The sequence below is a fragment of the Amborella trichopoda genome, chromosome 13 (genome assembly GCF_054954075.1).
Source record: "Amborella trichopoda isolate Santa Cruz 75 chromosome 13, AtrichopodaSantaCruz75HAP2 v2.0, whole genome shotgun sequence".
Classification (NCBI taxonomy): Eukaryota; Viridiplantae; Streptophyta; class Magnoliopsida; order Amborellales; family Amborellaceae; genus Amborella; species Amborella trichopoda.
The window spans coordinates 36890689-36962777 of NC_142348.1; the positions used below are offsets into that span (position 1 = coordinate 36890689).

Sequence of the window (72089 nt, forward strand, 5' to 3'; positions counted from 1 at the left end):
TGCGTAAATAATTGAAAAATACATATTGAGGTATATTTTAGTCCATAATCCTATATAACACATCAATTCATTATCAAGAAAATAAGAAATATCAATATAACACATAAGAGTTAGGGACTAAGGGACATCAAATGTCTTTAGTCCACAAGTCCACATAGAATATACCGTTCTCCATACTCCATAAATCCATATTCAATTATCCATAGTCCACACTCCTCACATAGTTAAAACTTAAAATTTACCAACCAAATTACAAAACCAGGGAACCACAATACACAACCAAGAGGAGGAAAATAAAAAGAAAAGAAACCCTTCTATCCTATGGAAATCAGAAAAAAAACTAGTTTTTTTGGGTTTTTTCTCTCTTTAAAATATGCTCTAATGGAGTTTATGTTTCAAATGAACCTAAAACCTACCTTTATCCCTTTTCTTATTTAAAAAAAGAACCAAAAATGCCCTTCAACGAGGGACATTTCCGCCCCTAGTGCCTAGGTGGCCACCTATTTGGGCCCCGTAGGCTTGGGCAAGGCGCCCAGGCCCTCTGGACAGCTTAGGCGGCCGCCTGCGGTCTGCTGTTTAGAGCACTGGTGTCCATATTCCCAAGGGACTGTGGGTTGCCGATTTGTTGGCTAATATCGATGTATTATGGGTTTTGGATTTAGTGGGCACCATAAGGCTTCTTGCTCTTTCACTTGAATAGCGCAGCTTCTTCTTTTTTATTAAATTTATTGTGGAAATAAATATTGCTTCTGTTTGGAATGTTATGAATCCCCTTTTCCATGATGGCATTGAAATCGTAGAACTCGACTTCTATTTTCTTCAAGAAAAGTTCGTGGAGCAAATTACTCTCCACTGTATTTCCTTTGACTAGAGGATTTCTGATTTTTTCACCACATACTTTACATAAGTTCTTGGGGCGCAAACTCTTCCTTGTTCTCCCTTATGATTGCCTCATGTTTGACCAAGGATGTGATTGTTGCACGATTGAAGTGGAAATTGTCCATTATTCTTAAACTATATTCTTTTTTAACTGCCAAATGGCATCCAATCCATATTTCTAGGCCTTTATTTGTTGACTTATCGTCACTGAGTACTTTAGTCATTCACTTATGTATTCCTCCATGTATCCGAGCTGTTGCCTAATAATCTCATTGTAATCCAAACTGTGTCTAATTTTCCAACCTACATGGGTCAGCTTTACCCTAGTGTACCTCATGATAAAGTTATACATCCTTTCTGGACTTAGTTTGAAATTTGTTGAATGCTTATATGTGATAGCAATCCTGTTTTTTTTCTTTTCAGAAAGCAACAAACTTGGTTTTGTTAATTAATATTTCCTGTGCTCATCATGATTGAGCAGGCTATTGCATTGGACATCAAGCACAGATTTCTTTCAGATATGGAGAAAATGTTGCAGCTTCCTCTTTGCAAGGTCCATGTCATCCAGGCTTGGGGATGGCTTATCCGCTTACTTGGTTCTCATGTCTTAAGAAAAAGACACCTCCTTAATGAAATGCTGAAAATCCCCGAGAAGACATTCTCTTGTCCTGATCCCCAAGTCCAAATTGCTTCACAGGTCACTACCTAGTTCACCTTTTCTCAAGGATTTGATGACATTTTAGCTTTCTTATGTTGCCTAATCTGTTTGTTGTTCATGCACCTTCAGTAGAACTGTAGCAATACTACAAGTGTTGCTACATATTATTTACTTTTGTGGTATCTTGTTCGGCAGGTTGCATGGGAAGCTTTGATAGATATACTTCTTCAACAACCAGTTAAAGCAAATGGAACAAATGTAATCCATGTACCCTCTTCACATGAAGGGCTAAGACCCTCTCATGCTTCCTCGGGAAACTATGATGCAGAAAGGGATGTCCCACTTAAAAGAATCAAGTTGCTAATGACACCGTTGGTTGGAGTGCTATCGAGTGCCTGTGACATTCCTGTTCGTCTTGCTTCCCTAAACATGTGGCATTACATACTTCATAAACTTGATGTTTTTGTCAACCACCCCTCAATACAAGAGGTTGTACTGGAGCCTATTTTCAAAGCAGTCTTCCAAATGGGTCCCGATGATAGGAATATCTTTATATGGAGTCGCTGCCTGGATCTCTTTGATGAACTTGTTTCATCAAAAATTGATAAGGGTTTTGATGCCCCAAAGAAACAAGTGGTAGCATACATTTGGCCTCCTGATTCTGGTTCATATGAGCCTTGCCTTAGTGCTAAGATGTCATGGCATGACCATCCCATCAAATGGTTGCCTTGGGACCTGAATAGATTAAACTTCTACCTGAATATGGTTCAAATTATCAGGAGGTACTGTTTGGGTAAAGGTATGGCCGATGAATACGTGAAAAGGGGTTTAGACGCTTCTTTAAGGATATTCAAGTCTTTGCTGCAACGAGTTAAGATAGAACTAAAAGGAACATCCAGACCATTCGATGAGATTGTGCTAATCATCCATGAATTACTTAGTTTTACAAAGGATATCTATGCGACTGTTACTTTAGAACACCCAATTATTAGTGTCACTGACTGGCAATGTAATGTGCTGCAGTTCATTGAAGTAGTCATAGCGGAATTAGAACATGATGTGCTGAAATCTCCTCTTTACAAAGTTCCTTTGGATATCCAGGAAATTCAGAAACTGCAATGTCCTCAAGATACTGAACGTGCAAATCAAAATATGTCAGGAAGCGGTTTCTTAGTGTATATGGATTTGGTTTCTCCCATGGTTTATATTATTGTACTTTATTTCGTAGTGGTAGCTCACTCGCTTTCTGCACTAGAAGAAAACCAATTTATAATGAACAGATTGCAGAAGTTCTCTGAGATGATATGTTCTATATGTGAACCTTTGGATGAACTAAATCACTTTATTGGTATGTTATATTTGTATATGCAGAATGATTTTCGTTGGGGCTTATTTAAGATGTGGAGAGTGCTTGCTAGAGGCCTGAATGATCGAATTGATTCTGTGAAGTATTTGCATTTTTTGAGAAGCGATTCTGATAATACGGGCTATGCAATAGTATATTACTCTTTGTGTTGTCCTTTGGAGTTATATATTTCCTTGGAGAAAATGAACATGAAAGAATCGAGTGGCTACATGAACTTCCATGTTAGCCCATCTGAATTAAGCCTTGAGCTTGACCTCACTTTAGAAGTTTGGAGGTCACTGTACTATTCTGCAAATCATGTTTCCAATATTGAGGGTTCTTCCATAAATAGGTTTGCTGAAGGTATGTGCAGAAGGCTGACTGAATTGGTCAGCAAGAGATATATAGTATCACAGAGTGAAACTCAGATTAGATTAAAAGAAGAGTTGAATGGGAGATGTAGTTTTCTCTTTTTGATTGGAGAACTTGTGATCTATGTTTTAAAACAAACTTTGGTTTTGAACAGTCAAAACCTAATATTAAAGAACAGGAATCAGGAAGAAAGCAAGAAGAGTGACAGCAGCAACATCAGGAATTATTTGGAGTTTGTTGCCAGGTATGGTGGGACTTTGTTTGAAATTTAGGGAGCTCTCTCTCTCTCTCTCTCTCTCTCTCTCTCTCTCTCTCTCTCTCTCTCTCTCTCTCTCTCTCCACGTGGTGTGCTTGATATTTTCTTTTGATATTGTGTTGTAGATACCTGAGGCTCTTACTGACAATTGTGAATACCTTGCCTGAGGTTGAACTTGATGTTATTTTGAGGTCATTACTACAACTTGCTCTTTTATGTAAAACAATTCCATTTCCATGTATAATTTCCCTCCATTTCATATTGGCATCTTTTCTTAATTCACTTTTTGACTTTATGCTACAAATGCAGGACCTTTGCAAGTATGACTATCTTTGTAAGTCATCTTTGCTTAAAGAAAGATATCTTGTTATTCATGGAGATCATCTCTGACCCACTGGCTCAATGGCTATCCTTGTGCTCAATCCTAAACCAAGAAACAAACAGAGGAGACCTCCAGCATCAACTTTCCATCTTCTGGACTGAAACATTGGATTGCTTGCGGCGGAGCAAACCACCGCTCCTCTTCAATTCCTCTCTCCTCACTCTCCAAGCCCCACTCTTGGGCATAGCTCTTAATCACCCTCACTCAGCCATTTCTGATGCCACCATCTCATTCTGGCAGGCAACATATGGCAAAAACACGAAAATATCTTATCCCCACTACTTGTTTCCAATTCTAGTCAATCTAAAGATTGTAGATGCAAATGCACCATTGGCCTGTGATAATCCTGCAATTTCAGCTGATACTAAGTGTGTCGGAGTTAATGTCACCCAGAAAGGGAGCTCAAAGAGAGTAGTGGCACCCATGCAAGATTGTGATGCTCTATTTGTTGGACCTTCAAAAAGGAAATGTTCAGAACTAACTGAGCATCAAATGGAGGTGAGGAGAGCCCAACAAGGAAGGGTAAGAGATTGTATGGGGCATGGTCCTTGAGTTAAGACCCATACGAATTTAGATTTTAGTCAAGGAAATGAGGGTGAGTCCCAAGAGACTGAGGAGGTACGGAGCCTTGAGTCTATCCTTGACAAGCTGAGGATGCGTAAATCTTGTGATATTGGAAAGTGATTGTGATGTTTGGCATGTATTTATTTGTACTTTGTAATCTTATGCATAATGTATGTTAATTCCCTCTTCCACTTTTAACTGCATAGACAATGATCCGACAAGAGCAAACTGTACCCCCCTCCCCACGAAAAAAAACAAGGAAGTTCAGAGGCATAACTTTTTGACATCACAGGTACCCTGCTACCTTGACTGCCCAGAAGCCGCGTCTAAAGTTGTACACTTCTCCAGCACAAAGTCTACTGAAAAAAGGTATTTGAGTTTCTAAAGCCTATTTTTGACTGGGTGAGAACGGGTAGGGTCGGAGCCAGATCCGCCCAGATTGGGATCTAGATTTGAATAGTATACATTTGATTTGGGTTGGATCTAGATTTAAACCGGATCTTAGTTATTTGGATCCGGATCTAAATCCTAACAATACATATCGGATTCAGATCTTTAGGGTCTGCATATTGAATTTAGATCCGGATCCGGATTATATACTATTTAAAAAAAATTATATATAAAATAAAAATTTAGCATTTTAAAAAAAATTGGGTCGGATCTAGATCTTGATTTGGGTTGGATCTGGATCTGGATTTGGATCAGATCCACCTACTCTTGGATTCGATCTGAATTTTAATTCAAATATGAATTTTGGATCCAACTTTTGAATCAAAACCCGAATCCAAATAGGGTTTGAAATCTGGGTTTTGAATCCAAATCGGGTCAATTTTCACCTTTTTTAAGGCACTTTTGGAATACATATTGAATTTTTTTTGTTTGAGTTGGTTACTAGGTTGAGTAGGTTAGGTATCTGTGGTCTTAAAAATACTTCTAACAAAAGCCTGAGGTAGCAAATATAATATTTGCCTTTGGAGCATATAATCTTTTATCAAACAGCATTTTATGGCCCTTCTACATTTTAGAAATTTGGGGGAGGTTGGGATGTTGGTTGTTGGTGGTATAAACATCACGGTGGACATAAACTCGTAGATAATTAGGGCCAGGAGATCTGGAGGCAGGAGAAAAACTCGTTTTTTTCGAAGTGTTAAACGCCCCCGGTTTCAGTAAAATTTTGAGACGCAAACAAGTAAATGGCAAGTACACACTCAGGATACAGCTAGAAAGGAATACAATTCCGGAGTCTCTGAGTTATATACTCACGAGACCAGTATAAAACCACAGTCACTAAAATTACTGATGTCTTTCCAATTGGTGTGGTAACATAAATGTCAATTGGAAATAAACATTTCTTTGAGTACAAAAATCATCATCCAATCAGTATAATTAAACATTGATTAGGATGGCAAATTTCTCTTTCACTATAAAATTTATCATCCAATTAGTATATAACACTCAAACATCGATTGGGAACAACTTCTCTCACAATAAAATAAGTCTTCCAATCAACAAAATACAAAAATCGATTGGGTACAAAATACATGAAAAATCTTGTAAAAATTATATTAAGTTCAATACAACAAAGCCATACATCAGAGTGAGAAAATCATACATAAATAAAATCCATCATTCACTTCATGATGCCATGAGATAATCCTCAGAAAAAAAAAAGCCGTCCATAGCTTCTATCAAAATTTTAGTGAGAGCCTGCTAATTTAGAGTGAGAGAGTAAACCTACTCACCTGTTATTAACGATACAGAGCTCTTGTTATCAACGGGAACTCCTAAGAGAAAGTGAGAGAGTGAATAATATGTGAGACAGAGCTCTCGTTATCAACGGGAACTCCTAAGAGAAAGTGAGAGAGTGAATAATATGTGAGAGAGAGAGGGGAAAGCTTTCTAAATTCTCCTACAACATAGAAGTTCTATCCTTTTATCATCCAGCCGTCCATTTTTTATCAAGGGAGCCACTTACCGTTTGATCTTAGATCCAACGTCTCAAAGTATTTTATTTTTAGTTTTTTTAACACATTTGTTTTTTGATATGAAATTTGGTACGTGCCATCTTCTCATTGGGGCGCACCTATAAAAAATATTAACAATAATTTTTCGATAAAAAATAATACCCAAAATACCTCTTGAAACTTTCAAGGATATAGTATTTTGGTCATTTTATTTTATTGAAAATATTTTTTTTGTACTTTTCCGTTAATGCGAGTTTAATAGAGGAATGAATTTCCAAAATTTGGTGTCAAAAAAGTTTATAGAAAAAAAAATTAAAACTAAAACAATGTAAAGGTACGATATTGTGATTGAAACAATCTTAACCCTCCATTAAAAAATGGGTGGTTGGATAAGGGAGAGGAGAGAACTTCCACAAATGTTGTAGGGGGACATAGAAAGCTTTACCCTAAAAAAATTCGCATTAAACACCACCGCATGCTTTTGTAAAAAACATGAAGAAAAATAAGTGTTGACTAAAAGGTCCACATTATAAAAATAGACTAGCACCATATAAAAGTTGTTTTGAAACAATTTTTTAAAACAAAAAGCTAACATGGGACAGTTTCTTACAAATTCTACGGAATTTTATTGGTTTGTAAAAATAACTAGATTTTTTCCTTCCAAAAAAAATAAAAATAATGAAATCCCATCTTCCACGATGGCAGCCATTAGCATGATCATGATCATGCTCATTCCGGTGATTCCATTAGTGGCATGATATCCTTGGTGGTTAAGGATGTTGAACAAGTCTCATCGCGATCACTTTTCACTGCGTTGGAAAAGGGTGTCATCACAGTGAAGTTTTACCATGGTGGATAAGTATTAAATATTGGTCATGGCGAGTACTCTATCAGGATATTCAAAAGATAATTAACTATTTTTATGAAAAAAAAACTAATATTCTTATGTCATTAAGTTGCGCATTCAAAAAACCCTATAAAACCACAATCTAAGCTATTGATGTCTTCCAATCAGTATTATAGTATAAACATTGATCGGGACAAATTTCCATTAAACTTTTTTCTCACTGTAAATATCATCTCATCTGTAATTTTACCTTATAGACATCAATTAGTTATGAAATGCATGAATAAATTTATTTGTATTGGATCAATTATGATACGAAAAATAATCCAATTAAATATTTGTATTGGATCAATTATGATACAAGAAACAATCCAATTAAATCTGTGTTAATCAATGAATGATACAAGAAAGGATCCTGAAAAGTTCTTGTACCAAAACGGAGGTTAATAGACATCAATCGTAAAACAGTCTCCTCATCTCTCTCGGCTTTCTCCAATTCTTCATTCTCTCTCAGGAAACAGTAAGAATCCATACTCAATGGAGATGGAAAGTCTAGAGATTGATAATTTCCTCAATCTGGATACCTATTTATGAAGCCACTCTCTTTCTCCCTCTTCTTTACAACACTGCTTGCTTGTAAGGGAAATATATCAATTAAAGGATCCAGTTACCTTATAAACTCATTGCTGGTGTCAAATCATCATATTTAACATTAGGATTTTAAATTTAATTTTACTTAAGTACTAAAAATTATAGTAAATTATAGTTAATTATAGTAAAAATTAAGTAAAAATTATAGTTAGTTATAGTTAATTGTAGTTAACTATAATTATAGTTAATTATAAGTAATTATAGTTAACTATGATTATAGTTAATTATAATTATAGTTAATTAACTATAATTATAATTATCATTAACTATAATTATAATTATCATTAACTATAATTATAATTATAATTAACTACAATTGTTATTATAACTATAATTATAATTATAATTATAACTATAACTAACTATAACTATAACTATAACTATAACTATAACTATAACTATAATTATAACTATAATTATAACTATAACTATAATTATAACTATAATTATAATTAACTATAATTATAACTATAACTATAATTAACTATAATTATAATTATAGTTAATTTAAGTATAATTATAATTATAGTTAATTATAGTAAAAATTAACTATAATTTTGGTAATTGAGCACCATTTAAGTAGCCCTAGCCGAATGACAAAAGTACCCATAGTTGTGCAAAATGGAACTGCTAAATGACAAAAATACCCCAATTGATCATAGTTAGTAACGTGAAACTAACTTTTTTCATTGTAAACATTTATTTGATGTTAACTAATTTTGAACAACCAAAGGTATTTTTGTCATTTTAAGAGAGCTAAATTATCAAAATGTCCCTTTTTTCCCAAGGTTCCCAACACTAAATAAGTGCAATTTAGGTATTTTTTTACAATGTTTTTAAAAAGTACTAGAGTGAAATGAAACTTAAAAAAAATACCCCTAATATTGAATGCGACGATTTGACAATATTAATAATTTTGTAAGATAATCTTACCCTTAGTTGTAGATTTACCTAGTTCAAAAACAGAACAGTTTTTTTTATCCTTCCTATGATCTTTGTTATGCAAACTTCTACAATAAAAATAAAAATTTTAGCACGTACATTCAAAAGAAATAAGGGAAGTATAGTTTAAAGGGCGCGGTTTGTATAGAGCCTAGGCTCTAAACAATCAAATTAGAGCCTACCTTCAAATAGTGTTGAGAATGTGGTTGCAATATTGGAAATATTTGTCATAGCCTTAAAATACATTTCAATATTTATTTATAAATTTTAAAGATTAAAAAATAGTGTAGATCGACATATCTATGAAAACTTGAAGATCTTGAAAATTGATGGTCCAAAAATATGCCACAAAATACACTATTTCCAAAACTTGAGATCCATGTTTTTCTTATGTCCATGCATCATGATGTCAAGATGATCAATTTGAAGATATTTCAGCATCAAAACAACCTCTTCTAGTATAATTTTTGAGGTAGGCTCAAATTTGATTGTTTAGAGCCTCGGCACTATATAAACTTTTCCCTAGTTTAAATATGGGTGTGGTTCGTATAGAGCCTAGGCTCTAAACATTCAAATTAGAGCCTACCTTCAAATAGCATTTAGAAATGTGATTTTAATACTGAAAATCTTTGAGATAGCCTTAAAATATATTTTTATATTTATTTATAAATTTTAAAACATAAAAAATAGTGTAGATTGATAAATCTATGAAAATTTGATAATCTTGAAAATTGATAGTCCAAAAATGCATTATAAAATGCAATATTTCCAAAACTTGAAATCCATTTTTTTCTCTTGTCTATGCATTTTGATCTCGAGATGATCAATTTGAATATATTTGGCATCAAAACAACCTCTTCTAGTGAAATTTTTGAAGTAGACTCAAATTTGATTGTTTAGAGCCTCGACTCTATATAAACTTTTCCCTTTAAATATTAAAGGGAACTAGTGTACAACCGGAGAGGGGGGGAGCGCATAAAATAAAGAGCTCATAATTATCGCTCAGCGATAATAACACAAGGGAAAATATGAGGATATTATCTGGTTATTTTGCCTAGGTATTTATTAAATTTTTTTTCAGACTTCAACTACCAATATTATAAAATAATAATTATCTATCCTACATATATTATGCCATAGTTAAAGGGTGAGCGCAAATCGTTATCTATATATATATATATATATATATGCAGAGAGAGAGAGAAAGAGGAGATTTAAGAGCTTTTCTTCTAAAATTTCTAATATATTTTATCATCAAAGAAAGTAAAGAATATCTTAAAGATAAAAGTGCGAATTATAGAGATGCTTGTATATATGAAAATTGAGTCAGAGATTTTAAGGGAGGGATTTAAGGAGAAAGAAGTAAATTTGATTCACAAATAATTTTTTACATCCCAAATTTTCTCTCTTTTTTTTGGTTTATGATTTAAACTATCATTGTAAATACATCATAAATTTTTGTAATCCTAAGAAGATTAGGAAGAGAGTTTAATATCATGATACTTAAATGAAAGAGAAGAAACCGCTCAAGATTTCCTAATATGCTTTTGAATTAAATGTGTAAAGATGGGGTGGGGTGGGGTGGGGTGGCAGGGCGGGGGTAAGGAACCAACTTCACCCAAATTTCAATCTTAACATATTTATTGAATGAAAGAGGAAAGAACTTTCATATGCAATTATTTCATAATCTAACCATTGGAACAAGGGGGGAGTGAGAGTCATGTATATATATTTCCCCATATATACCACATTCAAAAATACTTATTTCATAATCTTTACATCCGAATGCAAGATAGAGGAGCTAAAACCTAATGAAATGAAGAGAGAGAAACCCACCCTCGACATTATTTGGTCTTTTTCATTTTGTTATTAGTAAAATTTGCATATTTCCTTTAAATATGCTAAAAGTATAGTCTAATTAAAATAATTATGACATATGACCAATTTTCAAATATTTCAAAACATATTTTGGAATGTTTTATAAAACTTATGGTGAATTTTCCACAAAAATATTTAATAGAAAGCCATCTTTTTTCTTTTTCGATAAATTTCAATAAGTGTATATTTTTTTCAGAGAAAGACGGATGCCACAATACCAGAACAATCCGCTTCTCAATTAGTATAACAATGTCACACTAACCCAAAACTCAACCAAATAGAAAGAAGAAGAAGAATCAAGATGAAAAAAAAAAAAAACTAATTTTTCATTCAAAGATGAAAAATGGGGTACACAACGGCTTTACAATCTTGACATCCAAGATAACCTTAACAACACATGTGACCCAATTTTCTCACAACACACCTCTATTTAAATAAAGGTTTTTTACAACCATATTTACTAAAACAAGTACCCGCTTGCAAAAAAAAATATGGCTTTCTATTAAATATAATGTAATGTTATGCAGAAATTCTTTTTTTACAATTAAAAGGTAATGTTACACAGAAATTCTTATTTTGGTAATTGAATTTCTTTATAAAACTTATGCACATGATAAGAATTTCTGCGTAACTTTACCTTTTGGTAATTGAATTTTTTTCCGATCTCCCATTGTATACCTACATGCAACCCACACGAATCCAAACATACTTATGTTAAATCTTATCGACGTTAAAGCCTTTAAATTTTTTATTGTTATTGTATATTACAAAAGAAATTAATATTACTAAGGGATTGTATATTATAAAACCATTTAGTTTTTGTACAAGAAAGGCCACTTTGACCGATGCGAAATTCAATAGCGGAAGTTGTGTCACAACATTCAAGAAAATTTGTTTTAGCCTCTGTCTAAACAATACAAACCCTCAACCACCCAATCTAACAGTCGCTAATAATTGTGTGTCAAAGGTAAATGAACTTAATGTATATAAATTGTATTAATAAATCATTATCCAACTTACTAGGTTTAAGTTAGGCATTCATTATAATTACCTTGGAAAAATGATCTCAAATCTAACAGTCGATAATATTTTGTATTCTGTCGATAATATTATGTATTCTTACCTTAGTGACATGTTTCTTTTCAATTTCAAATCGTTAAGTTTGCTATCATACTACACTCTCAGGGAAATGTTTCATTGCAATGGTGACGGAAAGATTCAAGCCATCGATAAATTCATATTCTCCCTAGGGAGAAACGAGGTGCAAGTCGAGCGAAGTCAGTCGCGAGATGTTATGGTAAGTGTTTCAGAGTTGCAGATCAATATTTCAGGGGTATATGGTATGCAAGTTGAGGGACGGTGAGATGCTATGGCTGGCTGTAATGTCAAGGCTTGCAGGTCAATGTATCAAGCGCTATGGTATACAAGTCGAGCGGACGTTAGGAGCGAGATGCTATGAGATGCTATTGTAAGTATAGAGAAGCGAAACGTGCAGCAGCTATATCAGTAGAGCGACCGATTTTATCCGTTTCTATAAGATAAAACTTATTGGGAGTTTGGAATAGACTTTGCTGGTGTTTTAGGAGCCGTGTAGGATTGCATGCCTCCAATACGGAACCAGGCTATGGGTTAGGTCGAGTATCCCAGATGGATCCGAGCAACCCAGCCCGAGTCGGGCAGGTCCTAGCCAAGGTGAGATAACAAGAGAGAGAGAGATAGAGAGGTGCCCCCCTGTGTTTCTCTTCACTACTAATGGGTGTTCTAGAAAAGTGGACAAATGGGTGGGTTTATTGAGCTTATATAAACTTTTTCCTTGAGAAAAAGCGAATAGGTTGGTGGGTGATCTGATCCTCGGATGGCTTGAAATTGCATAACTCGAAAATATTTTGTTAGTATTATTTTATTTTAATTTCCGATTCCCTGCTGATTCAATCAATTTTTTTTTTTTATCATTATTTTTAGCCAGTTCTCCCAAATTAAGTGAATTCACATCTTAACCTGAAATAGTTAATAAGAGGAAATAATGATCGTGAGAGTGGAGATCATGAATATGAAGAAATAAATAAAATTTAAAATCTAAAAATAATAATTCTAGTAAAAAAACATTTAGACTGTTAGTTTCGATTGTTTTTAGATGGAACGCCTACTTGCATCCATCTCTAAGATAGATGCTTTACAGTTTTTGGACCGAAATGAGGTCCAGCCGACATGAACCAATTTTCCTTATTGCAACTAAAACACAATAAGCTATTAAGGATCTCTTGTACAGAATTTCGTGACAGGATCGATACTACCAAGCGAATAAATGAGAATCACTCAAAAAGTAATGTGATTACAACATTTGTGTATATCCCAACACAAGGGAAGGCACCTAAACATCACCACATTAACACCATTTCGCCTCCTGTATGGGAACGGGGTTTAAATACAGCCTTCAAGAACCATACAAATAACATCGTTACCCTCAATGTGTTGGTGGCTCCAACACCACTTCCCAAGTTCCAAAACTCCAGTTCAACTACCCCTGAAAGAAAAAAAAACTAATAATAATAATAATATATATATATATATATATATATATATATATATATAAAGGAGAGAGGATGAAGGAAAAAGAAAGCCATCACTTACATGAGCACATCTAGATTCGAAAACGAAATGGAAATACACTTTTCTGCCTGGTCAAGAATCACCTGATTGAATAATTTAGGCGGAGTTCAATCACAACCACTCAGCGTGTGCACTTGTGTCACAAAAAGAAATGCTGGTATAGCTACACAAAGGGAAACACGGAAAGAAGGCAAATCTGCCATTGCTTCTTTAGAAAATGAATGCAACTCCCCAAGTCTTACCAGGAGAATCTCATCTCTCCACTGAATCTTTTTGAATTAACCAAGTGACCAAATTGAGGATCTCTATCTGGAATACATCTGACTCTGAAGGTGGGGGGACAAAAACAAAGTGCCATGCCACCAAAAAGAAAGAAAGAAAGAAAAACTAAATATAAACCTTATTCTAAAGCGATATGGTACAAACATCGAACGCTCATGTTCTATCTAACACTCAATTGCGGAGACTTAAACCAGAAACTAATACAACATTACGGGTTGTTAGAAGACATTACATTGACAGGCAAGAATCTTACAGGCCTAATCTGTTTCAACTTGTTGAGAGCATCTTGTGACTTCCCATGAAGAAGCTCCACATAAACCGAGGCTAAAACAGCAGATGGGTCTGATGGTGCCATCAAAAGAGCCTCGTTTGCATGGTGGCTAGCCTTGTCGAGATCCCCCAACATCGCAGACATGGCCACTAGGTTAACTGCAAGAGCCAAACGAGCCTCTTCAGACGTTGGGTGCGATATGTCAGGAGCATTAGCATTTGGAGGAGTGGTTTTGGCATTGGCAAAACCATTCGGTTCATCACCATCCACACCAACCTTCTCATTTCTCCATTTCCTACAGTCTTCATCACTAAAAGGCAACTCCATGTTGCTCTCGCCGGTCACATAAACCCGCAAATGTTCAGAGGCCTCTTCAAGCCGATTAAGGCGACAAAGCGCCTCTGCTGCGTATACATGGCCAAGATATACATAGATATTAGAGCAGATATCGAGTTGCAAAAGTGCCTTTGAGAACCCTAGAGCTTTCAATGGGTTCTCTAGGGCTAGCTCCACGAATGCAAGGTCAGCCAGAACAGCTTGCCTAATCAAAAAATTCTCATTTCTGCATAGGTCCTCATAAGCATGCACTGAGCTTTGAATGGTAGCATTGGAGCTCGCAATTCCCTTGGATTCTTTAGGATCACCATTAGCACCAGTCTGAGAAAGTTGGTTCAAGGATTTAAAGTCTCCTCCGCTGGCTGTGTTCTTGTGATTTGAAATGTTCTTCGAAGATGAGGATGAGGACTCATCTTCCTCTGCAACAGACATGGAAGCAGTGCGTTTCGTACACTTTGAATCGAGACCATCCAATAGATGCAAGGCATTGAGCAAACATTGCCTAGCAAAGGGCATGGAGAGCTTACAAGTATCATCATCTTTGACACCATTCACACTCAAAATGTCCTGTTTCCTACCTCTTGAGAGGATGTCTTCTACAATCACCTGTCGCCATTTGCCCCCACCAACCACATGAACCTTGACCTCTTCCCCACTCTTCTCAGCAGCCATGATGCAGCATTCAGAAAGGCGGAGCCAAAGAAGAGACCGATTATAGAAAACTTTCAAAGCCTTATGGAAACAATGAGCCGCTACGGTAGGTTTTCCACAGGTCAGATACTGTAACCCACAGTTGTACACGATAAGGCAGGATGTGTCCTGCATGAGAGTGGCCAACTTAGGGGGCTTCTCAGATCGTATTGATGAGCAACTCGCCAATGCCTTGGAAAAAAAGAGAGTCGAGGTCTGATGCTTTTTAAGTTGATGGTATATGCAGCCCAGGTTGTTATAGAACATGCTTGGCATGCCGGACTCTGTTCTGTTGCTTGAAGTCATCAAGAGTTTGATTGCCTTACGATGGTTGCCTCGAGCATACTCAAGCTGTGATTTTAGGAGCAATGCAGTAGACAAATCCCTACCACGTGCAATGTTCATGGCCAGCTTCACCTCACGCTTGGTTGCCTTGAGATTCCTAGTCAAAAGAAGAAGCCTGACCTTGTAAAGATGCAATTTGAGTTTGAGGTCATTAGCAGGGGCTGATCGTTCAAGTGATGCTCTAGCAAGATCAGTTGAGAATGGGAGACCACTACTGGTTCTTGACAAGTTTTGGCCACTAATGTCCAGTGTAGACAGAAGGTTTTCATAATCCAGCGTCTCATCTGATAGTGTTCTAGCCAATGTGCCCTCTGATGCATTCCCAGTAACATTTGAATCAGAATTAGAGTCAACAGCTACCAAATTAGTCGTTGGAGTAGATGAAGCTTTTGGAACTTGATTTGAAAGCTGCTGCTGTGATGAACTACCACCATCTCCTTGATTGATCATGTAACCAAAGCCAAAAGCTTTTTCCAGATAATAAATTACATCCTGAAAAAACAAAAGGAAAGAGAAGTAAGACAGGAAGCGCGATTAAGTCAATGTCGAGAGCCAATGAGAGTGGAAGAGAAGGCATAACATCAAAAATTAAGTGCTGAAGTGTCATATGGAGTAAAGATAAAAATAAAAGTTCTTGTGGTGTGATAGTCACTACATTTACACGCATCTGAGAGCGCCCAAAAATCATGTCAATTATTGCCACCCACCACAAAACTACAGGTTTGTCAGAACTAATGTAATAGTGAGACCAAGTAACTAGTCATAAAACATAAAATAAAAAAAAGGAAACAATGGCAGATAGACTCAATAATGTCAAGGCCAAAAGTGAAGCCATTACATGTTTTCTGCATCACATGGACCACAGTTAATAAGGTTGTCAATTCAATGAGCTATGCGGTTTTACTAAATAGCAGATATGCACAAAACCATCAACAGACAGCAGATGCTTTAGAGCGGAAAATAGGAACAAAATTATCATGGACAATGCCCTTAGCGATAATGGTATTACTGTTTCCGGCTAGCACAAAGAAAAAAAAAAACAAAGGCATTCCCATTTTGCAATATTACAAATAGTAAATAAATAAACTGATTATCAATGGATCAGTAGAACAGCTTATTGTAATTTCGCAATTTGTCATCAATAAAAACAGAGTGCTATTTCCTAGTTAACTCACAAGCCTTCATACTTATTAGAAATTTCACAAATTCTCAGAAATACTTCTACCCTTAAAATAACTAGTGGTTCCAGTTCTAGGTACATTACTAACAGGCATATAACAGATACAAAACACTGGAAGATGCCCACTATAATGAGATAAGGCTCTTTTTCAAAGGACAAAGTTAAATACCAAGACCTAATAATGCATACTATGAAGTTCTAATAAAGTTCTCACATTTGTTTGTGCGGTCTTAGGGCATAAAAAAGTTCTGATATTTGTTGAAGGGCATGTTATCATATATTATACATGTGTGCAAGTCCTATTTGTAGGTCAATTTACTCTAAATGAAATCCAGTTCTGCAACCCTTTTCAGAAGCTCTCATTCCTTACCTGTGCTCATTCATCACTCAAATCTATGGCTCCATAACCTAGGTGACACTTGTTTTTTGAAAGAAACTCATTATATTTTGCTAACCTAGGTCACACTTGTTTTTTGAAAGAAAGTCATTATATTTTATTAGCTAGGTTACACACTTGTTTCTGAAAGAAAGTCATTATATTTTGTTAACCTAGGTCACGTACTGATATTATCCGAGGTCACATTCTGTTCATAACCCACCAAAACATCTACATGGTGTAGGAACCCCTCTACCATGACATGACACAGGTCAGGAGAGACTTTGGATTTGAGCCTTTCAAGCCTAAGGTTGATGTCTCCTGTACAGATTGATGAAATCATCTGTAAAGACACACAAACACCCTATTCATCAGGTATTGCGTTGAGCTATTAACACCAATGCTGTCAGATTCACTTTGGGACCTGCTTAGGTTTGGTGAGATAGAGAAGCTTTAGGCGGAAAGACCTTGGAAATTGAAAAACATAGAGAACTGAAAAAACATGTAAAATATATTTTGGCTGAAGAGCATCATAGAGAGAAGGATTCCAATAATAAAGGCTGCAGAGGGTTCACACCACTCCCTGTGTTGGAAGGACATACTGCAGTGCTTCACTATAGAAGTAGAACCCAATGACTTTGGAACACTTTTGCCGAACCAACATATCTGATAATGGTGATTGAAACCCATACTGGGGAGCTCAAACTTGAAATCAAGGGCTTTTAAGTCGGTGAAGCGATTTTCACACAAGATTAAGGGTTTTCTTAGAAAAACAAATTTACAACTGTTGAACAGATATGGCCAAATACCCAGAAAAACAAGGTAGAAAGGGTTGGTTTGGGACAAACCTTTTCTTTTCTTTCCTTTTTTCTTTCTTCTTTTTTTTTTTGTGCATTAACTTTCAATACAGCTAAGGGCTCCATACAGGTCAATGGGGAGATGTCGGCAAGTGCTTGCCAGCATCAAATACAACAGAGCAGCTCTTCAAGATGTCACTCCGCCCCCACTACAAGTAGAATAGAGATGGAAATAGCCTTGGCGTCTTTTCACTTCTATTGCACTTTTTACAAAATAGCACTGCGGCCATCATATTACATTTCTAACATGACATATTGGTAAACTCAGAATGAGGGGTCACAGGCTCCTGCAAAAGCATCAGTTTCAAAAGGAGAGGCACCTAGAAGATATGAGGTTTCTTGAAGTTGGCTGGTTGCCAACCTAGAGGAACAGCAGACATTCTTGAGATTCAATTTCCAAGCATAAAAGTTTATCTTGAAGCAAACTGATAGATTCATCACCAATCTGCAGAAATTACTGCCCAAGTTCCATGGCATTTGGTATTTGATTTGTATTTGAGGAGATTTTTAAAAATAGCACAGCTGGCAGACCAGCTCTCAGCTTGATTCTTAAGCAATTAAAGCAGCACAGCAATTTTTCAGTCAAATCAAAGTTATTCCTTTTGTTTTTTGTTTTTTTGGCAATTGATCTTCTAGTGATTAAAAGGAATATATAGAATAAGTTGTAATAACAGGCACACAAAGAGAAGACATACAGCAACGAAGGACAAGGGAGAAAACAGCAAGTGGGAGAAAGGGGAATAAAAGATTGAAGGACAGAGGTTAAAACTAAAATTCAGGGAATAAAGATCCTCAATAAGTAGGAGCTCTGTGCACCACTTCACCTCCTATCGTGGTCTGCTTCATTTTAATTCCCATATGCCAACTGACACCCTCCACAACCCTCTCTCTCTCAACACTTTGTTCCTTCAACAACAACTACTTCTCGAAAAGCATTTAAACTCGAGCCCTTCTTTCCTAGGTAACACTGATTTCCTGCTATTCGCTATCAGTATGTTCTAGGCGACTTGGAAGCCTCATCACCAATGTGGCAACACCCCACCGCCACAGCCCACCCAAATTATATATATATAGAAAAATGCTGAGGTTAGCTCACTAGCTCATATCTACATATGAGCCCAACGGCCTAGATTGAATCTAGGTCAATCTAGCGATCACAACCTCATTTTGTATTTTACTTTTAATTTTTTTTCTATAAATCCAAATCACTTGAAATTTTAGACGTGTATTTTTTAAAAATAGGAGAATCTATTAAAATATCAAAAAAATAATTTGTATGACATAATTAACCAAAATACCCCTGAAAGTTTTTGGGGGTATTTTGGTCAATTTATTTTTTACGAATTATTTTTAAAATATTTTTGTTAGGTGCTCCTTGATGAGAAGAATGGAGACCTAAAATTTCAAGTGATTTGGATTTGTAAAAAAAAAAATTAAAAGCCAAATATGAAATGAGGTCGTAACCGTCAGATCGGCCCAAATTCAATCTAGGCTGTTGAGCTCATATGTAGATATGAGCTAGTGGGCTAACCTCAGCATTTTCCATATATATATATATATATATATATATATATAGCGAGCGAGAGAAAGAGAGAGAGAGAGAGAGAGAGAGAGAGAGAGAGAAAGAGACCCAATAGAACAGCAAGGTCAAAGATTGATTCTACCCACATGCCTTCAAAACCCTACAATCACTCAAAGATCACTCAAAGATCGATACAACCTCACAACAGAAAAAGAATCCCTAGATGCAATGAGTGCCTTTCTTTTGCCTGGTCAACCCTTTTGGGAAAAATCTAAGCAATAATATACATTCTCACATACATTAATTATTTCAAGGGAAGTTCGCCCCAGGTATCCAAAACTTACCAAACAAGATATCAATATTACTGAGTGTTTACATGGATTCGAGCTTCACAGAACCCTACTTGACCAACATCCTGTCTTCCTTTTGATGTAATTACCACCAAGTCTTTCCCACTCACTCTCCATTCCCTTGCTTGTCTCCCTGTCAGAGGGGAACTTTGGATATTTCTTTCACACAGCGAGCCCACAAGGACCCTTCTCGAACTTCCCCTTCCCTCTCAGTTTCCTCCGACAATGAAAATACGGTTTTCAGCCAGAGAAGTACGGTTAGGGAGATTAGACAATACACGGACAACCTTCAGATGTGGTGTAGCCTTAGCAATCTAAGTTACAAATGACTAAAGTAAGATTATGGAATTACTGGCAACTATGCGTAAGCTTTACCTCCCCAGATGTATCACAGAAATCTGAATGCATCAAGGTCTATGCAGTGATAGGGATGTGGGATCCTCAACATATTCAATCTGAAGGGGTCCATGCAGGCAACTTGGGAACTCACTGGACTGCAGTTCGTCACTTTTAAAAGTCACCAACATTGAAAGGAAGATGAAGCTCAACATTGACGTGACAAGGGTGACCCACGCTACCAAGTTTAAAGGGCATTTTAGTGGAGTTGAGTAATTCCATCACCCAGTGATATGCTGGTATACAGGATAGGACGAGAAGAACTACACCAAATAAGGCTCATATCCAGGTTGGAGTTCAGGGATCAGCACATCCATATGCCCATCTGAACTCTCACACATACTCTCAAGGAATTTGCTAGTAACAAAGGCTTCTTTCAAGATTTTTATACTTCCAATAGGCAATTATGGCTGTAGACACTGTTTTAAAATGCGGGATGCGGTCCCAATGCAGCCAGAGTAGCGATGCGGGCCAATGCAATCCAGATGCGGGTGCATCACCCTGATCGGTCAATAATTAAAAAAATTCCAAAAAATCTCAAAAAATAGGTGCATGAAGAAAATATGGAGGTGATTTAATTTATTAATTAACTCCAATATTATCAGCTGCTCAGAGACTCGGAATCCCCTGTTAGAGGAAATTAGAGAGTAGAAACTATAAACTTGAAAGCAACTTCATAGAAGACATCATATTATCATAATTCATAAACATCACAAAGCCATATTTGCAATTGCAAACTCGGCCATTGAAACCCTCATATGTTGGCAAATATAATGCTCAAACTTCTTCAAAACAACATCAATTTCAAAAAAAAAAAAGAAAAAAAAAAATCTTTAAAACAACACCCAAGCTAATCCCAATTGATAACCCAGCCAACACCGAGCAAATCAACCATTTTTTGGAAAAACAATTCTGCATAATTCTTTTTTCTCTTCATTTGGTCCAAAAACATCCACGTATGTGGCTGTTTTTTGTGTTTGAGGGGGGTTTAATACTCCTCAAAACCCTCCCCCTCCCCCTTTTTCCGGGAGGAAAATGATAAAAAAACCAATGCTCGTGGGCACTATTTTCTCATACAAGCTATGCAGTGCATATGCGTTATGCACTATGCGGCCGCATATGTGGTAGATGCCGTGCATTTGTGGTCGCATCCCACCCTAGACGATGCGTTTTGGGGTGCACAGAGCATTATGCGGCCGCATCTTAAAACAAGGGTTGCAGATACATGCCATGTCCTCAGATAGGGTAAGAGTGATGTGGATAGCACTAACATTCAAACAATAAACGGATAAGTGAATAGCATTGATACTTGCAGATACAATCAACTGCAAGGAACGAAAACAGCGAACTTCAGTTCATGGAATTTAAAGAATTAGTTTGCTCGCTTTATTTCTTCGAAAGATAATATTCAAAGGGTAGGGAGCTAATTACATCTAAATGTTCCAAGTGAAACAGACAAATGTTGATGAGCTCGGTGGGTTTAAGAAGGACTGCAATAGGGAGTCGTAGAAGAGAGGATCGAAAGCTAAGCCTACAATTTCTATCAGATGCAAGTGAACCAGCCAACTCATTTGCTATGTTGAAATGTAATCCATTCACTCTGCAATAGATCAATGACATTGTCTGTAACATCAGCCAACCTCCACAGGAAAGGCTTATCTCCATGGGAGCATCTAATGAAATTCAAGGGATCCCTTTCAGCAATGAACAGGTCCCTGTATTTATGAAAGAATAACTTGGGCCGGTAAGAAGTGTTTTTGCCTTCTGTACAATTGGTGCCCTTGACCCCGCCAAACAAGCAGATACAAAATGATTGTTGCACAAGTGGTCGCTAACTCCAACCCCCACACCAAAGGGCCAAGTGTTGCCCAAAAACCTCCCATAAAAATTTAGCTTGGGGCTTCCTTCCAGTTGATTAGACAAGACAGCATGAATGTGCACTTTCTTGCCGCACTACTGGCCACAACCAACCACTCCCACACTGTGTCAAAGGCAGAATAACAGAAAAACTTCCAAACCAGAGCCCTAGAGATAATTAAACCTTGGATCCAGGTGCTCAATGCAATATCTAGAGATTTCCCTTTGAAAATTATTTTATTCATCTCAAGCAGGTCTTTTATAAGCTCAGTTCTATTTTAATACTCTGAATTTACCTTTAATAGCAAACTGTTATTTGCTCTTTCATAAAATTTTAAACTTTTATTGCTAGCCAAAGCTTTGAACAATAAAAGTATAAGTGAATGCATCCGAAGCCCAGGATTGTAGAGACTGATGAGATTGTTTAGATTATCTTAAAAAATAAAATAAAGAAAGAGAACAAATGACTTATGCACCGATTTCTACCACATGGAGCACTTGCTCTCATTTTCTTGTAGCAATCATAAAATGCCATAAAATTAATCCAGAATTTGTTTTCTATGATAAATTGAACTTAGTTGGTAAGGAACAATGTCAAAAAGCAAGGACACCAAAGGACTGTATAGATTCAAACACAACGTTGTCATAGAAATTCAAATCAGATGATGTATGCGGAATTGTGGATCAAGATGTACGGTATAAATAATTCGTGTTAACCAACAGGTTGAGTTTACACCACAAGCCAACAGCCCACAATTATTTCTGGATACTGATCTGGAAAGAACAAAGTTGAAAGATATTATCCAGTCACACATTCATCAAATGGCTCATTATGAGAAAAAGAGCTGAACATCCTTCAAAAGCTAATAAATTAAAGAATGTGGTTAGCTACGATCACATTCTATGTTGGTATACAGGATGCAATACTCTAACACTTACAATTGCCATCATACACAACTTAGAAAGACTGAAGAGAGCTCATGTATAAGACGGCAAGAAGACTTAACAAAAAAGTATTAAGCTACTATGCATTCAATAAGAAGTTATGGGTGCCCGACATGAACAAACACATGGTAGTTACTCAGCCCGAATACTTCAGAAAGCAAGGTATGTCAATGTTTTGATTGAAGGCAGAGTAATCTTGCAACATGTATACTGTTTCTAAAGATTTGTAAATGACAGAAACTATGCAAAAAAAACTAGGTAACAAAAGAGCTGCCAAAAGTGGCGATAGAGAATTACGTTCTCTCTAACTTCAATTTGTCAGATAAAAAAAAAGGTGGTGAATGATTTTCAAGGATGACAGAAAATTCAACAAGCAGAATTATGAGTTGCTCCTAACAGCCAACCATTTCTTTTAATCAGTGAAAAAATAAGTACTGCTCAATTTACGGGTTCAGACAACTCCAAATATTGGCAATTCTGACAGTAGTATTCATATATTGTCACTAACTTAAAAAAAGGCAGCTCAATTCATTCCAAGCCTTCAAGCATTTTTCCCCTATGTTAACATTTTTCCCCTATAACTTATAATCACTATGAGACATCAATTAAGCAGAAAATATAAATACAAGGCAAATAAACTTGGAAACAAAGACATGAAACATGTACAGCTTTACAAGTTTAACTTACCGCAGCTTTTGATGCATCTTGGGAAGCTAAGGCAACATCCAACAAGAGAAGGCATATATGCAGAGCAGTAGGCTGCACACATACAAAAGTAAAGTACTGAGCAGTGTTTGCAAAATCGAACCAGAAAAGTTAACCGGACATGGGCTCGGAAGCGGTTTAACCGGCCTAACCGGTAAACAGGCCGATTCAACTGTTTTAACCGGGCAAGTCCGGGACGGTCATAAAAGTTTTGAAAAAATAAAAAATATGCATAAAAAAAATCTACTAAAATACGAAAAATATATACAAAATAATTAAAACAAAATACATTCAAATGAAGTTAAAAACTAATTAAAAAATAGATTTTAACGAATCGATTTTTGAATTAAAGTGAGTATTAATGACAAAAACAAATTTTAATCTTTACCATAATGTAAAGAATATTAAAAAATGCATTACGAACCTTAGTTTTAGGAATTTATATACATTTTTTTGATTTTTTTTTTTTTTTACCGGTCGATCACCAAAACCACCCAAAACTGGAACCGGCCCGGTTCCGATCTAATCGGGCGGTTAGATCACCCGGTTTTTCTAACAATGGTATTGAGGAAATTGAAACAGGTCAACATGACATAGACAATAAAGGAAAACAGGAAAAACAAAATAGATGTAATGCAATTTGCATACTCAAGATCTGTATAGCAAGACAAGTCATACCTCATCAATGGGCTCTATGTTTTGATACAATGGCTCCAGAACTGATAGGGCAGTCGGATAATCTTTAAGATGGTAGAAAATAACTGCCTGCATTTCATAAATACAGTGGATATATAAAAACCAAATCTCTAACAATATCATAAACACTTGCAGAACTATTGTCTTTGCAACTTGTCACTTGTCTAAAATCTAAAGAACATGATGAGCATGTCAGGTAAAAGACAAAAACATACAATATTAAAGGTTGCTATGGAAGTATCATAGTCGTCAATATGGGCATCGGTGGTGGCAGTTGCTGTGAACTGATTTGCACAAGAATTACTTCCTTTAGATCCTGAAACAGCACTGCCTCCTAAGTTATTGGCCTCAACTTGCTCCCCAGATGATGGGGCAAGGTCATCGCTTCTCCTCTGTTCACAAGGAAACAGTAGTCCAACAGTGAAAACATACAAAAATGGTACAGCCTTTAAATAACTACATTAAAACTCACAAATCAATCAGCCCATAATGTCATTTTCACAGTGGGACGAGAAAACAACCTATATCCCCACTTCAGCAATTATTTTGTGGCAATTTATTCCCATATAAATTCTCAATTGCAAACATACATACTGGATAAAAAATGCATTTTTCATATTTATCTGGTCTGTAATTGCCCAAGCCCAACTTGCTAATGTCAAATCTGTATGGAACTCATGGTCAGATTGCTTTTTCCAAGAACAATACTTTGTTTCATTAGAACAACAAATCACTTTATTAGAAGCCCCAGAAATAATCAAGAAGTGTGTGCTAGGCTGAATGGGATGTCACAGATAGAAAATGAGATGGTGAATGCAGCATGGACTTAGAGAACACAAGTAATCTTGCATGTGTTCAAAATACTAGAACTAACATCATTACAGATTTTATGTGTAGATTCCAGTACGATTATGATGCGTTAACTGGAACAGTATGAAGATGGCGGTAGAAAGGTTATGACAAAATTACTCCTAAACATGTAAACCAATATGCAGATAAAGATTTAAGGAGAAGTATGAAAAAATTATATTCACATCCTTTAAACAGGCATTGGAACAAAATACCTAAGAATACTTGCAAAATAAAAACAACTAAAGACTTGCATACGAACCATGTCTACCCATTCTCATGCAATTACAAGACCCAAACGAAATCATATTAAATACAAAGAAATATCAAAACTGAGAAAAGCAATGCTTTTTTCATCATCATCAATTCATCATCATTATCATCCAAGCCTTATCCCAATTATTTAGGGTAAGCTACATGAATCATGTTCCTCCATTATTCTCTATCAGTAAGACCAAAGGTCACCATATCTTTTCTCACTACTTCTATCAATATCCTTTTGGACCCTCTCCATGCCCTTTTAGAGCCTTCCACTTGAACCAAATCACACCTCCTAAAACCGATGTTGTATTAGGTCTACACTACACATGGCCAGCCCACCTAAGTCTAGTTTTCCTCATCTTATCATCTATTGAAGCCACACCTAACTTCCCTCGTATGTATTCATTCTAAATTCTATCATTCCTTGTCTTGTCACTCATCCATGTCAGCTATACTCATTTTATGGATATGTTGTTTCTTGACTGCCCAACATTCCTTTTTATAAAACATGGCTGGTCTTATACCGTCCTATAGAACTTCCCCTTCAGTCTCAATGATATGTAGCTATTACATAAAACTTTGAATGCACATCTCCACTTCGCCCATTCAACTCTAATTCTATCTGCAACATCTTCTTCAATATCTCCATTCTCTTGGATTATCGACCCTAGATAATAGAAACAGTCTCTTTTAGGTATTTCTTGACAATGAATCTTAACTACTTCCTCGTTTCTACTACAGTTATTACTAAACTCGCAGATCATATATTCTATCTTAGTTCGGCTAATTTTAAAAAATTTAGATTCTAGAGCATCCATCTAACATTCTAACTTTGCGTTGATGTTGCCTCTAGTCTCATCAATCAAGACTCCGTCAACTGTGAACAACATCTACCACGACACCTCATCTTGTAGGTGCTTGGTTAACTCGTCCATAACCAAAACAAAAGAGATATAGGCTCAACTCTGACCCTTGATGTAAGCCTATCGTCCCTGAGAACTCACTTTTTTCCATGATTTTTATAATTTCCATGCTTTTGGCAGATCACATGCAGTATCTCTACATTTTTTATCGAGATATCTATCAGTTATGTCTCTAGGAAATGTAGGAAATTAGGAACGCTGTAAAACCATGACTCCATCATGCATTTGAAAACATGGTAAAATGGAAAAAAACAAAAACAAAACAACAAAAACAAAAAACAATAACAAAAAAAAAAACAAAGGATCAGTTCAATATATTAGGTGATGAGAAGAGATAATGTAGGAAGTAGCTCCATAGTCAGGTCATTAATCATAAAGGATGATTTGATAAAGGAAGCGTCCCCCTCACCCCCACCCAACCCCAAAGTAACAACAACTAAAAGACAGGCCATCCAAGTCAAAATATGCAAATACCCACAAACTTTATCATCTATTATCAAGCTAGGAAAAAAATGATCATGCATACATAATATTGCCACAGAAAGATATGGAGCCCCCGCCTCCCCCCCCCCAGGGTGGGCCAGGATGGGGGGTTGGTTCTCGCCCCCTAGGACCTAGTCAGGCATATATACATGAATGTGGGCTCCAAATGAATATATGTGTATCATTTATGCATATGTATGCATATACGCAGATACATGTATCCTCTCTCTCTCTCTCATTTGAGTGTGTTTTTGGTGTGCATAGATATGGAAAATCCTATAAATTGCCCATGAACGAATGCTACAGTAGTATCACCCATGAGCCAAAAGGCGAACAAGCGTCAGATTTTGATTGGATGGTTGAGTGTATTTCAGTCTATGAATTACTATTTTTTTCTAAAAATTTGTTTTATCTGAAATTTGGAGGGTAGTTGCGCCTCTAACTCGCGCACCCAATAAAATTTTAAAAAATATTTCATATGATTAAAAATGACCAAACTGCCCCTGTAACATCCAGGGGTAGTTTTGTCATTCTGAACTGTGTAATATTTTTTATTAGGTGTGAGGTGTTATGATGTACACGTAACCCCAAATTTCATGTCGAGCCCATTTATATAAAAATAAAATTAAAATATTACTACACACTCAACAGTTCCATTTTTTATTGAATGTTTGATCATCTTTAGACCCATGAGCGAAATTACTGCAAAATTTCACTCATAGTGAAACAATCTTCAAAAACCATGTCAGAGACATTTGTTTGACCCCAATTTTTAAACATACACCCTTTACATTTTAAAGAACAATCACAAAAAAGAAAAATTTAAAAATACCCCCCAGAAAGTATTTCTTAGCCCAATTAATAAAGACCGTCCATTTCAATTACGATGCTTAGATCTAGGCCTTAGAAAGACTTTCTTCCTTTTCCAAATTTTCTACATGGATTTGTTTTGGTTAGCAATGTTAAAAGAAAAAATTGATTTTGAGTTACTAATGGCCTAGATCTTAAAATTCACCAAATGAACGGTCAAGTTTCATTATTGGAGGGGGGGGGTCATTTCAACCATATATAAGGTGCAAATTGAATTTATTTATTTTATTTTTTTTGGAAGTAGTTGTTGGGATGAAGAGAGTGCCTATGCAAAATTTCGGGTCCTTTAGGGTACATTGTCTTTTCTCTTCTTTTTTTTGTGATTGTTCAGCAAAAAGAAAAAGTATATATTTAAAAATTAGGGTCAAACAAATAGGCCTAGCATGGTTTTTTAAGATTGTTTCATTATATATAGCATCAATCTTATACAGTATAAGTAAGGGCACACCTCAAAAGTTCATCAGAAAATGTTGTTCCAATGCTAGAAAACATTCCAATTGATCATCTTGACCTGGATTTGTATGATTATAAATAAAAAAAAAAGATTTCAAGTGATAAAAAATGGGGCACCTTGTGACATAATATCCGGCCCATCTGTTATCAAGTGTGTCAAGTGTTTCTAGATCTACTCAATACACTTTCGAGCTTTAAATTTCATAATTGGGGTTGGAAATAGATTTTCAAACCATCTTAAAAATTTCAATCATGAAAACTACATTTTTGTCAAAGTTTGTTGGTACACCTTAATCTGATTGTTTAAGGCTGCTACTTTATAAAAATTTTGTGCGTGTGTGAATTATAATTCAAAATAAAGATACTATATACAATATAATTCGGATGAGTGGCAAGACAAGAATAGAATAGAGAGCAATTTGGGGTAGCTCCAATAGGCAATAAAATGAGAGAAAGTAAACTTAGGTAGTCTAGTCACATACATGGTTGACCTAGAGTAACACCGGTTAGGAACAATATTTTGGTTCAAGTGGAATGCTCTAAGAGACCATGGGGAAGGCTCCAAAGGACATGGATGGAAGTAGTGAGAAAATGGGCTGACTAAGGGTATGGCACTTGATAGAGTGCAATGGCGGAACAGGATTCGTGTTGCCCACCCCAAAATTGAAGTATCATTAACATATGGCTAAATACGCTAGCTCATATCTCCATATCAATGTTTGTATGAATATCAAGTTTAAATGACCCAAAATATCCTCTTTATAGCCACTCTTGATAGTGCACAATGAATCCAATTAAGAAAGGTGTATGGTGATTTCTCAAACTTCTTGAACTTTTTTGATCTCAACAGAAATTGAGAAGTCCAAAGATTTTTTTTTTTTTGGTTTGGAGAACCATAATTGCCAGAAACTTGTAGGCAAGGTCACAGACCTAGTCCGAAACCTCGATCGCAAGATTCCAGCAAGGGATCTTGGATGGAACATGGATCCCTATATTGTGATCCTCGTTTCTAGTGAGTTAGAACTGTGGTTCTCTAGTGTAAGATGCAGTGTACATGATGTTTTCTCTACTTGACATTGATTCATATGCACTGATTTAGGTTTATGCCCAATGGTCATGTGAATCTAAATATAATTCGTGATCCCTTATATATCACTGTTGCGATTCCTACATCATGGAATCGAGGTTCCATATGACAAGGATCGAGCTCCCTTGATATAGGATCGTACGGACAGCGATCCTAACAACAAGGATGTTCCACCAATCCACAGTTCAGCAGATCCGAACCAATTCCTGTCCCCAGGAATGCACCCGAACCCAACAACCAATAACTATGTGGAGAACCCTAAAAAGAGTTTTGCAGGCTTAGAATTCCCCCCCCAAAAAACCAAAAACAAAAACCCTAAATTCTTTTACCCCCTTAAAATGGGGAGAAAGGTCTTAAATGCACCTGGCCAAAGGGCAATTTCAGCCCTCAAACAAGGGGGCACCCAGGCAGGAACTATAAGGCAATGGCTCCTAGAAGGCTTGCCTAGGACCAGCAGGCACTTACCAGCAGGTACTTAGGTGGCCAAGGTGACACAGTGCAGCAAACTAGGTGCTAAGCAGACCATTTTTTGCTTCATTGAAAACACTGCTAATCTCTTGCTTAGGGCCTACAATGGGCCGGTTGGCCTGCCCTAACATACTAGGGCCTGGCCGCAAAATGTGGTCCGAGGGCTAGGGCATCAAAGACTAACGATAGAGTCTGGCCCGGCACCGCCCTAACAAATCCAGGGCCTCTTGAGCTTGATCTGGATAGGTACTAAGGCCAAGGGCCGGGCTCCAGCCAGTCCTATAGGGCCTAGGACTAGGCTGACCCAGCCCATTGCCACCTCTACTTGCTTGTGATAGTCACTTGTTATTCTAACTTGCAAATATATTGCTTAAACTGGTATGAAATACAAAGTTACAAGATAGCTCATGATAGGTTTACCTGATCTAACAGAAGAAGGTTCCCACTAATACATTATTATAACAGAAAACATTAAATGCCAAATTTCCTACAGCATATAATATTTAGGGTGATGCCATCAAACTAAGCATCAAATTGCTTCATCCATTGTCCTGCTCCCAATGGGATTCATCATCAAGATTATTCGAAGTTTCAAAAGTCCCCCCTTTAAATATTTCAAGAATCACTTCATAAGCATAATATCCAGTCCTACATTTCAAAAAAGAAAAAAGAGCATAATATCCAATCCTCCAACTACAAAAAACAAAAAAAACTGTTTCGCAAGAGGTTCTTGTCCACAATTATTGGGAGCAGGGGAGAAATCTAGAGCAGGACAAGTTCATTGCTTGCCAGAAGTTCATTATAAGAAGTACCACGGGAGTGCCCATACAATAATAAAAAATACATAAAAATAAAATAAACTGAATAAAACAATTTAACAATTTTGATGGTTGAGTTCTCTTTCAATGTGGTCTAAAATGAGAATGTCCCCATTTCTTAACTCAAAGTTCTCCATGTATAACATTATGTAAGTCCAAAAATAAAGCCAACCAAAGGAGAGAGGAACTCTTCCTCAACAACATTTGCAGAGAGTGTTTCCAAGAAAATATGGAACGCGCTCCCAAAAGCACAGGAATGCATTTGGAATCACTTTCTGCTCCCAAACTGCAGAATCACGTTCCACGAGCAGTAGCGCCATATTAGATAGAAGATTCCACCAACTATGCTCTTAGTCATCAGTTGCATTTCCACATAACATGTCCTTTTAATCTCCAATCACAAACCTAAATAAATTGTCAACTTCAATTCAATACGTCCATTACAACCCCCCCCGCCAAACCAAAAACAAAAACAGAGAGAGAGATCAATGCCCATATAATGACTTTCTTTTTATTCTAATAATAAAACATGTTTCATTCAACTATCCAAAAAAAAAGAGAGAATTAAAATTAATTTTCAATAGGAAAGACGTCCCAAATGAAGGGCCTCTAATAACATACTGCCCTGTTTCCACAAGTGAAGACTTCCTACCCACCCTATCATTGGTCAAAGGAAGATTTCCTCGTTAGACGACCTCAAAACATGTATATTACATCATTGGACTCAAACATGAACATCACAACTGCAAGTCATCTGTTTTGACCACCCACTCAGCCCACCTAGTGACATCAAGACAATCCCTCACTGTAAATAAATAAATAAAAGGGAAAAATTTCATTAGCCAGCTCACTATCCAAATTTTAGCAGCTCCAATGATTATTCCAGATATTTGATCCACAAAAGCTGCTTCACAAACAATGAACTACCATCTTTATATACATAGCCCACGACCTTCCTCATTCAAAAGCCTGAATGCCTCCTCCCACATGACAAAATGGATCTCATGTCCTCCCCTACCCTCCTCGTAAAATTATGGACACGTTTTCTGAGTCCCCGAACTCAAATGTAGAAATTGCCCCCTCTTAATAATCCATTTCTGAAATGGATTTTGATCCTAAAATATATAATCTCTAACATGGAGATTATTAATATGTAAAAAATAAATAATTTAAAAACTAAAAATGATAAGTTTTTGGATTGTTAATATGTAAAAAATAAATAATTTAAAAACTAACAATGATAATTTTTGAAGGAAACGTTTAGACCATTCATTTTAATTATTATTATTTTTTTATTTTTTTGGGAGGGACCACCATTTACATCCATCTTTGGAATGGATGGTTTATGCCTTGGGGGCCGCCAATGTAGGCACGCATCCCACAACACATATAGCACTTTTCCGAAAATTATTGCAGCAAGTTCAAACTAGTCTGCCAACCAACGACCCAAACCCTCCTCTCCCCCCCCCCCCCCCCCCCCCCGCACAAACAAAAAGAAAAAAGAAAAAAGAAAAAAAAAAGACACACACACACAAACTGGCAGTTTTACAAGTAGTGAGTAATAAATAAGAATAAATGAAAGAGATTCTTCAAAAAGATCATACTAGAATACAAACAAACACTAGCTTTCTGGCATGCTACTCTTCACATTACTCTTTCAACCAACAAGGGCCCACATCAAGGCATTTGGATTGATGTACTCAAAGGAGGGACTCAATTTAGAAGTAGGAACTTCCAATAAAGTAAAGATCTCACTCCAGTACAAGATGGAGACATGCACATAGCTCAAATTTGTGAATTTCACCAAAACAACTATTCCACAACTATGTCCGCTCATCACTCAAGCACTCTGTTTCTTGGGGTATGGATACACAAGGGGGATCCCAATGTACTTACCCTTTATATACACATACATTTGAACGCAACATTAACATGCTTTATACTTAATGCTTAGTTCATCCTACAACTAGAATTTGTAGATTTCAGATACACAAACTTGGCTGAATATGATAGGAACCTAAGTAAAACCTCATGAAACATCTTTGACACAGTATACGTTTTTCTCACTTTTCATCATTCAAAAGAAGAATACAAAAAAAGAAAGAAGAAATCTTTGGCACCAAAATTCAGCATCCTCAAAGTTATCCCTGATTTACACTTACTAAAGCTACAATGTATATATCAGCTCATTAATTAAGGAAGAGGGTGCCCTGTAGAGAATCTACAGGGCAACAGTTTAGGGCAAAATAAACCTTTCAGAGCAAGCCGCTAGAACCTCACCAATGCCAATCCAACTTGAGTCCACTATCCATCATGTTAGGTTGCCTTACCACTAATTGCAATGAGAAATTGAAAACAAAGTAGCGAATATACCCTTGAAGAATCTAGATATCAGCCTCCCACTGCAAATCTAAGTAATCTAACCATGTTGTACTCAGCACACTAAACCCAACAAGGATTGTTTCTGTAGTAACCTTCACATATTTGGTGTTCCACTATGGCTGCTTAGTGTGTGGCTTATCACACCGCAACTATTCTAAGTCCGTACAGTCTTTCTGCAGTTCCAGATCACTCTTCAGCTGTGACCCCCAAAGCAAACGCATCCGCAATTAAACCTTGAAGTTCACTTTCATTCATTGAACTTTTACCATCATGACTCAACTAACCAAACTGATTCTATAACTCCTCTCTTTGCTTGTCCTTTTATGGATAACTTTATCGTCTCTATGCTAGTGCTGCATTTCTAATGCAATCCAACAACCTGTGTTGGCATCTCATACATAACTACAGTTTTTATCGTCTTTTTTTACTCAACAAACTAAACCCAACAATGATTGGCTCTGTAGTAACCGTTTTATCTTCTTTTTGCACTCAACACACTAAACTCAATAATGATTCAGTATGTAGTAACCTTTACGCATTTGGTCTTACAATCTTTTCTGCAGTTCCATATCAGGCATCAACTGCAACCCCCAAAGCAAACCCATCTGTAGTTAAACCTTGTGGTTCACTTTCATCGAACTTTTAACGGTCATGACTCAACTGAACAATAGTGATTCTATAACTCCTCTGGATGCTTTTACTTTTATGGGTAACTTTATCCTCGGTATGCTAGTGATGCATTTCTGCTGCACTCGAACTACCCATGTTGACATCTCATACATAACTGCAGATTTATCTTTTCTTTGGTTGCCTCAAATCTGCCTGTGATGACTGATCTCACTAACAGCAATTCACTTTCATAATTGTCTTGTCACTGAGACCTTACACACCAGAGTTTCTTCAGGTCCTCATAGAGTCGTAGGGCAATAATTGAAGACCATAGTTAACAGGATATGGATCAGGACTGGTTCCAGGATCGGATTGGGAGTGAGGGATCATGAAAAGCTAGGTGGTCTCTAGGTTTAAGATCATTGTCCATACACCCAAAATTTAGGCATCGAGATCTCAATATATTGGGGAGCTCGAACCGAAATTCTAGGGATCAAATGATACAGGTTCGAGTTCCTTCCTGTTAAAAATCAAGGTCCTCGATGGCAATTAACTAGGGTTCCCTAGGTCAGGAATGCAATTCGTATAATATTATAAATAATTAATGAAGGTCTTAAAGTTTCAAGATTTTATTGAAAAATGTAAGATATCCAATCATTCTGTAATAATTTAATATTATGTACTCCTTTAGGTGTAGTTTATATAATATGTAGTAAACAATTTAAAAAAATATAATTGGAAACTAAAAAAAAAAAAGAAAACAGGATCATTATGTAATATTATAATTCTTGCACTCTTTGAGTAAAGTTTATGACTTAATTTAATGCAATAACAACCATGGCCATCCTTCTTTGTTAAATAAAAAAGTATTAAGAAAAGTATTAAGTTGAAACTCAAGGTAACTCGTAAACTGTTAAAGAACCCACCCACAAAGGGATAATCTACCACCATCAGAAATTCTGTGTGAACAAAACATGTTAACTAATTATGCAAAATAATCCTTACTTAGCATTAAATTGAAGCTCAAGGTTCGAACTTGTGACCTATTAAAGAGGGCAAGAGGGACACTAAAGTCTACTACTGCAGGAATCTTGATCCAACATTGGAGGAACCTCAGTTCAGTTTACCTATGAACCCTCAGATATGATGCAAAGTAACATGGATCCCATGTAACTCAGGATCTAGATGGCCAATAGGAATGAACAAGATCCTAATGTTTAAAAACAACAGATGCGCAAGATTCCCCTCCTGGAGCGTAGAATCAAGCTTCCGTAGTGGGATGAACCCCTTGGTTGGGAGGTCCTAATAACTATACTGTAGACATCATTGCTTCTCAATAAACACTGCCTAAAGCATGCAGCATGATAAGGCATGCACCTCAAGAGGGTTGGAGAAGCTTCACAACAGCCTTCTTGAGGAACCATACGGCTTAAAACTAAGTCGAATGTTTTGCAAGGTGTTCAAGACCACTTCTAGGAAAATGGTGGCAATGAATATTTCACGTAATAGTTCAATATATTTGTTAATTCTGTGCATATAAACTTACGTTAGTGTTATCACATCACTTCCACCCCTAGTTACTAGACACGCCAATACATGTGGCAATTCCACTCCAAAATATTGCTCGAACGCTTTGGGTGAGGGATCTCAATTATAAGATTTTTTGATATCAGTCTCCACTCTTAAGGATCGTGATCCTAATAGTGGAACTTTTGAACATGAATAAGTGAAGTACTATACAAGTCACATAAAGCTATCCAATAACCAATCTTGTGACTCCAGTTACAATAAGATCCCAGAACATTGGGATCAAGATCCCAAAAACAGCTGGGACCGAGATCCATGAAATATGCATTGTACAGTACTCCCTACTGTGGGGATCTTCCCAACTCATTCCAAACCCTGCTCTAGATTCCAAGAATTGTCAAAAATTTAAAAAAAAGAATTGTTTATCACACAAAGAAGTATAGCCAATTTGATTGTTAAAAATGAGTAAAATAGGATTAGTGCAGAAAAACATATGGGATTGTATACTTTGAGACCATTTATTTTTAGTACAAGGTCACAATCACTTCTAGCCATTGGATGTGAAATCCAATAGATGAAAGTTTGTCACAATTCGAGAAATTTAATTTTGGACTCTGTGCTCAAACAATGACACATCCACAACCACCTGCTTTCAAATCTAATGGTCAATGATAATTATGACCTCCTTGTATCAAAATAAAATGGTCTCATTGTATACATTTCCAAAACATATTTGTCACATACATCCATGATTGAGATGTTTTGAAGAAATAAGCATCATCCTAAAAAAATATGCCATATTTCACCATTCATGACCTCCTTGTATCAAAAGAAAATGGTCCCATTGTATAATTCCAAAACACATTTGTCAATTTCCAAAACATATTTGTCACATACATCGATGATTATTTCTCACATATATCCATGATTATGATGTGTTTGAAGAAATAACCAGCATCCTGCCATATTTCACCATTCAGTAACAACATGATAAATGTAACATCATTTTCACTAGAGAAGATTCATGCAAAATCTTTTCTTTTTTTTTTCCTCATGGGGAATGTTTATAAAACAAATAAAAAAAGAGAAAAAACTGAAGGGAAAGGTTTCTATACTTCCCTACAAGATAGAAGATCTATGCTTCCCCTACCATCCAGCCGTTCAATTTTGATTAAGTGAGTCACTCATCGTTTGATCTTAGATCCGACGCCTCAGAGCATTATATTTTTAATGTTTTTTATAAAATTGAATGAATATGAAATTTGGTACATGCCATCTTCTCATTGGGGCGCACCTACAAAAAATATTGAAAATAATTTTTTCGATAAAATTTAATGATCAAAATACTCCTTGAAAGTTTCAAGGGGAGTTTGGTCATTTTATTTCATTGGGAATATTTGTTTTATATTTTCTACAAGTGCGAGTTTAATAGAGGATTGGACGCCCAAAATTTGGTGTCAAAATAGTTTATAGAAAAAAAAAAAAAAATTGTGTAGAGGCATGACATTGTGATTGGGGCAATCTTAGCCCTCCATTCAGAATGGAGGGTTGGACAAGGGGAATTATATAAGTTTTATGTTGTAGGAGAAGCATAGAAAGCTTGCCCAAAACTGAAAAGATATCAAAATGCACTTTACATCTTTCTCATGGGTAGACAGAAAATGTGTGCTGCAACAGACAAGGCACTTTACCACCAAAGCACTCAAATAAAATCGCTTTAAAGGAGAGAGTAAAGAAGAGAAAGAAAAACATATAAGGCAGTGTGCAGATACTAAAACGCCACTTGCCTTAGCTCGTTTTAGTACTTCAAGCAACTTCTTCAAATCAGAACAACCATTGTGGAAGTATTCTGTGATGGCAATATTGAGGACAACCTGCAAAGGCAACATCCATCCAAAGGATTCAGCCATAACTAAAATTTCAATGATAAAAGATAATTCATCAAAGTTTCCAACTTTAACAATAAATTAGTATCACCAATCCATAAGCCAGCATTTTTATGTAGTATGAAGTTTCAAACATTTCATAAGAGCTAAGCTCTCAAAAGGTAGACAATGCCAAATTACTAAGAGAAGAAGACGAGCCATCTAGCATTTCCCATGCTCCAACTCCTGGAGAAATTCATAACACCCGTTGTACCCCAATGGATTATCTCCATCTTGCTCATCATTCCCAGAACATGCAATACCCATCCATTTTATGCCTAGAAAAAACATGACAGATGTTCTGCAACTACGTAAACCACATATATGAATAGCATTATTCTACACATAGAAATAACATCACAGTATGCAGGTACCCATTAGAAATTATTCATTGGAACACGTGAAGCTATTGCAAGCTTTTGCCTTCGTTTTGAAACACCCACCCAGTGTTTTAAAAAATGGACCGCTCAGGGCCTGGGCCGCCGCCAAGCGGTTCAGAAGGCCTGGGTGCATTGCCCAAGCCGAGGCGGCCAAATTAGGAGGATATCCATGGGCGCCCACCTAGGCGCCCACCTGAACCCGCCTAGGCGCCCGCCCAAGGGTGTAAATGAGGCTCCTTAGGGTATATTTGGATCATTTTTTTAATACTAATGGGGCAAAATTGTGGGTTTTAGGTTCATTTGAAACGTAAAACCCATTAAAGGTTATTTTAAAGATAGAAGACCAAAAAAAAAAAAAAATTCTACTGGACCCCCACCCCCCTCCCATCCCGACCGCCTAAGTGCCGCCTAGCGCTCTTTTTGAAACACTGCACCCACGATACATAAAAGACGACTTTATATATATAATACTCATATGAGATGAAGTATTTAACATTTAGGCCACTTGCAACTAATCCAACTCAAGACCATGTTTTTTATGGGTATTTTGAAATTAAATTAAAAGATATGAGTACAGTGTTAAATTATTCATCTCTCATAGGTAATTTGATAAATTTCCAATCCATGTATATATAGACATACAAAAACACACATGATATACATACATATAAATATATAGATAGAGAGAGAGAGAGAGACGTTGCAAAAGCCCTCTAAAATGAGGGTTTTGACATTTTATATATATATATATAGAGAGAGAGAGAGAGACGTTGCAAAAGCCTCTAAAATGAGGGTTTTGACAAGACTTGGCCACTACGAGGGTAGCAAAGCACTCTTTTAGTTTTAGAGTGCTTCGCAACAGCAAAAAGCCCTCTAAATTGAGTAATGATGGAATCCATCTTAAACCAACCTCCCATCCGCTGCCTTAGTGGAGCCCACAGATGTATTGGCCCGTAAAAGTCTATGGCTGGCGAATGAGCAGAAGAAAGCATTCCCAAAAACAACTATTCCATTTTTTGAACTCCACCGATTCGTGAGTGGTCAACTCTTAGCCAATAATTTGACCTTGAACCAACTTGCCCTGTCATAGTAGTGAGCGCTTTGACTGCTATAGAGAAGCAAATGCTAGGAATTCTGGGGAGAAGCCAATTGATGGACTCAATGAACCCCAAAGGGGCGAGGAAGGTGTAGGCTCTGTCTCAGCAATGGTTCCGAACCAATTGAATGAGTTCTGATTATGAGGGCCGGCCTGAGCTGAAAAGAGATGTTTCAAAGCTTAGAAGGTACTAGCAAGGAAGCCAAAACGCACTCTGATTTACAACTGTGAGAAAGCAAGCTATAAATTGATAGTGAGAATGCCACTGATGAGGCAGAGGTGCCAGGGAACGGACCAGCAGAAACTATGCCTTGAATGGAGTGAGCCAAGGCAAGGAATCAATAAAGAGAGAGAATCCATGGTGTCTAATGAGGTTAGAGATATGATTTGAAGGGAGTACGCACTCAAGCAAGAATAAGCACCTTTTATTCAACATCATTTGAAAAGCTCAACCCATGTAATCAAGTCAAGTAGCATTCACTTATATGTATATACAAGCACACACATGCGCGAGTATAAGCGCTTTTTATAAAGTATAGGCGCTTTTTATTCAACATCATTTGAAGCTTTGCTTTGAAACCTCGGCCCATTCAATCAAATCAGCTAGCATTTGCATGTATACAGACACCTATGCACACACACATAAAAACACAAATATATATATATATATATATATTATATAGTAGAGCACATTTGAGATGTCGTATCAGTCCAGTGGTTGGATGGGTCAAAACAGCTAGCCACGCATTTTGATATGTTTTTTTTACCACTGGCTATAGCAGAGTTTGTGTATACTGCCATTAAATACAGCTAAAACCACAGAATGAGTAGGACATTACCAAAAAAATATCCACCTACATCCAAGTCCTAGTCTATACCCCAAATTTCATTGAGATTATAGACATTGTGAACCTAAAAATGATTATCATATCTCATCCTCTGCATTGGCATCAGGGTCAATGAATCTAAGTGAAGGACCAAAAAACATGGATCCAAAGACAATATGTGCATTGCACAAACAATAAGATAATAATAGCTACCTACATGACATGTATGTCAGAATAAATAGTAATTCTAGGTTAGTGAGCAACATGATAAGCTGCTAAATGCTTTACATAACTGAAATATACAAACTTGTATCATCTGACGTCCGCTACAACACCTGTACATAGATTTTACAGGCTAATCATGGGAGTCAACACATGGGCCATCATGCCCTCCTTGGGGCAATGGAGAGAGATCAATTCACCCCTCACAAGGATTCATATATTGCCCATGTCAATGCTCATGACTATCATCAGATATCAACAATCACAGGTGGTCAGGGTGGAAGGTGCCACGATGTGATGTCTTGGGTTCCATTCCCCTTGTTAACATTCACAAAAAGAAAAAAAAGGGAGAAAACAATGTCATGTTTCATAGGCAAGGGAGAAAATGAGAGGATGTAAACCTAAAAGCAATAGCACTAGATCAATAAAGGATTCCTATCTTCCCATTATTTCAGCAAAAGGAACATCATTGTCGACCAATTTGTTCAGCTGTTCATGAAGAAAAAGCAATTAGACTACACCAATTAAGAGTCATATCCATTTTACATTCCATGGGTATGAAATAAATTGTTACATGTGTCTCCACTAGAAAACAGAAAAGATCCAATCGCTAAATGATGTAGTCAATGGATAGTAAAAAAGGAGAGGAATCCATAAGAATCTTTGTTAGTATGTGTTGAACATGGGTATGGCACCCAAACAAAAGAATCCATGTAATATAGCATTCAGAATAGACAACAAATTCCCAAAACTACCAAGATAGATAAGTTGCAAATCAAATCTTTCTCATATCATGTTTTGTCTCTAAAGTTCCTCGTCAAGCTAATATTGTCCAGTTGTCAACTAAAGATTGTTTTCGAGTGTTGTCTCATAAATTAACCTCTTTCTTTTTTCCAAGCTATAAATTAACCTCCTTTTTTTTTCCCCTAGAGATAGCATCAACACGAAGTTAGAACTTTCGCGGGATGCTCCAAAATCTAAAGGTTTTTAAATTAACTGGACCAAGACAGAATATATGGAATGCATGTTTAGTAATAACAAGAGTAGAAACATGTCTAGTAATAGCAAGAAGTACCTAAAGCAGATTAGTTTCAAACTTTCAATATCTTGGGTCGATAGAATTAAGGCATGAGAAAGGAGAGATTGAGGAAGATGCCGCTCGCAGAATTCGAGTTGGGTAAGCAAAGTGGAGCTAGGCTTTTGGACTCTTATGTGATCATCGCATATCAATGAAACTGAAATGGAAGTTCTACAGAACGACTATAAGACCAACCATGCTTTATGGGATGGAATGTTGGACTGTCAAGAAGCGACGAGTCCATAGAATGATGTAGCTGAGATGAGGATGTTGAGATAGATGATTGGCAAGACAAGAAAGCATAAAATTTAAAATTAATACATCCGAGAGAACTTAGGGACTGGACATGCTCCAATAAATGATAAGATGAGGGAAAGTCGACTTAGATGGATTGGCCATCTGCAACGTCGACCTAGATCAGCACCAATTAGGATGGACGATTTTGTTCCATTGATAGAGCAGAATGGAGGAACATAATTTGTATAGCCAACCCTAAATAGTTGGAATAAGGGTCGGATGATGATGATGATGTTATAATTTAACATCTGTTTCCCATTAACTCATGTTTTGTCAATGATTGTGGTTAAACTTACAACCAAATTTATATTTTGAAAAATAATTCTGATCAACTCTTCTCGCAGATTTATGGTTCAACAGAAACATCCACGTATAACAAGAAAACAGAAAGTATCTTAAAGGAACAAGTTTAATGCAAATAAAGGCTATTTACCCAAAAGGAAAAAAAAAAAAAGTGGCATAGACCGTTAAGTGTGCCATTCAGCAGGCAAAGCTGAGGACTAATATTAGGGGCTAAATTAGTCATGTCAATGAACATACCACCGTCCAATAAAATGAAATATTAAAATGAGAAAAGGACAACCACCGCAAGTAGAGAATTCATCTAAAAAACTCATTAAAATCTAAACTTTTAATAACTTAAAACAGTAAGCTGCATCCTCAACATTTACGCAAAGTAAAAGAAGTGTCCTCTTATTTTATGAACCAACAAACTTGGGGCACAAGAGGATAACAAAAAGAGATTTCATAAATGTTCTTCAATAAGGAGGGGAAAAAAAGATATTGTAACTGTTGTATGTGCTTATGCCCCAGTAAGAGTAACAGGTATAAGAAGTCTAGTGGGAATGTATCCTCCATCATTTGCATTTGTTATCGAAACACAGAGGACACCAACTTAATGAGTAGAAGACACAAACCCCAAGTAGGAAATCAAGCAATCTCAAAGATACCAACAATATTTGCCAGAAAAAAAATGGAGAGATAGAACATAATAAGAGCGAAAAAAAAGAAAAAAAAGACAAAAAAAAAGAAGCAAAATGAGCCATCTTTATAATATAAGAAATGCAATAAATAGTATAGCATACAAAGTCTAACCCTATCTAAAGCTTCTGACCTGAAAACCAAAAACAAGCATCTAGAAGCAAGGGTTCATCAAAATCAATCCATTACTACATGAAAAACTCATTAGTAAAGGAAAGGGCAAAAGCAAAGGCACCTTTAGATCACCATCTTTCTTCTGTAAAAGCTGGTTCAAAGCATCGAGACATTCCTGATATCGCCTCGACTGAAAAAGAATAGAAGCCTCCTTAGCCATGCCCGCTGTTACAGAGAGGTTCCCATCCTCATCAGAAGAACCATCCCTATTTAAAGATTGCAGAGACTCTTTAGAATCCATGGATAGCGCAGATCAACCTCTCCAAAAACCCCTATCAAAACAGCCCCGTGTGGGCGAAACCCTCAGAAGACAGAGCAGCAATGGAAATCTGGTTCAGATGCGCATTCTAGAGAGACAAAAAGAGTGTGGAGATTTTGAGAGAGGATAGTAGGGGTTAAGGCGCTCAGGGACCAGGGGTTCGAAGGCGTTTGCAGCGAGCAGCAGTGAGTGTTTCCCCCCCTAAATCTTCCATTTTCTTTTGTTTTAGCTTTGGGCGCAAGGGTCGGCTAAGCTGGTGAAGATAGAAAGAAAGAGACTTCGTTTTCCTTTTTGGTTGGGCACCTGTGAATTGTGGGGTGGGTCTCTTGCTCTGGTCGGGGGGTGCCGGTTTCTTTCTAGCTTTCGGAATGAGAGCATGGGGTTCTGTGATTTAAAGGGATTTCAGAGAGACGATGGGCCTTTAGATTTTAGATTTGGAACAGCGTCGGAATCGGGGTTTGCACGAGCCACGGCAGGGATTTTTGGGGGCGCCATGCCCCATATGCCCTAGGCCTTCCCTCACTCGACGTAGTATCCTGCCCTACGATCTAATGATTAGAGCCGACTAGAACTAGGACTCGACAGGTAGATGGACCTTACGTTTGGGTATGAGTCCAAATTTTAGACCCGAGTACTATAGTATAAGTCTAAATTATAGATCCGAATATTATACGGATCTAGATCTGGGTCCAACCGAACCTAACTCGCACTCATTGTCATAGGATATATGATGGAAATAATGTGTCTTTAGGTATGAGCTAGGTATTTATATTGCCACAATATTGATAATATTTACAGTATTATTAGAAAAAAAAAAAAACAAAACATAAGAAGCTCATAATCATAGGATATATGATAATAAAAAAAGATTTTTTTTAAAAAAAACTCATAGTTATAATGTGGCAATGGATCTTATCAAATCCGGTCCCACTATGAGTCCAAATTTTGAACACAATACTATTTAGGTCCAAATCCAGCCTAACCCGACCTGTATCCGACCCTTTGCCTCTTAGAAAATAATCTCTTTGAGTTCACGATGTAATACCCCATCTACCCCAAATGTAGCGTACCCTTTCTTTGGGTTGTCCATTCGTGTTTACTTGTTATTTTTTTCATTGAATTTCATTTTTTCTCTTCTTATTGATTACAAGGATGAACGCGCCATAACAAGTTGCTTTTTAAAAACCCCTCTAAAACTGACAAAATTGTTTTGATCGTCCTTCTTTTAAAAAACCGAGGTTTGCCTACAAAGTACAAATAAACTATTTATCTTTTGTACCTAGAGGTCAGGATCATTTTTGTTCTTTAAGTATCAAAATGGGTGGTTGTAAGAGTATTATTGAGTAGACACAAAGTTTTAAAAAATTGATTTCTGAGTAGACACAAAGTTTTTAAAAAATGAATTCTCGGATTTCGTGACTCACTCTAAACCATCCAATTTGACATCTAATGAGTAAGAATGATTGTGACCTCCATGTACAAACGATAAATTGTGTCTTTATGGACAATCCCATATAAGAGTGTGAGAAGAAAGCTCCCATCTACTTAAAATGCCGCTTGTTTCATTGAAGATATGCCAAAGCATATATTGAATATATGCATGCACCAATTAATGGCATTCATCTAGTGACCTACTCGATCGAACATTCCCACGAGCATTAATCAGCAATTTAAGTCCTTATAACAGGGCGGGAACTTCTACCTCGATTGCTGAACAAACGCCACATGGACCTGAGCAAGTGTATATATAAGTTCCTTGATGATTCCTCCGAATTCCGCTCACCCTACCAAACTTGGACTTTCAAGAGAATTGCCATCAATATTTAATGATACACACCTTTGTGGTGGTGGAACGATCTCCGATTTCTCTGGTTCTTCCAAGCTCTCATCTTAACCATCTCGCATTCTTAGATCCCTTTTCCTCACTTAGCAACACTAGCTTTGTTATCAATCGTCACTAAAATTTTGATATCATTGCTACATCAGCCATCACAATACCTTTAAATCTTGTATTCTTGCATTCTTTCCAAATTTGTCAAACCAGGGCATCAAATAGAAGGCAGCAGCATACCAATCTTTCCAATGATCATATCAAGCGTAAATTAAGGAGCTATGCTACGATTGTGAAAGCAACCCACTGCATTCCAGTAAGCTTGAAAGCCAATTTTATAGCTCCCTTGTGAGTGAGCAATGCAAGTAAAGATCTTCAAGATCCTCACTTTCTTTTCATGTTAGATGTTGGTTAGAACATTACCTTTTCTCTTGAGCTTGTCAACAGTAAGCAACTTACCAAGGCCTAAACTCCATGTGTAATATTGAACTTTATGCGAAGTGGGGAGTTCCTGTACGTGGGTTGTCACAGAATCGAAGGGTACGAATATGCTGTAGAGTTCAACCGATAGGGTGACCTAACTGAGAATTCTCCATTAGAATTGACCTTCATATTGTTTAATCCATTTTAGTTAGATATTAGAGGAAACATTGCAGCCTCTCCATATGCCATATGTATTGCTAAATAAAGAGATCTAGTAATCCTTTGTTATATATGATCGAAAAATCGTATAGCACGAATCCCTGATCCTTGGGTCGTTTCCTTATTTACTGCTCATTGATTTGTCAAATTTTGGGAGTCTTCAGGGAACTCCATGTGCAAAATTTTATCACCAATTTTATGATATTGTTCCCCTTTACCTATCATTTTTTTAGTGTTTCTTTGAATGAGGGATCTTAGAGCAAGTAATATCTCTCCAAACTCTTTCGAGGATTTAGGCAGCCTCTAACTCTGCCACCTACCTGCTATTGGTGATACTTAGACTATACCACTTGTTTCCATAGTTTATCACCCTCCCTATAGTATCTCCACCACCATTTAGTAATTAGGGTAGAGTTCATGAGTCTTTGATTCCCAAGCCACCAAGTTTATTTGGTATACATACTTTTGTCTCAAGCTATCAAATGAAAGTTTCTACTCTCTTCATTGGGGAGTTATTCATTATTGTTTCGAGTATCTTGGTCACTTGGTTTTGCATTCTAAATAGTGAAATATAATAAAACTTGTATATTACATAGAGTTGATTTGATCAAAATTACTCTTCCACCAAGTGATAAATATTTTGATATTCAGGAGTCCAAATTTACTTGAAGTCTTTCAATGAGAAGATATTGGGCTGATCTGCAAATGACGGTCCATCAAAGGGAGGCCAAGGTATATGCATAGTAAATTATCAACTACACATCCCATGATCGCACATTGATCATACCTAATAGCTCTCCTAATTTAATCTATTTTTAGGCTTTCCATGTACCCTTATGGAAGTAGTTCTCAACCAATTTTTGTACATGTGTGTGTGGGAGATGGAAGAGAGATTAAGATAGGGCAGTTTGATTTTAATCAGGAAAATTAGCTTGTAATAAAACTAGCTAATGACATTTGTATTGTAGATACCCCCTCCAAATTTGAGAGTTCTATCACCCTAGGGACCACACTAGCTTCATACACCATAGGACCATCCAAATATTCCACAATACCAAAAAATATTCAAAATTTGTTTGACTGGAGTTCGTATAGGTCCAAAATAGCTGAAATCTTACAAAATCACAAGATCTCATAAGAAATCAAGATATTAGAAATTGATTATGTTCTAGCGATGCAATATATGTCGTTGGACCTATTGAGCCCAATGCATAGTGTTGTTGACCATTCAATTGCTTAGATTGAGCTAGGTGTCCATGTTTTGGTTTTCCAAATGATTTTTTTGTAATGGGGGCTCTTCGGTCAGTTTTAGGGGACTCCTAGCAAAGGAAACCTGACATGTAGCCTCTACAATGCCAGTCTTATAAATGCCTTAGTCAAACCCTAAACCCTCGGCAACTCAAGGAAAATCTTCTTAAGCCCTAAGCCAAGCAAAACCTAAACCCCATGCAACTCAACCAATCCTAGAAGAAGATCATTCCTTCTAGACCTAGGCGATCATTGCTTGACATCTCTCCCTAGAAGTCCGAGAAGGCTTCTAGTTTAGTAACCTTCAAGGAGAAAGGAGAAGTGACATGCCCCATCATGTCAGATCCGGGCCCTAACTCTAGGTATCGTGCCAAAGGGCTAGCCTGTAAGTATTTTCATATTCTATTTCCTTCATTATTAATCTTTTTACTTTCTGTAAAATATTTCAAAACTCCTCATGGATATTACACAAGTCTGAGCCAACCGACAATATGCGAGAAAGAGGTCTCCTTCGAGACTAATTCCTCACATATTGGAATTTGACGGGACACATCTCTAAAAAGATTTTAAATTACCGAGTTTTTGCACAAATTCGAACGAAATGGACTTCACGTAGTATGTTTCATCTAGATTTTATGTGTAAACAGTTTGGTGTCACCGTGGGTCCGTTAAGCTCAATTTGTAAAACCCCGTTAGAAACACCCCTAAAACTACACTTTAGGGGCATTTTTTGACAGACCAGAAAACTAGTAATCAGGAAATAGGAAACAACAGGGGGTATAGAAAGAGATCAGTAATACCGATGCATAATGTGGTGCAAAGACTGTATGGCTTAGTAGCGCAATAGGCATCGCTATTGTTTTTCTTACTCAGCTTTTGTTGATCTTTAGTGCGGACGTGACGGTGTGTTTGATCTCTTGTTTTTATGGAATTTGGTCACTGTTTAGGGTATCTCTTTTTGTTTTCATTTTTCGTCATTTTGCTCAATAAAGTCTACCTCTAGTCATTGTTGTAGTGCATCAACGACAAACTACAACGTCCCTTTCTAGGGTGGCCCTGATCTACTTTTCTCTGATCTCTATTATCTTGGAGCCGATAGTCTGATGATATAAAATGGTTCTGTAATTGCATCCAACATTGCTTTAGACCGAACCTGGAAGCACCAGAGCCTGCTAGGAGTTCACGAGCTCTAGTGGAGCCCAACAAGTTCTTAGCGATGCATAGTGTGTCACTGGTGTCAGAGGTTCCGGCATCTCCGATAGGCCCTGTAGTTTCCGGTCAACAACTCCTCTTTCTGTCTCCACTTTGTAATTAGTTGAAACGTAAAAAACAAAAACTAAAAATAAATAAAAAATAAAGAGAAAATTAGGTAACATATTTCTTGGTTTCATTTCCAACTATAGTTGCTTATTTTATTCTTTACCTACCATATTTTACTTTTAGCAAAATATTTCAGTTGTAATATTTTATTCAAATTGTGTGTTGTCGCACCACTTAGTACCCACTTCACAAAAGTGCTACTTCCCACACTCCCCACACAGATAGACTAGGAAACCTGGAAAACCATTTCAAATTTTTTAAAACTCCCAAAATCAGTGTTCAAATCATGATGGGCAACTAGCTTGTTAGAGTAGGTAAGGTTTGGGATCAATGGTTTCATATGAGCGCCCCTCTGTTAATCAATGGTTGTCAACACAGGCTTGTACGTCCGTGGGTACCCAAATAAACTTAACAACTTTTCACAATTTTCTAGCTATGAACCCCACCAAACCCAGCCCAAGTCTCTGGCCCCATCCCTAGCTCAGTCTAAGATATCAGGCTGTCAGTCTTGGGGGCACCTTACCCCTTAGACCCATGAAATCCCAGTGGGAGGTTGAAGCTCAACTTACATGGAACCGTGTCCAGCCATCCCAGTCTCTAAATTGGTGACCAACATGACCCCCATTTTGGAACTAGAGATCATCAACCTCATTTGTTCTAGAACACCTTCATTCATCAAGGGGTCTAGTCGAGGGCCAGTATTCAAAAAACATATAATTCATCCAGTCGAGCCCTACTGCAAACCTTAGACCATTCCCAACCTACCGGCTTGATCAAGGTCAACTTTGTTGATCAAATAATGACCATATCCTCAAACCGAGGGTCACCCATGAAGAGTCAAGCATCTAGTAGGGGGTCCAGTTCTGAGCCAATAGGGTTCGACACCAGTTGGTGAGAACCCTACCTTGAAAGCATATTTCCTTGGCATGGCAAGTCAAGGATATGTTACTCAAACGGTAGATGATCCGACCATTGGACTCGAAGACCTCACTACCCAACAACTGCCCCTATACCCCGCATGACTGGTTTATGGAGCTTAACCTTCAAGGCAACCTGGTCAGTCGGTTCATTGAGCACTGGACAACCAATTAGCTAACCCAATCACCATCATGTTGATGGTTCAACTACATAAGATAGAGAAAATTATGAAAGTCCTTGAGGATATCCAAACCCACTTACTCATAGTTCTTGCAGTATGAGGCAAGCACCACTGCCCTAAGGCAATGTTCCAGCACAACTTTTCATGAGAGCAACTTATATAGCATCAAGAGGTGATGAAAAACCACCCACATATTTCCCTTAATGACATGTTATATATTTCCCTTAATGAAATGTTCAGCCTTTTTACCTCACAATATTGAGGGGGATGATCATGATTAATATCTCTTTCTGAATTAGCTATTGTAAGGAAAGCACTCGACGAAACTGACTATATAAGATTCAATCTAATGTAAAAAGATAAAATAAACAGAATCTAAGTCCTAAGCTCTATCTCTTCTCATTTTTTTTTTCCTATTTTGTTTTATTTTTCTGAATTTACATAACAATGAAAATCAGGAAAATAGAAAGCCAATAATCACAGGGGGTCAAATTAACCAGAAGAGTGGGCTGTTGGAAAAACTTTTATTCAATCCGTATTACGCGACCCACATCGACCTATCCGAGCATAAATTTAATGGTAACTCAACAACCATTGTCAAAGAGATGATGGATGTCAATCTGCATTTAGAGGATGATAACGAAAATTGGGACTTCTATGTCGCCTGAAGAACAAGACAAGATGATCGCCTTCCTCAAAGACTACTAGGATGTCTTCGCTTGGTCATACATCGACATGACCAGGCTAGACCCCGCTATAGTTTAGGACCACCTCAGTATTTGCTAAGAGGTGACCCCGATTAAGAAAAAGGCCCTTGTGACTAAAGATCCATATGGAAAAACCAAGAAGGAAATTGACAAGCTTCATTGCTTCTGTCAATTATTCTAACTGGTTGGCCAACATTGTAGTCTTCCCCGAGAAGGATATGAGAGTGTGTAGACTTCAGGGATCTAAATAAGTCATGCCCCAAAAATGACTTTCCACTGCCCCTAGTCAACAATATTGCTAAACAGGAAATGTTATCAGTTATGGATGACTTCTCATTATACAATCAGATCGGTATGACTTAGGAATATCAGATAAAAACGTCTTTCATCATGCCATGGGGAGCATATTGCTACCGAGTCATGCCTTTTGGACTTAAAAATGCCAAAGCACATACCAAAGGGCTATGACCTCTATTTTCCATGACATGATGCACATTAGCATAGAAGATTTCGTGGACAACATCCAAGTCATATCCAAGACCTAGGATGACCGTCGGACCAACTTAAATCGACTTCAAAGATATCAACTCAAGCTCAACCTGCAAAAGTGTGCTTTCAGAGTCGTTTTAGAAAATCTATTAGGCTTCATCATCAGTTAATGGAACATTAAGGTAGACTCGGGCCATTACCAAAACACTGTCTCCCAGCAATATTTGAGAAATCAGAGGCCTCTAAGGAAGAATACAAGCCATAAGACGTTTCATTTTGCAACTAGCAGATAAGTGTGAACCTTCAATCGGCTATTGAAAAAAGGCATGCCGTATGTATGAGATTAAAAATGCCAAAGTGTTCGACCAAATCACACAATATTTGTTGAACCCGTTGTTATTAAGCCCTCGAATTCCTAATAAACCCATATTCTTGTAGCTCTCATTGAAAGGCAAGACCATGAGGGCTATGCTAGGACAATATGATGACCGAGGGAGAGAACGAACCATCTACTATCTCCACAACACCATGGTTGACTACAAAATCCGATACAAGGATGTCGGAAAACGTTGTGCTCGTATGGGCAACTTAGAAGCTAAGGCACTATGTTTTATCACATTCCATTAAACTCATCTCAAAGATGGAAATATATCGAAAAGCCGATCCTCAATGGATGGCTCGCCAAATGATGTATGCTTCCATGTGAAAATAGACAATGTTACCCAAAAATCAGTCAAGGGACAAGCGATTGCATATCATTTAGGGCCTGTTTGGATAGGAGGAAATTAAGAATCTTAGATATTTGAAATCCAAGGAAATCTATGGATTTTCATTATTAAGGATTTTTGTCATGAATTACCTCAAATTTCTTGTTTAGATAAGCTATACAAAATTCATGGATTCCTTGTAATCACTTCTATGTCCATTGTTTGGTAACAAAATTTGATACAATTCTCTCTTTAAAATTTTTATATACTTTCTCTTTCTAAAACTCAAAATATGGGATAGTATATCCATAAAAATTTTGAGATAGTTTCTCTCCCTAAAATTGGATATGGTTTGTCTCTCTAAAATTTAACATACTTTCCATCCCAAATTTAAAACTTGAAATTGTCTATCTAAAAATTTTGAGATAATTTCTCTCTCTAAAATTCTTATGTACTTTACTCTCTCTAAAATTTAATATAGTTTCTCTTTCTAAAATTTTAAGATACTCTCTCTAAAACTTAAAACTTGAGATGGCTCCCCTTTTCAATAATTTTGAGATAGTTTCTCTCTCTAAATATTTTTAAGTAGTTTCTCTCTCTAAAATATGATATAGTTTTTCTCTCAAATTTTAAGATACTTTCTCTTTCTAAAAGCTAAAATTTGAGATAATTTCTCTCTAAAAGTTTTGCAATAATTTATTTTTCTAAAAATTTTTATGTACTTTCTCTATCTAAAATTTGATATAGTTACTCTCTTAAATTTTAAGATACGTTCTCTCTCTAAAACTTCAAGTTTGAGATAATTTTTCTCTCTAAAATTTTGAAATAGTTTCTCTCTCTAAACTTTGATATAGTGTCTCTCTAAACTTTGATATCCTTTCTCTCTCTAAAGTTTAAAATTTGAGATACTTCCTCTCTCTAAAACTTAAATTTTGAGATGTTTCTCTCTCTAAATTTTTTTGATATAGTTTGTCTCTCTTAAAATTTTAAGTATTTTCTCTATTTAAAATTTGATATAGTTTATCTTTCAAAAATTTTAATATACTCTTTCTCTCTAAAACATAAATTTTACGATGGTTTCTCTTTCCATAAAGTTTGAGATAGTTTCTCTCTCTAAATTTTTTAGGTAGTTTCTCTATCTAAAATTTGATATAATTTCTTTTTCTAAAATTTTAATATATTTTCTCTTTCTAAATTTCAAAATTAGAGATAATTTCTCTCTAAAACAAAATTCAAGATAGTTTCTCTCTCTAAAAAATAAGATATTTCTCTCTCTAAATTTTTTTTTGCCAGTTTTCTTTCTAAAATTTATAATAGTTTCTTTTTAAAAATTTAAGACTACTTTCTCTCTCTATAATTTTAAGAATATTTTCTTTCTCTAAAGCTTATGATTTGATATAGTTTCTCTCTCTAAATTTTTTTGAGAGTTTCTATTTCTAAAACTTTTTAGGTACACTCCCTAAAATTTGATATAGTTTCTCTCCCTAAAAATTAAAATATGAGATTGTTTCTCTCTCTAAAATTTTTTAACTAGTTTCTCGCTAAAAAATTGAGATAGTTCTGTCTCTAAAAATTTGCATGTACTTTCTCTTTCTAAAATATGATAGTTTCTCTTTAAAACTTAAAATTTGAGATAGTTTATCTCTCTAAATATTTTTGGTACTTTCTCTCTCTAAAATTTTAACATACTTTCTCTATCTAAAAGTTAAAATTTGAGACAATTTCTCTCTCTAAAATTTTGAGATAGTTCATCTCTCTAAAAAAATTTGGTAGTTTCTCTCTCTAAAATTTTAACATACTTTCTATCTCTAAAATTTTAACATACTTTCTTTCTCTAAAAGTTAAAATTTGAAATAGTTTTTCTCTCTAAAATTTTTGAAATAGTTTCTCTCTTTAAAAAAGTTCGGTACTTTCTTTCTCTAAAATTTTCATACCTACCAAATGTTTCCAATGAGTGAAATCCACGGGCCTTGAAAATGCAAAAAAATGGGTTTTACTGTGGAAATGAAATCATGGAAAAGTATGTCTCATTTCCATGATTTTGGTTTTCCCGATTTTAAGTATTATAGTCATTAAACAATCAAAAAGTTGGATTTTGATAATATCCAAGATATTAAAAATCCATGTCTTAAAATCCATGTACCCAAACAGGCCCTTAATGGAACATGTGATTCCCAACGATGTGCCAATCAACATCGACCTGCCCGATTAAGACCTCTTCAATGTTAAGGATCTGACTTGGGAAGTTCACTTTGGTGACACTAAGAATAAATACGAAGCTAACATAGGTGTTATCCTAACCTCTCCAGAACAGGTTCTGATAACCATAGCCATAAGACTCTACTTTCATTGTACATATAACACCGCGAAGAATATGTGGGTGGTATAAGACCAAGGGATAATATACTTAACTTAAAATTTTCCATTTTATTGAAACATGATGCTCTAATTACAAAAAACTTTCATATGGAATTATGAAATTATAGACTTTAGCCCTCAACTTGGACTTATACACATATTGGATTATTAAATAATCCAACTCTAATAGGTCCCTTTATAAATCCCTTTTTCAAAATATAAATAAATACAATGTGGTGTCCAAATAGCACATGCTTTTCTTTACAGTGCATTGAATTACATGTACTCAAAACTCCATGTTTAGGTGCCTCGATCTCGCCTCCCCGGATCTAGGTGATCGGGTGACACGTGTCTCGGGTTTGGAAGACCTAGGACCTAAGACCGCTCTCTCGAGAACCTCGTTCACAGAACAAGGGCAGGTGTCCAACTGGTGAGAGAGAAATTTTGAATGTGAGGTGGGGACCAACCTCACATGGGTCCGTGACTTACTCAGGCTGACTCGCACGGAGCCCCACTTAGATCACGACAGAAAGCCCCCCAGCTGCTTCAGCTGGTTCAGAATCGCCTCCCTTTACCTGCAATCTCCTTGTTTTCTGCACAATACTATAATGGATAACTTGCAAGACAAGTGGACCGAAGGACCCACCCTTGTCTTAGGGCAATGCACATTCGTGAGAAGTTAGCATGTTGAAGAAGAGAGTTTGAATAAAAAGAGTAAAGGGAAGAGGACTTGATGAAGGGACATGACTAGCATGATAGCTGGACCATTGACTGACTCAGAGTGGTAGCAAGACGAACATGATACTCAAGGCCAGCACGACAGCAATACTACTCGAAACCAAGGTCGTTATGACTGTCCTAATTTTGTGTGGCAGCAAGACGAGCACGATACTTAGGACCAGCACAACAGCAATACTGCTCGACATCCAGATTGCTATGACAGTGCTAGACTGAGTCTACCCTCAATCAAGTGAGAAGAGAATAGAATAAAGAGAAGGCACGAGACGACGAAGAGATGGGGTCGCGACAGCGTTAAACATCGCCACCTGCAGCCGTGGAGTAATAGTGTCGCGGCCCTTGGACTACACTGGACACTATTGCTCACAGTCAGATGGTGAGCAGTGAACTTCCAATGGCACTAGGCATTGCTGTTGGCAACACGAGAAGGTAGCACACCCCTTCGCGAGCGGCGACGGCTACTTGTAAAGCACGTGGCGATAGTTTCTTGACGAAACACATGGCTATTGGCGTAGGACACAAGAGAAGCATGCGCTCAGCGATAGACATCGAGCACACGAAAGAAGCCTACGCATGACGATAAACACTGAACACACAAAAGAAGCTAGTGCACGACGATAGGTACCAAGTGCGCAAAAGAAGCATACGCACGACGATAGGCACCGAGCATGCGAAAGAAACTAGCGCACGACGATAGGCACCGAGCGCACAAAAGAAGCTAGCGGACAACGATGGGTATTATCGTGACCTTTCACGAGTGGCGATAGCCATCGCCGTCTGTGATAGGCATCACCGTCTACGATAGGCACGCAACAGGATGAGACTTCTGCAGGCGGCGATAGGCATCGCCGTTTGGCTTTCACGGGACGTCAAGGATACATCCACGGATGAAGATGAGCAGCGCCGTCTGCGAACCTCCCCGAGAAATAGGGATGAACAAAAAAAAAGGAGAAAGAGGCTCGCGCATGGCGTTGCCATCGCCATGTGCGACCTGTGAAACCACAGGGGAGGGAAGAGAGAGAGAGGCATGCACGACACTGCCACTGCCATGCATGGCCTTTGAGAGAAGCTCAGACAAAAGAGAAAGAGAAGAAGAGAGGAAAGAAGCGAAAGAAGAAGAGAAGAAAGAAGACAAGAGAGAGAAAAAGATTTACCTTAAGCTAAGGGATACCGTCCCAAAAGTTTCTCTCTCCTTCCTCTCTCTCTCAAGCCGTGACCCAACAATGAGAAAATATGGAGATTTTAATAAGCAAAAGTTCCCCCTTCGTACAATGAGAGTACGTAATATATATATAGAGTTTTGCACAAACATGGGTGGATTGATCAAAATTAAACCTAATTGTTGGAAATTAAGATTTCATTGAATTACATAAAATAGGAAAATATGGTACAAAATGATTGATTTGCCCCTTCTTAACAATTGTGAAAATTCCAGAACAGTCCCTATTGTTGCCCTAGAACATGCGTGATCTTTCGTGGATGATCCGAAATTGCTCTGGTGACTGTTTGTCCGAAAGAGGATTGTTTTCTTATAGGACTCGGCATGACGATCGATTTGACCACAATCATATGACTTGAAATTTGGATGGATCTTGTAAACATCGTATCGATTGTGCTTGTTCCTTGATGTTTTTATGTGATTTCTTCTTTGGATCACACTGAGCATGCATCAGGTCGCGTGGCAACAAACGCAGCTGGATTTCGTACTCGGACAAAGATTTCGCAACTTTTGAGTTTTGGCCGAAATCTGGAATTTTAACGCTGGAATTTACAGCCACTTTATCGGCATTGTGTACGAAATCTGACCGTTTATCATGCGTGGGGTTCGAACCAGTGATAGCCATATACCTTATGCACGTGATGCAACTGGTTTCACGTCGATAGTGTTCACGAGCATCGTGATTTGGCCACTCGAGCGAGGCGTATTACTGTTGATTTTCTTGCAACTTTCGTCATTGATCGACCACTTCTATCTAGCTTTTCTCCATGCTCAGACGTCGTCAAGGGTCATACCATATATCGAAATGCTAGTCTTGGTGAGACAAACACGTTCACAAAATTTGAGCATGGTCCGATCTCGGACAAGTGAGATATGAGGGTCGCAAGTCACTATTCATGATTGCCCCTTTAATGGTGCTTACTTGCAAGGTGGCCACATGGGAATAGTGTCGGAATTATTTCTCAGTCTGCATTGCCTTAGACATTTTAGAATGCAACAAAACTTCGCAGGAGACTTTTTGTAGTCCTTATAAATATTTTGACTAGTTTTGGGGCCATTATGAGATTGTCAAAATTTCTACTGTTTGTTAGGCTTTATTGACCGACTTCTCTTTTTTATTCGGCATCAGGGACCCATGATGCTGAAAAATGTCTTCATATAGCATACCCCGCCGAATGTTGTGCTATGATAGAAGTGGAAGGACAACATTCGGAAACTTCCTCTGGCTTTGTTTCTTTTTTCTTCCTAGCCACAGGACAACGTGAAAGCCGATGAGATCCACGCACTGCTGTAACTAGGATGCTCAGACGTTTGGATGCAATGTACAGGTCCATCCGTGGAAACTTTAGGGGGAGAAGAGACTTTTGAGGGATATGTTAAAGTCCTCATCCTCAGGGGACTATTTGAGATTCTGACCGTTGACGCTTTTGTGTGGATCTCATTGGCCAGAAATAGGCCTATCTGGCGGCCAAGTGCTATGACCCTTCGAATGGCATTCTTTGCTACTACAACAGGTTTGCTTTTGACAGTCAAGGTACCTCTGTAGGCCCTCATCCTGTGGGGTCCAGTCGGGGGCTTTTTGTTAGCTTGCCCCGAAGGTTTGGGCCTGTCGATTAGGGAGGGATTTTGGCGAGGCGACCTCATGGCGTGGCATCACCCCGGAGTCTCTGGCAGGTTCTCCCCTGGCTTTGTCAATTTCTTGCCTTCGTGAGCATCTTTAGCATTTTGAGAGATTTATTGTTTATCGTCCTCACCCTCAAGGACTCGTTTTGTTTTTTAGGGATTTATCGTTCATCACCTGCACCCTCAGGGACTCGCTTTGTTTTTTGTTTTGAAGTGTGGGAGATCTTATGAGGCTCTTACTCTCGGGTGAGCCATTTTGTGTTGTGATTGGATTCTGGCAGTCGAGGATTTTGTGTGGACCTCATTAACCAGAATATGCCTATTTGGCAATTGGTTGCCGGCTGAGACTGTGATGCTGCGTCAACCTGCTTTTTGTTGATCCAAGTGCCCTTTGCGGGTTTTCACCTAGACTAGGGAAGTGGTGTCGTAAAGACGGTTTTCACCAACCTTCTTTATTTTTGGGCTCTTTTACCCATGACCTTGCTGCCATGTCTACCATTTTCATCCGTTTTTGCTCACAACACCCTTTTGGGGTATTCACCTGCCCGGGTTTTTGTTTTTACAGAACTATTTTACTCATGGTTTCATGTCCATGCCCGTCTATCATTTTTACTCATGGTATTCCCTTGTCTAGGTATACACCATGCCCCGTTATTATTTTTTTTTTGTGAAGGCATGTTGAAGGTCATGCCTTTGAGACCTGTGTGAAGCCTTTTAACGTCATGTGGTCTGGTCGTACAATATAGTTTAGAGTCATATAGCTGGACCGTAGTGGTGATGAGTGGCAGTCTGTGGAGGCCATGAAGTGAGTATGGTGGTGGTTTTTACTCACTTTGGGGAGATGACATGAGACTACCTATGAAAGATGGATGATGTATGAATGGTGGGTGAAAAATGGTGATCCACTAGGTTGAGATGTGTATGGATGACAAGATGGTTCGCCATTTTGTGAGCATGTGTGAGACTCACTGAGGAATGATGGATGCTGTAGTGAAGTGGATGGGTTCACTGAGGAAGCAATGAAGGTGGTGCGCACACACTAATAGGTCGGTTAGGGAAAACGTACGTGAAAATGCACGTAAAGGGGTTGGGCTTATGTGGGGGCGAGTTTAAGGTGATGCCTCTAGAACCTGGGCAAAGAAGTTTAAAGTCACGCGGTCAGGATGTACACTATAGTTTAAGGTCATATAGCTTGGACCGTGGTTATGCAGTTTAAAGTCATACAACTACGACCATACAGTTTAAGGTCGTGCAACTAAACCTCCGCTACAGTTTACAGTCATATAGTTTGGACCATGCAGTTTAGGGTCGTGCACCTAGACCACTTTAGATGGGTTGCCATATAAGTGAAGCTCATGGGGAATAGGTCCGTGGATAGCAATTCAACTCCCTTGATGATAATGATGGTTAAAACCAATGGGAGGTTTAGATGGAGAACCATACCTCACTGGGGATAGCTTGGCGTGAGTCTAACCCATAAAGGATTAAAGGGGCAAGCATGACTCCACGGGGATAATGCGCAATGGTATGTGTGTGACTCCACTGAGAATGACAGGCTGAAGTATAAATGCAACCCCACTGGAGATTGAAAAGATAAGAATGACTGTAATTCCCTGAGGATAATGGGATGCAATTGGGTTGTGACTCCTACTGCGGATGAGGGACAGTGGCCTGCTTGCAGCTTTATTAGTAACTACAGTCGGGAGCAGAGGTGTAACTCCACTGGGGATAGTGACATCCATTTCAAGCTTCAAGTCATGTGAATGGACTATGTGGGTAACAATTTTAAGGTCTTTGTAGCCTGGACCATAGCTATGCAATTTAAAGTCCTGCAACTAGGACCATGCAGTTTAAGTTAGTACAACTAGACCTCCGCTACAGTTTAAGGTCATATAGTTTAGACCATGGTACTAAGCCCTTTAACGTCATGCGGTCAGGACGTGCACTAGAGTTTAAGATCATACAGCTGGACCGTGGTTATGCAGTTTGGTGTCTTGCAAAGAGGACCATGCAGTTTAAAGTCGTGCAACTAGAGCTCCGCTACAGTTTAAGGTCATATAGTTTGGACCATGGCTATGCAGTTTAAAGTCCTGTAGTTAGGCCCATGCAGTTTAAGGTGATGCAACTAGACCTTGGTTACAATTTCAGGTCATATTGTTTGGACCATGCAATTTAGGGTCGTGCACCTAGACCACTTATGTGGGTAGTGAATGTGACTCCATGGGAACAGGGCTGTAACTGGAGACTTGACTCCTTGGGGATACAAAGTGATGGCCTGCTTGTGGGGATGACAGGTTACGTTTTGGGGAAAGTGGGAAAAATCCACAGTCGGCAGTGCTGTAGCATGCACATGACGCTATGTTTTGTATGGCGCACGTGGCGTTAAGCCTAGATGACACGCCCATGGTGTTAGGCCTTGGTGAAGCACGTGGCGATGACTCTTGGTGAAGCGCGTGATGATGTCCTCCTATGAAGTATGTGACGATAGCCTCTTGTGAAGCGCGCGGCGATAGCATTTGTGAAGCGCGTGGCGATAGCCTCCTGTGAAGCACGCGATGATAGTCTCTGTGTGAAGCGCGCGACGATAGCTTCTAGTGAAGCATGCGGCGATAGCCCTCTGTGAAGCACGTGGTGATAAGGCATGGCGATAGAAGTGGGTTTATGAGGCACATGCAGCAATGACTTGCATTCAGGTCTCAGGCTTGACCCGCCCCCACCTGGACCTGTCGCCATCTGAAGACAAGGACTGGAGCATCATTTTGAACTTGTGAGGGGCACTTCACGGCATTGTTGAGTTTGAAAGGGGGTAAAACCCCATTTTACTATTTTACCGAATGATAAAACAACTAAGAGAGCTTTTTAGAGAGAGAGCCGGAGCTTATGTTAAGAGACTTTCGGCAGGAGTTTCCCAGCCAAAACTCGTAATGTGCAGGCCTTCAGGAGATTTCAAGTGAGCTTGGGCAGGTCGTGGGTCTTTGCAGAGTGCTCACGAACTTCTTCAGAGAGTGCTGAGACCTTCTGAGTATGGAACATGGAACTTCTCAGGGCTTCACCGAGACTGTGGCGAAACTGCGAGAGTCATAGTGGTACTCTGCCTGAATTACAATAATTTTCTGGTAGTTTCGTGATTGCTGGCAAGTTACAGAAGGGTCAGGGGACTCTGACGGTCCTCTAATTATCGAAAAAGAAGGAGGAGCAGCAAGGGCTCTGTTGGAAACTCTAAGAGTTTTCCGGCGGATAGAGAAGTGCGAGGAAGGGAGAAGGGAAACCTGCAAGGTCACAAGGGAGCTTTATTAGGAATTCTGATGGCTTTCTGTTAGCTTCAGTCACCGGCGGAAGAGAGGGAATAGACGGGGAAGGGTTTCTCGGCGAGTAGGGGTGAGTTCTTGGAGAGGAGTGGAAATGCCAGTAGGGAAAAGACCAAGGTCAGACGGGGGTTCTCGACAGACGGAGAAGTGTTTTTGGTGGAACCCGAAGGATCGTGGGGGAGGTGAAAGGTTGCGAGAAGGTTGACCGTCACCAAGGAGTGACGGTTGTGGAGACCGAAGAGGCGTGGGAGTTAATCCCCCCAAGAATTGTAGGTGGTGGGAGTCAATCCCCCCTGGGAAATGGAGGCGGTGGGAACCATAGCATAAGGGCATGCACGACATTAAGTTGCATACGGTGCTGCCTTCTCGCGGCGTTAAGCTTCTCGCAGCGATAGCTATGCTCGGTAGCATGCCGCTCACGACAATGGTTGTGCATGGTGTTGGCCTGCCCGTGGGGATGGTAGAACTCGACATTGAGTCACCCACGACAATGGTTGTGCACAACATTGGTTTGCGCACGACGATGACCATGGACGATGACGTCTCGTGGGGACCAAGAGTGACGACAAATGAAAACACTCTGTCACTGTGGTCTATTAGAAGCTAAGTCCTCCAGCACAACAGTGAAGTCCATGTTGTTTTGGAGGAAGGGAATCCATAGTGGGTCAATTCCTTGCCAGGGAAGTGGACTCTATCAAGGTACTTCTTCCCTCTCCTGGAGCTAGCCATGCCTTGTCAGATGAACTAAAGCTGACTCAGAAAAGGTTGGCTTCTTCTTTTTGTCATGTAACCATCCTCTTATCCTCAGATGTAAGAGCTTTGTAACCTCCCTAATAATGGGCTTTTGATTGTAACTTGTAACTCCTTTTAATGCAATAAAAAGAGTTAAGGCTTCTTTGGCCCTTCTTGCTTGCTTACTTTTTACAATCATGGGTAGTATGTCTTTAAATATCGGCCATTGATAGGGGGCATTGCCTCCTCTCCATCAGGATGTGCAAGTATGTAGTCTTCATTTGGAGAGACTTTCTTGACTATGAAGGGGCCTTCCCACTTAGGTTCGAACTTGCCTTTTCAGCGTCCATGCATAACAATCGGTCTTTTGACTGCTAAGACTAGATCCCCACGAGCGAATGAGCAAACGTTGACATATTTGTCAAAAGCTCTCTTCATTCTCCTCTGATTAAGCTCAAGGTTTTGTTGGCCTCTAGCCTCTTTTCATCAAGAGAATCCAACTCCTGATAATGGAGCATGACCCTCTCATCTTCAGTCAGTCCTTGATATATAGCGACACGGAGTGAGGGTATTTGAACCTCGAGGGGTAAGTCTGTCTCACCTCCATAAACCAGGGAATAAGCAGTAGAGTTTGTAGCATTCTGAGTGGTGGTGAGATAGGCCCATAGAGCTTCAGGTAGCCTCTCATGCCAATTCTTCTTTGACTTCAAGACCGACTTCCAGAGCACCCCGCATAGGGTTTTATTAAACGCCTCAGCTAAACCATTGGCTCGAGGGTGGTACATGATCGAGTACTTCCACTCAAAGCCGAATTGGTTAGCTAAGCGATTAACATGATGGCTTCTAAACTGAGGGCCATTGTCAGAGATTATTCGGTCTGGAACCCAGAACCAGAATATGATGTGGTGATGTACGAAGTTGACCACAGTGGCCCCTGGAACCTGCTTGAGCAAGACCGCTTCAACCTAGTTGGAGAAGTAATCCGTTGCTGCTAGGATGAAGACATGACCTGAGGCAGGAGGGTCGATGGGTCTTACAATGTTCATACCCCACTGGGAAAAGGGCCATGATGTCACTGTAGGATGAAGAGGCTCTGGGGGCTGATGAATGAGGCTTGAGTGCATTTGGCATACATGGCATCTTTTAGCATAGTTTCGGATGTCAACCACCATTGAAGGCCAATAATAGTTGAGTCTGCGTATGCGTTCATAGAGCTTAGGGCTGGACTGGTGTAGCCCGCAGATACCTGAATGCACTTGTTCCAGTACTTTATTTGCTTCTTGTGTATCGACACATCTGAGGAGAATTCCGTCAAATGATCGGTGAAAGAGAATGTCCCCATCAAGAAAGGTGTACTTGGTAGACATCCATCGTATACCATTGCGCTCCTCCCGTTCCTCAGGCAGCCTTCCGTGTTTTATGAAGTTCATGATGGGTTCCCTCCAGTCTTCCACTGGTTCAACCTCTGCACATATCAGGTCGAAGAATTCAGACTCTTGCTTCTTAGCCTTGGATTCTTTACCTTAGTACATTTCTTGTTCCTTCTTAATAACATCCTTGGCTGCAAGGAGTGCTCCGAATGGATAAGGCGGGCATTTGGGGAAGACATCTCTCATCATCTGCATCAACTTCAGTTCTCAATTTGACGTGTCTCCATTCTGTTGCCCAAATAGGCATGAGCCCTGATGAAGACAGTTGAATGGTAGCACCAAGCTTTGAGAGTGCACCGGCCTGCGAGTTTAGCCTTTTAGGGATATGACTTGGGGAGAAATCTTCGAAGTAGGCCATATAAGATTTGACCGTATCATGATAAGGCTTGAGAGTATCCTTCCTTACGTCATAAATTCCCTTAAGCTGTCGGATGAAGAGCTCAGAGTCGCCGAAGATGTTCAGCTGCTCTAGGTCTAGCTCCTGAGCGATCTCTAATAAGGGTTTGATATTCAATTTCATTATGAGAAAATACCTTTGTGAGTGAGAAGGTTAGAGGAATCATTCCACCATTGGGGGTTAAGAACACAACTCCGGCACCCCCTCTATCAAACTGGAATGCTCCATCAAAGTATATTTCCCACGGCCGAGTTAGCATCGTACAAAAGACTTCTTCATCCGGGAGGTCACTTGATCGGGGAGATCTTAAAGAGACCGGGTGAGCCGCGAGAAAGTCTGCTAAGGCTTGACCTTTGATAGCCCTATGTGGTACATACGTGATGTCGAACTCCATCAGCAATAATGCTCACTTGGCTAAGCGTCTTGACAGGCATGGCCGGGGTCATAAGGAACTTGACCGGGTCTGCCTTTGAGATTTGCTTGACCTCATGACCAGGCAAGTAATGGCGGAGCTTTTGTACCGCAAATATCAAAGCTAGGCACATCCTTTCGATGGGAGGGTAATTTTTGTTGGCCCCCTGCATCCTAAGACTGAGATAATAGAGTGTTGTTTCTTTCCCCCCATCATTGTTTTGTGTTAGGAGTGCCCCAAGTGACTCATCAAGAGTGGTCACGTATAGGTATTCCTAATACCGGCGTGGAGAGTACCGGAGGATTCAACAAGTACTGCTTGATTTCGTCAAGTGCAGCTTAGCACGCCTCATCCCATATGAAGGGAGTGTCCTTCTTCAGGAGATGCGAAAAGGGCTTGCATCGTCTTGAGAGGTTCGAGATGAACCTTCGAATGTAGACCAGCTGACCTTGGAGAGACCGAAGTTCACGCAGGGTTGTAGGCGATGGCATGTCCTGAATCACCTTGATTTTGACTGGCTCAATCTCCAGCCCGCAATACCTCAAGATGAACCCTAAGAACTTTCCTGACCATATGCTAAAGGCGCATTTCAAGGGCTTCATCTTGAGTTGGTGATGCCGTAGCCGCTCAAATACCTTTTTAAGGTCCTCCATGTGAGCGTCTTTTGCTTCAAACGTAACCACTAAGTCATTCACATAGCACTTGACATCCTTGTGCATCATGTCCCTGAAGATGATCGTCATGGCTCGCTGGTATGTGGCATCGTCATTCTTTAACCTGAAAGGCATCACAATGTAGCAAAAAACACCTTTTGGGGTCAAGAATGCAGTGGCCTCTTCATCTTCTGGTGCCATCCTGATTTGGTTATAACTAGAATACCAGTCCATGAAGGAGAAGATTTGGCAATGAGTCATGGACTCAACAAGCATCTCGGTGAATGGCATGGGGAAGTCGTCCTTAGGGCAGGCAGTGTTCAAGTCGCAAAATCAATACAAACCCTGATTTGGCCATTTTTCTTCTTGATTGGGATGCCATTTGGCAGCCATCTGGGGTATTTGACTTCATGTATGAATTCAGCCTACCTGAGCTTATTCACCTCAACATCGATCTGCATCTCGAGGTCAGGTCTAAACTTTCTCGATTTCTGCTTCATAAGTTTGATGGACGGGTCACTACCAAGGCAATGGACAACGATTTGAGGGCCTAGACCGGGCATCTCATGATAATGCCAGGTGAAGACATCCCGATTTTCTCAGAGGAGGGACATATAACTTTCTTTCTCTTCTAGGGACATTTTTGTTGAGATGAAAGTTGGCCTTAGGTCGGCCTCATCCCCTAAGTTTATCTCTTCAAGCTTATCGTCCGTGGCCTACCCACCTTCTTCCCACTCTTCTGAAGCTTCTTGCAACTCTTCGTCAGGGGATTCAGGATGCTTCATATCAATCTCGAGTGTAGAGATCCTAACATTTCGGCTTTTAGGAGGGTCTCATGGTGGGAATCGATATCCGGTCTCTGGCTAGACCAAGGAATGAAAGGGTCAACATCGAATGTGAAGTCCATGACATCGTGACTGTGGTCACTCAGTATTTGCCTCGAGATGGGTGGCGCTTCATGCACTTGAACCATGTGACAGGCCTCATGGGTATCGTAATTCGAAGATGACTCGGACTTGGCTTGGGCAACTAGGGCGTTGGCAATGGTTAAGAATCTAGCTACCCAGGCCAACATCTTTCTTATGAACTTCCACTACAACCTGTTGATGTTGCTGCATTCGAGCTCTCTATTTAAAGTGTCGAAGTCTGGGCACTGTCGACCTGCACCCGTAAAAGAAATAGAGGAGGAAGGAAGAGAAGAAGAAGAAGTGGAGTCAGAATGTCTTGGGCTGCTTTTTACGTCGTCACCAAAATTGGACGTGTGCAGGGGGTGTTTTAGGTCTTGCCTCGGCTCTGATCGTTGGGGGGTGCTTTTAGTGTCGTCACCCGTATTGGACGAGTCCCGAGCAGCTGTTGATCGGATGAAAGGATAAGGCGAGCTACGCCTAGCATTAAGTCTTGTAAGGTCGGCAGTGGAGGAAGGGACCTAAGGAATTCTTCCTCAACTGGTGGCTGAGGAATATGATTCCTTCAGTGAGCTGACCTAGGTCCTCATCTCTTTCTGGATCCCTCGGGGGGTGTTTAGGCCATCCTATCGGGCTGATGAGTAGTCCTAGCTTGATGGACTGCCTCACGTTTCAGGGACTTGAGCCTACTTCGTCCGTGGTAGACTTCCCAAGGCTGAGAAGTCGAGGGATCTGAAGGGTCTAGTGCAGGCTCATAGGGGACTTGTAGTGGGATTTCCTCTTGGACGGGAGCGATGGCTTGGGAGTGTTCAGGGAGAACGTCACAGACAATGTGGCCTTTTTGTATCTTCTCGCAATTATAGCTTCACACCCAGAGCATTCTGCGAGCTCATCGCCCCATACCTAGTGATATGAGCACCAGAGATTTTATGTACCCTGGGCAAGACACTTAGGTTGTCTAGCAGGCTTGGGAGTGTCGAGACCCTGTTGGAGCATTACCTCGAAGAGGGCTTGCAGAGGATCTAGCTTAGCACTTCCCTGAACTTGTGTTGGGAGGTCTTCTCGCACTGGTGGAGCAGGGGCTTGAGGGTGTCCTTATGGGCTACCATGAACTTCTTGGTGCTGCTGCATCTTCTTTGCCAATAGCTCGTGGAAGCTAGTGCATTCGCTCAGGTCAGGGCCTCGTATCAGATGATATGGACATCAAAGATTCTCGGTTCCTGGGGGCAGGAACTTGGGTTGCCTTGTCGGCTTTGGTGTGATAAGACCTTCTTCGAGCATCATCAAGAATAGTACACAGAGGACAGCGGGTGCCTCATCATCCTCTTGGATTGTCACTATGTGAGAAGCCTCAGTTGCCCCGAATGATTTCTTTAGCTCTTCGAGCTTTATCTTGCCCTTGTTAATAAGGGCTTTGATAATGCCTTTGAGAGTATAGCTTGAGTGGGGTGGCCTACTCTCTTGTGACAGGCGCAGTACCTCTCTTGTGTCTCATGTCCAGCCTGTTCTAGGGTGATGACCTCCGGTAGCTGGAGCATGTTTTGCTCTAGTAGTAATCAAAGCAACGCATGAACCCACTCCTTCTGGAAGGGGTGCACCTTGTTCTGGTGCTGGATCCAGTAATTGCTTCGATTTATATTTTTAGGAGGCAGGACCTTGTTATAGAACTGCTGTTGCTTGCCTCCAGCTTGTGCCTTGGTTACCCCTTTGGAGAGGTCCAAGGTTTTCTTAGTGTCAGTCACGGTGACGGCCGCACTAATTACTGCTTTTTGGTTACCTCGATTGTTGGAGCGAGAATTACCATCCTCCCAGTTGTTTCTCGAGCTAGAGGGCTGCTGATGAGATCCGCCATGATGCTTGGACATACCTTCTATACGAACTGCTTTAGAGATGAGCTCTGACATGGATGGTGGATTGGAAGCCTCAACATGCAGGGCGACCTCAGGCAGCATATTTCGTATGCAGGTCTGACCTGCTTCTCTTTCAGTCATGGGAGTGGCTTGATAGGTTGTCAGCTCTCTCCATCGGGCGATGAACTTATCAACTGATGGTTTCCATGTTTCTCTGGATTTCATAGAAGCGTTGGTAAAACAACTGCTCTATTTCTTACCATGTGTGCATCGAGCTTGGAGGTAGCCGAGCATACCACTGGAAGACTAACCCTTCAAGAGTTTCGATGAACTGATGAGGGAGGAGTCGCCCGTCAGTTGCCATCTCTCGACAAGCAGCTTGGAAGTGATTGGTATGCTGGTGCGGGGTACCATTGAACGAGGGGAGCTTCTCTTTTTGATAGTTCGGAGGAAATGACACCTATTCAATATATGAGGGGTACGACTTTTGGTCAAGCGGCACATCTTGCATGCCCAGGACTTTATTCTTGAGACTGTGGGTTACCATGGCATCTATGTCGGTTTGCGAAACCATGCGAGGAGCAGAGCTGTCTTGGGAGGCCGGTGGGGGAGTTTGCTCAGGAGCTGTGTCCTCTCCAGACTGAGAGTTGGCGTCATGGTGAGGAGAAGAAGCAGGGGGCCTGGAGGCCTTCAGACGATCCATCTTTTCGAGGATGGACTGCATCATCACCTCGAACCTATTCATCCGCACTTCTTGGGCGTTGTCCAGCTCGTTGATCACCATGACGCTAACCGTTTCTTCTGAAGCGTGTGAGCCAAGTGGAGTAGTGGGCTGCCTGGGTTGGCGAGTTGTATGCGGCAAGTCGGTCTGTAGGAGCTCGGCATGCCCCTACTGACGCCGACCATGTGAGGACATGTTCTTGACGGTCTTGGGACCGTGATTTCTTGGCAGCTCAGTCTTTTACTATGATAGTGACCATCGAGCAATCTTTTGAATTCTCGTTTAGGTTCGGGAACCCGAAGAGGAAACAAGGGATTGTGAGGCAGGAGGTCATCAAGAGTGGTAACCTCAACTTCCTCAGGAGTCTCTCTAGTCAGGAGCTGCAGGCCTCTCTTCTGTTTGATTCTGAGACTGCAATAGATTTGAGTCCAGAATCGAGCTTGAGACTTGGACTACCCCGTCTTTCTCGAGCATACGAGGGTCGTGTCTAGCAGCTGGGGCAGAGAGTGCGGTCCAAGGATAAAAGGCAATCTGGGATGCTGCCTTGGGGGCTGTAGGCTTCTATCTGCCATCAGACCCTTGCCCCTAGTTCCCTTGTGAGGTCCGAGTGCGTGACTGACTTGAGGTGGCTGGCTCAAGATGCTACTTTTAAGGAAAACCTTTGAGTACCAGGTCTTGAGGTGCTTGCCTGACGAAGGAAGGGTGGCAGAAGAAGGATCTGACTTGTGACTCCATCTGAGTCGGGAGCGGGGAGGAACCTGCAAAGTTAGCGCGTGTGCACCTTTAGAGTTAGTTGTCCGGGTGACTTGGGAATCAACCTGGGCTCGGTCATCCGGCTCGACCTTAGGAGGCCGAGACCCACGAGCTCATGTTTGTGAGGGACTGAGTGGGAGCTCATCTCTCACAGGGTGGAGCTGTGTGTGCTGAGATGGAGGACGAAGTGGCCGACCCTTGTGTGCTCGAGCTAGCACAGCACTGGCGTTGCCCCAAGTTGTGGGAAGCAGATGCATGGCGCACGCAAGGTTCGGCCCTAAAAGGCCTAGCCTTGAATACGAACTCAAGGCCGCATGAAAGTGGCTCTGAGGTGTCGCTCGAGTGGTCGGACCACGAGCCATCAGATGTGTGAAAGAGGTGGAGGCCACATGATCTCCGCCTCTATGTGACGAGCCTCTAGGGATAGAGGTTTGTTGTGGTGAAGGAGTATGGGGAGTGGCCTTGCAATGACTCTCAGGAGCGACGACAAGTTGGTTGCCTTTAACGAAAGCGAATAGGGCAGCCTTTTGGCATACCTCAGCAATATGACCGGTAAGGGACTTGTCAGTAGTAGGGTGCATACTGTGTGTGGTGGTATGTGTTCCACCAATGTGAAGGGCCTTGGTGGAGTGTCCACCGGGGCTAGGAAAGCGGGGAGTTAGGGACCTTCAAGTCCCTTCTCGCACCAATCCAGGATAGAACTTGGGAGCCGGACTGTGAGTCTTGACTCAAGAGGAGTGTAGGGTTACCCTTAGGCACTGCAAGCCTACAACCTTCGTTACTAATTGCATCATATAGGGCTTTAGAATCTGATGCAGATCCTTCCCAACCTGTAAGATAATGGATGTGCATATCGAAACCAACCGCAACCATAACATTCTGGCTTAGAAAACCTTTTCTGTTTTGGAAACGATTATGCAATCAACTACGAACTCGAGTAGGAACATTAGTCCAGTCAATAGCTTCGACACAATCCTATTAAGAGAAAAAAATCATACTATTATATATTAGATCTCAGTGGATGTGAGAACAACAATGTGGATTACTTGACAAGGGTTCGAATTGTAAGATGGCCTCTAAAACTCTATGGAAGTAGTAACTTTTGGTTTGCCCTGAATGTTGGAACCGTTCTTGGACCACCCTATTCCGTTGATCGTGCGTGACAGTGCTTAAAAGATGACTACTTTCTCATCAACTGCCAAATATCTTGTATTTATTGTGTTTGTCCTCTCCTTTAACAAATTGCATAGACTGATAAAAGTACATCTTTCCATTCGTAACTGGTTGAAGCACTTATGAGGGTGCCCTGACAGCAAGTATTGGACATAATTGGGTCTAAAAAAATTGAAGTATGAACACGCCTTCTCCTCTTTTGCGTAGTGATGTACCAATATGCAAAACACATTGTAAATGTAACACATAATATTACCATCAACCGACGCCGTTGGGGATCCATAGCTAGAAATGGAAGAAGGCATCCAAAACCATAAAGCAATCTTTAATCAACCATTATATGAATGAAGCACCCACATCCATAAAGCAATCTTTGACATTAAAACGAAAGAAGCCATCCACATACATATTTATAGGATGCAAACCATAAAGCAATATTTAATCAAACCATTAAATGAAAGCAATCTTTGACATTAAAACGAAAAAAGCCATCCACATACAATTTATAAGATGCAAACCATTAAAGCAATTTTTAATCAAACCATTAAATGAAACAAGCCATCCACATACAATTTATAAGATGCAAACCATTAAAGCAATCTTTAATCAAACCATTAAATGAAAGAAGCCATCCACGTCCATAAAGAAAAACATGAAGCAACAATTGACATTAAATTGAAAGAAACCATCAACATACAAATGAAAGAACTCATCCAACACGTATTTATAAAATGTAAATTATAAAGTAATCTTTATCAAAGCATAATATGAAAGAAGCCATCCACATCCATAATGAAAACCAAGAAGCAATCTTTGACATTAAAATGAAAGAAACCATCCACATACAAATGAAAGAAGTCATCCACATGCATATTTATAATATAGAAACCATAAAGTAAACATAGTCAATCAAGTATTTAGAGGTATTTCATCTCTTCATCCAAGTAAGCCCTTTGCATTCTTGATCCTCCAAGTTTATTAACATCTCCGCGTTTGTAGAATCTTGAAAGATCCTTGCCGCCATTAGAAGGACATTATCACCAACTTCACCTGCTCTCTACATGCCGTCAATAATCTTTAAGGCCTCTCTCCTAGCCTTGGGACCCCACCACATAAGTACTGCTGTTAGAAGTGTCACGTACTAACATCTCAATGCTATTAGCCATCTTTGTCATGGCTTCAGTCATGGAGTCATTGAAGGTGGGTTGCTTTGATCGACGATGTGTTCCTATCGGAGTTTGGAACCGTCATCTTTTTGATCCAGATGATACTAGGTCATCAGATGAGGATGAGCTAGATTCGACCAGGACTTCTAGGGGGGCATCATTAGATAATACAGTCTTGAGCCTTTCTTGCTCAATTCTAATGCCACCCCCAGTCTATTTGTATGTCCCATATGTCGTGTTGCCCTCATAGATCTTATTTAGCAGCGAATATTCGGACAAAGTCTTGTTATGATATCTATTGGCCCAATCATTCGCCTACATATGAAAGACCATAAATTATTTTTAGCTATATTCATATTTAAACCTATTCAACATTTTAAAAGCCTATGCAAATGAGCAATTACATACCGCTAAGAAGTCATGCCAAACAACATTCTCGACGATTACTATCCTCCTCTTTTCATCCCATCTGAACCCGGATACAACCATAAGGTTTATTATGTCATTGTACATGTTTTTGAAGTACTTATGCTTGCTCCTTAAATATTTAATTGTCATGGCTTCTACCATCCGTTTTCTGGCATCTTTTTTAAACAACCACACCCCCACCCCCCCTACCTTCCCTACAACCCTGCTCTCCTTCTCCATAAGTTCAATGAAATAATCCTCTTCTACTTGCGTCCATTGCAAGTTCCTCTTAGATCCTATATTCTCATTCATTATGCTTGATGACGTGTGTAGGTCCATCCTATTATAAGGAAACAACAGATCTATTATAAACTCTATAATCATTCAACCCCACCATTGTAGCTACAACATTCATAATCGGAGCTAAGTAAAACTCACCAAATCGAAAAACAAAGATCACAAAAAAGTAAGCAAGATAATTCTCAATCCCAATTTGCTTTCAATATTTTATTCAGAAACATGAAGCAAAGTTAGCACTATATCACAAAGGAAGTAGTCAAAAACCTAAATACAAAAAATTATATTTAGTAATTCATAAACATCTTGTTTAAATGAAAAGAAATAAACAAATCCACATCATAGCTGTATATCTTAGAAAAATTACATCATATATCATGAACCCATATGCATTATTCATTAAAAAAAGAAAAGTAACAAAAGGAGCATGATAGCTACAATATTCATAATTGAAGCTAAGTAAAATTCAACAAACTCAAATATAAAAGAATAACAAAAATAGATATTTGCCTCAATAGGAAGGATCATAGCTCAAAGAAGAGATAATGAGAGAAAGATGAGGAAAATTAGAGTCATTAGCATACCTCAAGATAAATAACATAGAGAGAATAAGAGATCTTTGCTTCAAGAGATCAAGAACAAATACAGAGATCAATAACACAGAGAATAATAGCTCTTTGCTTCAAGATCTCAAGAACAAACACAAAGATCAATAGATTTAAACAGAGCACAATAAAAAATGTATGTTCCGTCTAAAAATAATTGTAAATAGAGATTAGAACTCAGAGTAAAAAAACAAGAACAAAAATAGAGATCAATAGATTTAAATAGAGCTCATAAAAAAATTATATTCCATCTAAAAATAACTGTAAACAGAGATAAGAGCTTAGAGTAAAAAAAGCAAGAACAAATACAGGGAAAGATGAAAAAAAAGAATTTATAAACTAAACCATATCAAATCACAAATTTACAGGTGATTAAATAGCAAAACAATCAAGCTCAACCTCAACAAAAATCAGTCATTCATCAACATCTAATAACAACTAATCAACAAGTATTGCTTTATGGGAAAGTATACTATAATCAAATTCACTATAGAAAACATAGTCCATTCAATCATCATCATCCAGGTAAAAACTAATTAAATTTTTTTAATGGAGACAAATCCTTGTTTTAGCTCAAAAAAAATACGCTCACAAGGATTATTATCTAATACGAACATCATCTAGGTAAAAAAAAAAAACTAAAATTTTTACTGGAGAAAATCCCTGTTTTAGTTAAGAAAAAAAAAAAGCTCACAGTTCTCTATCACCATAGCAAAACAAACCACGAGCAGAGAATGAATCGAAACAAACCATAGTTCCTATTGTTATCTATCACCACAGTTCTAAAAAAAAATAAACTATTCATGGTAATCCTATTATTCTCTATCACCATAGAGAATAGCAAAACAAACCACGAGCTAAGCTCACAGTTCTCTATCACCGTAGCAAAACAAACCACGAGCAGAGAATGGATCGAAACAAACCACAGTTCCTATTATTCTCTATCACCTTAGTTCTAAAAAAAATAAACTATTCATGGAGGTCCTATTATTCTCTATCACCATAGACAATGAATCAAAAAACTCAAAAGAAGAAAATAAAAATCAGTATTGCATAACTAATAAAGAAATAGAATGCCCATAGAACTACACAAATGATTAAAAAAGAGAAGATAATTAAAAAAAACAAAACTATTTTGAAATTTAGGGCTTTTACAATAAGTCAAAGATAAAT

General features: G+C 38.7%; 2 protein-coding genes and 1 long non-coding RNA gene across 9 annotated transcripts in view; 1 reads left to right on the forward strand and 2 right to left on the reverse strand.

The window, feature by feature from the left end:
* Positions 1–4654, forward strand: part of LOC18446340 (uncharacterized) — a 14286-nt gene extending 9632 nt beyond the window's left edge. For all 7 annotated transcript variants that reach the window (XM_020674875.2, XM_088855280.1, XM_088855278.1 and 4 more), the window contains 4 exons: positions 1361–1576; positions 1733–3498; positions 3636–3701; positions 3820–4654. In XM_020674875.2, the coding sequence (XP_020530534.1) occupies positions 1361–1576; positions 1733–3498; positions 3636–3701; positions 3820–4444 (2673 nt within the window). In that variant the 3' untranslated portion in view covers positions 4445–4654. The remainder of the gene's footprint in view (positions 1–1360; positions 1577–1732; positions 3499–3635; positions 3702–3819) is intronic.
* An 8382-nt stretch (positions 4655–13036) lies between these two features.
* Positions 13037–13487, reverse strand: LOC148779198 (uncharacterized). The gene is made up of 2 exons (XR_016047158.1): positions 13370–13487; positions 13037–13262 (listed from the first exon to the last, which is right to left on the reverse strand). It is a non-coding gene; the product is annotated as an uncharacterized LOC148779198 (long non-coding RNA).
* A 37-nt stretch (positions 13488–13524) lies between these two features.
* Positions 13525–42448, reverse strand: LOC18446342 (Tetratricopeptide repeat (TPR)-like superfamily protein). Its single transcript, XM_006856462.4, has 6 exons — positions 41928–42448; positions 36674–36760; positions 24372–24548; positions 24139–24225; positions 23443–23514; positions 13525–15764 (listed from the first exon to the last, which is right to left on the reverse strand). The coding sequence occupies exons 1-6, from the start codon at positions 42105–42107 to the stop codon at positions 13839–13841; spliced, it is 2529 nt and encodes an 842-aa protein (XP_006856524.1). The 5' UTR covers positions 42108–42448; the 3' UTR covers positions 13525–13838.
* Between the last annotated feature and the right edge of the window lie 29641 nt (positions 42449–72089).

What these genes read in the sequence shown, in the direction of transcription:
- LOC18446342 (XM_006856462.4), bottom strand. Translation starts at nt 42,107, where the DNA reads ATGGATTCTAAAGAGTCTCTGCAATCTTTAAATAGGGATGGTTCTTCT. An exon ending in AGAAAGATGGTGATCTAAAG is followed by an intron (nt 36,761 to 41,927) that starts GTGCCTTTGCTT and finishes TTGCCTTTGCAG; the next exon opens with GTTGTCCTCAATATTGCCAT. An exon ending in ACATAGAGCCCATTGATGAG is followed by an intron (nt 23,515 to 24,138) that starts GTATGACTTGTC and finishes GTATGTGTGCAG; the next exon opens with CCTACTGCTCTGCATATATG.